Source organism: Macaca fascicularis, chromosome 4 (assembly GCF_037993035.2).
Source record: "Macaca fascicularis isolate 582-1 chromosome 4, T2T-MFA8v1.1".
Lineage (NCBI taxonomy): Eukaryota > Metazoa > Chordata > Mammalia > Primates > Cercopithecidae > Macaca > Macaca fascicularis.
Genome location: NC_088378.1, coordinates 17,845,896 through 17,917,984, shown reverse-complemented (window position 1 = coordinate 17,917,984; position 72,089 = coordinate 17,845,896). Strand labels below are relative to the sequence as shown.

General features: G+C 39.1%; 1 protein-coding gene, 1 long non-coding RNA gene and 2 pseudogenes across 3 annotated transcripts; 1 reads left to right on the top strand and 3 right to left on the bottom strand.

The window, feature by feature from the left end:
• The first annotated feature begins 7,765 nt into the window (after positions 1-7,765).
• LOC123573056 (uncharacterized) lies at positions 7,766-13,769 on the top strand. Its single transcript, XR_010586203.2, has 3 exons — positions 7,766-8,209; positions 9,078-9,138; positions 10,584-13,769. It is a non-coding gene; the product is annotated as an uncharacterized lncRNA (long non-coding RNA).
• Positions 13,770-19,817: 6,048 nt separating this feature from the next.
• MARCKS (myristoylated alanine rich protein kinase C substrate) lies at positions 19,818-24,008 on the bottom strand. Of its 2 annotated transcripts, none has more exons than XM_045391645.3 (2): positions 23,781-24,008; positions 19,818-21,941 (listed from the first exon to the last, which is right to left on the bottom strand). In XM_045391645.3, exons 1-2 carry the CDS (start codon positions 23,880-23,882, stop codon positions 21,048-21,050), a joined length of 996 nt encoding a protein of 331 aa, XP_045247580.1. In that variant the 5' UTR covers positions 23,883-24,008; the 3' UTR covers positions 19,818-21,047. The 2 variants fall into 2 exon arrangements, with proteins under 2 accessions (XP_045247580.1, XP_045247581.1); XM_045391646.3 differs by lacking the exon at positions 23,781-24,008 and adding an exon at positions 22,252-22,489.
• Positions 24,009-42,238: 18,230 nt separating this feature from the next.
• On the bottom strand, positions 42,239-42,327 carry LOC123573269 (small nucleolar RNA U13; annotated as a pseudogene).
• A 1,195-nt stretch (positions 42,328-43,522) lies between these two features.
• On the bottom strand, positions 43,523-46,487 carry LOC123572847 (large ribosomal subunit protein eL30 pseudogene; annotated as a pseudogene).
• Between the last annotated feature and the right edge of the window lie 25,602 nt (positions 46,488-72,089).

Below are 72,089 nucleotides of genomic sequence, written 5' to 3'. Positions count from 1 at the left end.
CCATGAAACACATTCAAGTAATTTGAGAAATTATGCTCTAGGCCTGGCAGAGCAGCTCACGCCTGTAATTCCAACCATTTGGAAGGCTGAGGTGGGAAGATCACTTGTGCCTAGGAGTTTGAGACCACCTGGAGAATATAGCAACACCTCATCTGTACCAGAAAAAAAAAAAAAAAAGAAAGAAAGAAAGAAAAGAAAGCCAGGCATGGTGGTGTGCAAGTAATCCCAGTTACTTGGCAGGCTGAGGTGGTAGGACTGCTTGAGCCTGGGAGGTCAAGGTTGCAGTTATCCATGATCATGCCACTGCACTCCAAACTGGGTAACAGAGCAAGCAGAGACTCTGTCACAAAAAAAGAAGAAAGAAAGAAAGAAAGAAAGGAAGAAAGAAAGAAAGGAAGGAAGAAAGAAAGAAAGAAAGGAAGAAAGAAAGAAAGAAAGAAAGAAAGGAAGAAAGAAAGAAAGTAAGGAAGAAAGAAAGAAAGAAAGGAAGAAAGAAGGAAAGGAAGGAAGGAAGGAAGGGAGAGAGAAAGAAAGAGAGAGAGAAAAGAAGTTATGCTCTAAACATGTCTCCTCATCCAGCACAATCTCCACTTAGTTTTGTGGATTTCGTTTTTCAAATGATGATTTTGATATTCAACCCCTTTTTCATCTTGAAAATATGGTATATATACATCATGGAATATATATATATAGCCATTAAAAAGAAGGAGATCATATCCTTTTGCAGGGACGTGGATGGAGCCAAAGGCCATTATTCATAGCAAACTACTGCAGGAACGGAAAACCAAATACCACATATTCTCACTTATAAGTGAGAGCTAAATGATGAGAACACGTGGACACATAGAGTGGAATAAGACACGCTGGGGCCTTCCAAAGGGTGGAGAGTGGGAGGAGGAAGAGGATGAGGAAAAATAACTAATGGGTGCTAGGCTTAATACCTGGGTGATGAAATAATCTCAACAACAAACTCCCAAGATACAAATTTACTTATGTAACAAAGCTGCACTTGTACCTCTGAAGTTAAAAGTTAAAAAAAAAATGAAAAAAAGAAAACATTGAATTTTACTTTAACTAACAGATATCGTCTTGCAGCATTTAAAAACGTACTAAAGCAGCCAAGCCAAGTGGGAGATAAAAATAATAAAGGTAAAAAATTAATATACTAAAAATATGGAGATTATATAGTAAACTATAAAAAGTTTAGGCTAGCATTGGTAGTTGAAAAGTAAAATAACAATCAATACAGTGAGAAATATAAAAATAATATATTCTTCTGAATTGTTCATAAGATAGATGAAAAAGACTTCCTTAGGAAAAATTTTCTACACGTTATACTCACCTCAGCCACTGCATGGTATAAACGTGTATTTTCAGATAATTGGGGCAAACCTAATAACTTTGAGATAACAGAAATCAAAACAAACTGAAATCCTAGTTTGAAGGCTAAGACTATAATTTCAGTAAGTCTAAATTTAGTGCTTAATCTACTAAGGAGTGTCCTTGGCAGTGAAATTGAGATACAGTACACACCAGTGACCTCTTCGTGTCACTGGTGAGCTTTCCTTGGCTCCCTTCTACCTATCTCTTCAACCAGCTCCCACTCCAGTGCTATTGGTGTGCTTGCAAAGGCAAGAGCTAAAGAGAACAGGTTTTTTTTTTTTTAAATTTTAAATCACAGCTAATCTTTTCCCAAGACAAACAGTATTCAGTGTGAAAAGAAAGCTCCTGGTTAATTTATGTTGCTTAGAAAACTGAAACAGATAAAGGAATCTCCTTTAAAAATCACCACCAGACTGTAATATAATCAGGAACTGGGTAAATTCAACAATAGAAGGAAGTCAAATAGACTGACCTTTCCCAAGTTGTTTTAAAACTGACATGTGAGTGGAAGTTACTGGTGTGGTTTTGTTGCCGCTTCTTGTTTTCCTAAGGAATTTGGAATCTGAGCAGGGAAGTCGCCTGCTCTTTAAACTAGGAGTAGAAGAAGAAGGAATACACTCATCCTTCTGGGGGACAAAAAAAAAAAAAAAAGTTATTCTAGCTGGGATGCACCTCCCCAAAAAAGATAGATAAAATCACCAACCAAGAATTTAAACAAGAAGTATTATGTATCTCTTACTATTGGCCCGTACTGTCCTAAATATTGGTAGTGATGAAGGGAACAATTGTGCAAAAGGAGTATTGAAACACATGGAGTTCACAAATGGTCTCTTTTGTCAAGAAGTTTACAGTCTAACTCAAAATTGTTGTATTTTAAGCATGTTTGGAACTATTTAATTTTTTGCATCATTGTTGCTTGTCATTCTAAAAGTTACTGCTATAATGTCTACAGAAACTGTGGTTCCTGAGTTTTCTGACATAGAACCAATATATTGTTATATGTTATATATTATTTTGTCTTTTCATATAAATACATTAACAAATTATCAAAATGTAGTGGCTATTGCTAAGCCATCTGCTTTAATTTGGATTTATGAAATGTGATCACTAGAACTATGCCCCAAGTTTTTAAGGGTGCTTATCCAATTTATATTTTTCAGTCAAAAAGTAATGTCTCCAAATAAAACAGCATCAGTCATTCCAATCTAGGTTGTATCTTCACCCAGAATTGTTTCATGTTTGAAATCTTCAACTTCACACCAATAATCAAATTATCTTCTATTCATCTAACTTCACTACCTTCTCTCCCATTGCCATCTCTGAGTCTGCATGGGTGCTGCTGAGTTTCCATTGTCGCCTGTTTCTTTTGGGTTCCTGTGCAGGACTGCGTGGTCAATGGCTTTTAACATGTCTCACATCAGTGTCCCTTCACATTCTTCCATCCTCCTCCCACACCTGTGCTGTTCATCCTCAACCCTGCGTCACTTCATGATCTGTTTCCTTTGTAACTGAGTGGGCAGAAAAAATCTCATCGCTATGTTGATGACAGTGTGGGAAATTCATGTATTTTTTGACCTGTCTAGTCTACTTGTTCTTACTTTTTAAATTCATTTCCTATGGAAATGCTGTTAACCTTTTTCATTCTCTTCAAGTTTTCCTCTTTATTCTCAAAAAATCATATTTAGGAGATAACCTTTCCTCTTCTTTCACATAAAAAATAGTGGCTGGGTGCAATGGCTCATGCCTGTAATTTTAGCACTTTGGGAGGCCAAGGCGGGCGGATCACCTGAGGTCAGGAGTTCAAGACCAGCCTGGCCCACATGGTGAAATCCCATCTCTACTAAAATTATAAAAGTTAGCCAGGTCTGGTGGTGCACACCTGTAGTCCCAGTTACTCGGGAGGCTGAGGCAGGAGAATTGCTTGAACCCAGGAGGCAGAGGTTGTAGTGAGCTGAGATCGTACCACTGTACTCCAGCCTGGGCAACACGGCGACACTCTCTCTCAAAGAAAAAAAAAAAGAAAAAAATAAAACCATTAGGTTTGACCCTTCTTAGTCTACTTGCTGCAACTTGTCAATATGTACATGTCATCATTTCACTCTTCAAGACCTAGCTCAAAAGCCATCCGTTTGTTGTGGCCACCCTGGATCACTCTCTTCCAGTTCCGGTGTCAGTCTTTATCAGTCACATTGTGAATATAATCACTATCAAAATGACAGATATTTTAGGAATACATTTCAAATTTCCTGCTCTCTACCAAATATCTCTTAATTTTTAGTTCAGGAAATGTAGCCTATGATACTTGTTATAATTTTTAGAGTTTAACTTTTAGAATAAGGTAATACATTCATATTATTCAAACTTCACCAGACACAAAGATAAATTAGTGAGCATTCTTACATTCTTGGGTTTAACTACACAGTTTCTTGTGTATTTTCTAAAGATAGTCATGTAATATGTAAGTAATTAATCTTGCGTTTTCCCCTGTACCCATACTTTTTGCATACATACATACATAGTATATTATAGTATGTATGTGTGATTATACTGTACTGATGTACACCCATTACTTAACAATAGGTACTGGAAATTATTCCAAATCAATACATAAAGTATTACTTCTTTCTGTTTTATAGATGCATAGTATAGATTAGAGACTGCCACAAATTCCTGGCCACTTCTCTAATTAAGAGGTAGAGTCTACTTTTCTCCCCTTGTATCTGGGCTGGCTCTGAAACTTATTTTTCTCTATAGAATGAGGTAGCAGTGATGTTGTATAATTTCTGAAATCTACAGCTTTTGAGATCTTAAGATATCTACAACTTTATGTCCTGAGAAAACTCCCTGTTGGAAGCTAGCCACCATGCTGAAAGAAGCCCAAGCCATGAAGAGAGGTCACATGGAAGAAAGCTAATGCTAAAACCCTCCAGTTCGACAGTCCATGTTGATTTCCCGTCCAACAACCAGCACCAACTAACATGCATGTGAGGGAGCCATCTTGGATATTCCAGCCGATTTAACTCTCCAGATGACCCTGTGATGACCCTAGCGGACATCACACAGAACAGAATTTCTCAACTAAGCACAGTCACCCATGGAATTGTGAGAGAAAATAAGTAATCATTATCGTTTTAAGCCACTATGTTTTGGGTGTTTTGTGACTATCAATAGATAACCAAAACACATAGTAATCCATCATGTGGGTATACGCTGTTTGATTTAACCCAACCTCTACCGATGGACATTCAGGTTGTTTCTCTTCTTTCACTATTATAAACAATGTTGCAATTAATAATTATGTAAATATGTCACTTCTCATATGTGACTGTATCTGTGGGATGAGTTCCTAAAATTAGAATTTCTGGATATAACAGAATATGCACTTACAGGCTTGATAGATATTACAAAATTGTTATCTGGGAGATTTCACTAACATACACTTTCAGCAATAATACATGAAGTTACTAGTCTCCTATACCTTGACTAATACGACGTTATTAAACTTTCTGATTTTTCCTAATCTAATTGGTAGAAAATGGTATAATTTTAATCTGTATTTCCATTTTTAAAATAACATTGATCATATTTTAATATATTTAAGAGCCATTTGTATTTTTGCTAAATAGTCCATGTTCTTTGCTCAGGCTCTACTGGGATGTTGGTTTTTTAAAAAATTGATTTATAAAAACTCATTACGGAATTTAATCATTTATTTATATGAGTGGCAAACATTTTTTTCTCAGTTTGTCATTTTTCTTTTGGCTTTACTTAGAGTAATTTTTACCATGCATAATTTTTTACTTCTATGTTGTCAAATTTATCAAAACTTTAACTACTCTGTTAGGAATTCTGCCTTGGATTCTTCAAACACTTTTTTCACATTTAAATTTTATTGTATTTTTAACATTTAAATTTTCTCTGAGACATGAGTGAGTTTCCTTTTTTAGGCCATTTTCTGTTATATTTAATTATGTTTCAAATCTTGCCTATTGCTTGTGTGCTTCTCAAGGGCAGGAAATCTGTCTTTTTCATGGCTGTATCCTGAAAACCTAGCACAATGGATCATATATAAAACACTCTCAGTAAGTATTGATACCATATGAAATAAACTTTAGGCCTGCACTGGGTTCCAAAGATAAAGCCACTCTTTCTGACATCATCTGAGAGGAATTTGTTGACCACGAACAGAGAAGCTGCATTTTGAACAAGCATGTTTGAAACTCTAGAACTTAAAGCTAAGCAACATAGAAATATTTTTGAGTCTCCTTTTTCTTCAGCTATATTTACTGTCTACCATGTGTGACTTCTCTTTCTTCTGATGCTAATTAATTAATATCCCACATGCCAAACCCTTATTTACCACCGACACATGCAGACCTCTGTTAGAAGTCCGGAATGTTGATGGTTGGGTAGGTATTTTAACCTAGCTTAACCTCTATCACAATAATTAATTTTAATTGCTTTTCACTTTGGTTACATGACCCCCCAACTCCATGAAAATGATATAACCTTGTAAAAAATAAAAAATAAATAAATAAAAACCTTGATATGAGCTTCTTAAAAAAACAGACGTGAGATTTGACTTGAGCATTCAGTAACCAAAGGTATAAGATATTCAAAACAAAGGAAATGTGATGCTTTCACTGCTTGTTTTTAGTGCTGCCACTGCTCTCCCAAGGAATGTCGCTGCCTTAAACTCTGTTCCATGGCAGATACTTCCTGCCCCTATACATCACCTTCAGATGTACTAAATGATCAAAATCTTTACCATCTGGGCCACTCCTCTAGCTCTAGTATTCCAAATGATTTACACTTTTAATGGTTCTTTGTGATCTCTCTGATATAGAAATACATGTATGCAGGCATATGTGCACCCAAAAAGAGTCTGTCTTCCTTCTTTGCATTCCTGTGTGCTTTAGCCAGAAGAGATGCTTTAGGATGGTGGTACAGTGAGAAGTTTATGAAACAAGGGCCACTGGGTCACTGAGATGACTATTTGTGGTGAAGCAGAATCCAAAAGGATGATATGGGGTGTCTCTTTCTTTACAAGTAGTAGCCGCTGCCATTGAACAGATATTTAAATAATACGAACAATTGTTAATAATTATTTAGCTTCTCTTAAATAAGTCACGTACCCCCTTTTCATGTCTAAAAACTGTACTTATACTTTGTGCTTGCCTTGTGCTTCTCAAAAGATCACAATGAAAACATTCTCTTGAAAAGTTTACTTAATTTCACTGACTTAGAAAAAAAAATGTACTGCATTTTATGCTAGATTCACACACTTCACATGGTGGTTGAACATATAAGGAAAGATATATTTTTACCGTGGCTTGATGACATTTCTTCAATATGCTATCCTCACAGCAGATTATATTTATTCAGAAGATTTGAAGTCATCTATTTGAAATGACCTCTAGTAGTTTGTTAAAATATAAGAGATCCATTTACAGACTTTTAAAAGATGGAATTTTTATAAAGGTACAATTTGTTTGTTTGTTTTTAAGACGGAGTCTCATTCTGTCGCCAGGCTGGAGTGCAATGGCACGATCTCGGCTCACTGCAATCTCCACCTCCTGGGTTCAAACGATTCTCCTGCTTCAGCCTTCTGAGTAGCTCAGATTACAGGTGGGCGCCACCACACACAGCTAATTTTTGTAGAGACGACGGGAGTTCACCGTGTTGGCCAGGATGGTCTTGATCTCCTCACCTAGTGATCCACCCGCCTCAGCCTCTCAAAGTGTTGGGATTACAGGCATGAGCCACCGTGCCCGGCCAAAGGTAGAGTTATTATATGTCAATTATACAATAGATTCCCAATAGGGTAAGATCCTAGGGGAATAACATCACTAGAATCTGATGTGTCAATCTCAAATAGTTTTTTACTGAATTGATTACATCTCAATAATGTTTTGGAATCTTGATAAAAACTTTCATGGCTAAAGTATACCATTAACATGACAATATTCTATAATAAATAAACAATGATATTTACCATATTACCTTTACCATGTGTATTTGTATCCAAAACACACTAATTTATACCATATCAGGGCATAGCAACTCCAGCTTGTTTGAAGAACATTACTTGATAAACAGCAATGAAGGCAGAAGAGTTGATGGAAATTCTGGTATTACTACCACCTCCTTCCCCTACTGCTGCCCTTGTAAAACTCATAATATACTTTCTTCATGTGACCAGACTGAACTCTTCTTTCACTCAGGAATAAAGAGTATCCAACATGTATTGTGGCGCTTTAAAAACAGTCAAAATTCTTTGACATCATCTCAAGAGGTGGTGTCAATGTCCTTCTTTCCCAGAATCTGGGTGGGCTCAGTGACTGCTTTGACCAATAAAGCATAGTGGAAGTGAAGCTGTGCCAGTGTCTCGGGCTCAGGCTGTAAGAGATTGGCAGCTTTCACTTCCTGTCTCTTGGAAGTCACTTGAAACTTTGGACCTGGGGGAAGCCAGCTGCGGAGTGAGAAGTCTGACTATCCTGAGATTGCTGTGAGTATAGAGAATTCCTGCTAGGTCTCCTGTGTTTCAGCCATCCCAGCCCAGGCACCACAACACATTATCAAAGGACCGTCTTGGACCTTCTCATCCCAGCAAATATCCAATGGAGAAGAATGAAGACCCCAGACATATGATCCCACTCTAGCCATCCCAGGAGCCCCCAGCTATCCAAACAACTACAGCTGTGGCCACAAACATTGTGTATCAGGGACAAACTCTCTCTGCTTATGGCTACTCTAATCCTTGACCTACAGAATCATGAACTTTGTGGGTCCAGTCATGATCTTGATTTTGGCAATGGCTTCCCAGGTATGTGTATGCTTATCAAACTGTGCACTTTAAAATGTGCAGTTTATTATATGTCAATTATATACAAAGCTGTTCAAAAATTTAAAAAAAATTATTTTTTTATACCACTGAGTTTTCAGATGGTTTGTAATATGACAATAGATAACCTGAACATGCACTTACTATGTTTTAATGTTTATTTCTTCTTGATATTTATTAAAATAAAAATATTATTAAAATACAAACTTGGCATATAAAACTTTACTAGGTACATTAAGAACTTTTTTTACAATATTCAATTTGTTTTTACTAAATGTCTATAATCTAAACTATAGGTTATATAGTCTAGATTCTAATCTATAGATTATATAGTCTAGATTATAATGTATAGATACATAATAAGTTATATTACTAGATATAATATGTCAAATTAAATGAATTGGCTTAAAAAAATCACATTATGGATTACTACTGATAATATTAGTACTAGTATTGTTTTTTACTCAAGTGAATTTCCTACCAGAACAGATTCAAGTCCTGTGTACATTCACTCTTAAGTTTCTAGATCCAAGTCCATTCCCTAGAACATATTAGGTATTCAATAAGTGTTTGGTAAAAAAATAAATGAAATATGGAATAGAATTGAAACCTTTTCTTTTGTTTTAATATCTTTATCTAGTATATCTTAAATGTATTGCAAATGATTTCAGGACACCAGTATCTACCTGAGCTAGATTGCTTTCAAGTTTTAGTTTAATATTCAACCAAAAATGCACATTATAAAACAATGTACCTTATATTACAAAAAATTTGCATGTGACGGAGCCAGATCCCTTTGAGTCCAGCACCTGAGTGTCTAATCACTAATTCATTCTCGTGACCCCATCAGGAAATAACATGACCACAAGTCTAACTGACAGGAATGAGACCTACATAAGAACAAAAAAGGAGTAAGTTACTAATGTTTATTCTGTCCATTTTCTTCTTTATTGTAGGTCCGATGTACGTGATGGTTACCATTATAACTACATTCTATGAAAGATTAATCAGTGGGAAAAAAACAAATTAAAGACACACAAAAAACTTTAGAGAATCAACTTCTGGTCAAAAAAGTCCTCCTTTAGCCAACTCTAAACCTCATTCAGCCATTATTCTCTATACTCTTAGAAAGCATTCAGAAGATATAATATTTTTTAAGGACTTCAAACAGCAAATGGCAGAATTGACAAAAATTGAAAATAGAGGAAAATTTTGTTTTGTTTAAAGAATTCTAATTTTACTAATGGGAAGCATGCATTCATGTTTATGCCTAATTGATCTATATATGCTATATATATATTTCTTGTAAATGTACTTTTGCTAATGAAATAGGAATTCAGGACAATAAGAAGGTCGAGAAGAAGCATGCTTTATAAATAATTGGTTTCAATGATCGTATTCTTGATCTAAACAATAAAAAATCAAAACTCTGCATTTTCTTAATAAATAGTTTTTCTCTGTGTTCAAGAAGTTATGGTAGAAATGCTTCGCAGAAAATATTTTTCAAGTCAGGCATGGTGGCTCAGGCCTGTAATCCCAGCACTTTGGGAGACTGAGGCGGGCAGATCACTTGAGGTCAGGGGTTCAAGACCTGCTTGCCAACATAGTGAAAACTTGTCTAGACTAAAAAAAAAAAAAAAAAAAAATTAGCCCGGCATGGTGGTGCACACCTGTGATCCCAGCTACTTGGGAGCTGAGGCACGAGAATTGCTTGAACCCAGGAATTGCTTGAACACCTGTAATCCCAGCTACTTGGGAGGCTGAGGCACGAGAATTGCTTGAACCCAGTTGCTTGAATTAAAACAAAAAAAATTTTTTTTTTTTAGAGTTTGTATTGGGCTGAGATGGCACCACTGCACTACAGCCTGAGTGACAGAGCAAGCAAGATTCTGTCTCAAGGGGGAAAAAAATGTTCATATGATGATAGTACAGCTAGAATGCTAGAATTCTTTTTCACTGATTTTTATATTAAGTCCTTTTCTGTTTACTAAGCATTACTAAGCATGAAAAAAATCTTTGTGCTGTGGTAAGAATGTTGAAAAATGTATAATTTCTCAGGAGATATGAATAACAACTTTCACTATAGTTTGGAAAATAACCTAGTATCGGTATCTTTTGTTTGTTTTAAATAAACTCATCACTGGAGTTCTAATAAATTTTGCTTCTAGACCATGTGAAAATTTTAAATTAGAAGCTATGCAGCAACTAATTTTTAAATTAACATAAAAATTCTCATTTTAAATGTTCTGAAAACTTTTAAACATATGCAGTTGCTATAATTTAATACATTCCTCTGTCTTTTACTGTCATTTAATACATTTCTCTTGTTTTCTGTGTCTCTTGTATTTCCTGACAGTAACTCATGCTTTCAAAACATCAGGAAGCAAATGAGAAAAGGAAAAGAAGACATTCATTGTATATTGTAAGCCAAATAATGAACTAGCTAGATAGTGTCTCAGACTGGAGGAAAATGACATTGTTAACATAATTGTTTTTCCAGTTAATAATTAGTGTTGTATAATCTGACCTTAACCTATAGGCGTCTTTTTCATTATAATCTCACCAGAAGTCCTTAATTCTATTCAAATGTTATCTATTTTAGATTACCTATTGCCTCATCCAATGCTTCCCAGTTTCTCAAATACACTAAAACAAGTAGCTCTAGTTGGTGTTTATTTGGAAAGAAATGTTACCCCATGGTCACAAATCCAACATCCCCAAAAGTTCTTTTTTTATATAAAGCTGTCAAGTAATCCTGCCAAAGGACACTCTGGGCTCCAGAGTGAGTATAATTTTTCCTTAAAAATTGCCAATTTCTTGACCTATATTCTATGATAAAAGTTTTAATATTTTATATTAAATTGGTCAATAATATGCCTATTGACCAACATGTTCTATTTAGTGTACTGCTTCACCAAGTGCCAACATATATGTCTCCAGTGACTGCTGCTGACTGAGTCTCCTGATGTTAGTAAATTTCTAAACATTTTTCTTAGTACATGGAGTAATGTGTTATGTTGATAAATGTTTCATGACACTTAAATGTAGCTACACTGCAGTAATTCGAAGGTAAGAAAAAGTTACCATGACTCCCATTTCTTTGAAATTGTGTACAATGAAAGGCTTCTCAGCATGATACCCCAACTAAAATTTAGGGGTGTGACAGCACTTATAAGTAAATCCATTTTGTTTGAGTGAATATGGAGTTTCATTTACCTTCTAGCAAATTCCCAAGTAGCATCTCCATAAATTTAAACTGATTTTACTTATTGAGTTATATTATTAACTTTAAAAGACAATCTACTTTGGGTCATTTTGAGCATCACATATTGCTTACATAAAATAAGTTTAAATCTGAGTCCATAATGATACTAAGCAAACAAATACAGGCATTTGTTGCTGTATGGAGTCTGTTTTCATGCTGTTGATAAAGACATACCCAAGACTGGGCAATCTACAAAAGAAAGGTTTAATTGGACTTATAGTTCCATGTGGCTGGGGAAGCCTCACAGTCATGGTGGAAGGCGAAAGGCACATCTCACATGATAGCAGACAAGAGAAAAGAGCTTGTGCAGGGGAACTCCTTTTGTAAAACCATCAGATCTCATGAGACTTATCCACAGGAAAGACCTTCCCCCATGATTCAATTACCTCCCACTAGTCCCTCACATAATACATGGGAATTGGGTGGGGACACAGCCAAACCATATCAGTCACCTTTGAAGAATACTAGAGAATGTATAATTATTCTGAAAATTAGTAAATAAAGGGAAAGAAGCAAACATTTTTTCTGTCTTTTCATAAAAAAAAAAAAATGTACTTTGAACAACCAAATGGGTGATAATGAAAGTTTGTCTTTATAAAAGTAACTGAAGAGCCCAGGCGTGGTGGCTCATGCCTGTAATCCCAGCACTTTGGGAGGCTGAGGTGGGCAGATCACTTGATCCCAGAAGTTTGAGACCAGCCTGTGCAACATACCTAGACCCTGTCTTTAAAAAGAAAGAAAACATTTAAAACAGTAACTGAGCATCAGCTATTGTGGGCACACTGCCTATAGGTAGCCCTGCTCCACAAGAAGCAGTTAAAAAAAAAAAAGTAACTGAGCAGATAAATGAGAAAGGAATGATAATTACAATAACAAGATGTGGCGATCCTGATTTAATTAATGAATCTAAGCAAAAAGCAATGGCTTTGAATAGAATACAGAAAAGAAACAACTAAACATTACGTGCCTCCTGGTAGAAATATACACCATTAGCTATGATTTCACCTTTTGAAACTGAATCTGATCAAGCCTCTAGATCTATTCATCAATTTACAGAAAACACAAGGGACAAAGAAAAGACAAAGGAACGTACTAAACTACAGCATGAGGTACAATCAGCAAAATTCATACCATGGAAACTACAGAACAAATAATTTAGTTTTTTGCAGAAACGAATTGCAAGGGAAAAATAAAGACATGCATGAAAACTCTTCAGAGATATGCTTACCAGATGCAATTCATGGATGTGTATTAGCGTTCTCTAGAGAAACAGAACCAAGAGGATATATATAGGTATATAAGAGGCATTTTATCATGGGAGCCAGCTCACATGATTATGGAGAGTGAAAAGTTCCACAACATCCCATCTGCAAGCTGTAGAAGCCAATGTTGTAATTCAGTCTGAGTCTGAAGGCCAGAGAAACTGGGGGCATTAGTGTAGTCTTGGAGTCGGAAGGCTCAAGAACTTGTTGCTCTGATTTCCAAAGGCAGGAGAAGATGGATGTCCCAGTGTCAAGAGGGACAGAATTTGCCCTTCTTTTCCTTTTCTTCTATTGGGACCCTTAACAGATTGGATGATGCCTGTCCATATTGATGAGAGTGGTTCTTCTCTACTCAGTTTACTGCTTCAAATGCTAGTCTCTTCTGAAAATTCTCTCACAGGCCCACCCAGAAATGTTTTACTAACTATCTGGCTATCCCTTAACCCAGTCAAGTTGACACATAAAATTAACCATCACAGAATGTTATTTGGATTCAGATTTAAATCAACAAAGTGTGAAAACATAGTAAGATTATTGGAGAAATTTGTGCATTGACTGGATATTTAGTGACAAGGAATTTTTCATGTTTGCAGGTGTGCTAATGGTATTGTGGGTTTTGTTGAGTCTATACATTCTAAAAATACTTCCTAAAATAGTTACAGAAGAAAACATGTATAATCTGAAATTTGCTTCCAAATTATCCAAGAGTGTGGGGTTGGGGAGTGAGTGGAGGTATAGACAAGTCAATCTTGGCCATGGGTTCATGTCCAAATTTCTTATTCTTATAAGGACACCAATCAGATTAGATCATGGCCCACTCTAATGGCCTGATTTTAACTTAATCACCTTTAAAGCTGTCTTTCCAAATACAGTCACATTCTGAGATACTGGGGGTTAAGGTATTAGTGGGAATTTGTGGGGACATAATTCAGTTCATAACAAGTCCATGCAGAATCTTGCTGTATTTATTTGTAATATCAATGCCATATAAACTGCTTAAAATGGTTACCTTCAATATTGGCTCAAAAGCTGAACTGTGTAAGCTGCTGGCATTAATCACCATGCTATGCTTTGCAAAGCCCATAGCCCAACAATCCTAACCACTCCTTCACTTTCAGACTAATTCTATAGATCTATTTTCTCCAATATGGCAGTCACACATCAAGTAGTACACGCTTGAAATGTGGCTGATCCAAACTGGGATGTGTTGTAAGTATACATTACACTGAATTTCAAAGACTTAGCAAGAAAAAAGAAAGTAAAATATCTCATTACTAGTTTTTGTATTGATTACATGTTGAAATGATAGTTTGGATATACTAAATAGGTTATTAATTTCAGCTGCTCCTTCTTACTTAAAAAATATGGCTAGTAAATAACTTTAAAATTATGTGCTCACATTATATTTCTATTGGATGGAACTTTTCAAAAATATAGGTATCTGTCATTTGACCTAAGATTTGCTTCAAGACTTTCTTAGGCTTCCAATGTATAACTCTCTCCAATAATCTCTTTCCTTTTTGCACCACACATTTAATAACCTAGGAGCAGAATTCTAGTGCTATATGCAGTTCTTAATTCACATTTCAAACCTAAAGAACATGTGCCTACTTCTTAGGCAGACAATATGTAGTGCTAACTTAACAAATGACACTGAAATTTGTTATATTTATTGAAATCCTAAGTGATGGATAGTTCTGTTGCCTTTTACCATTTCCAAGGAAAAAGAGAAGCTATAATAATAGGAATTGACAAAGATACTCTCATTTTTCCTTTACCAGTGGTACTAGATATTCTCAGACTGGAGCAGTGGTTCACATCTGTAATCCCAACACTTTGGGAGGCCAGTGTGGGAGGATCACTTGACTCCAGGAGTTCAAGACCCCATTTCTACAAAAAAAAAAAAAAAAAAATAGCTGGGTATGGTGGCATACACCTGTAATCCCAGCTACTCTGGATGCTGAGGTGGGAGGATCACTTGAGTCTCAGAGGTCTAGGCTGCAGTGAGCCATGATTGCACCACTGCACTCCAGCCTGGGTGATAGAGTGACACTTTATTTCAAAACTAACTAAATAAAAAATTTTAAAAAGATACTCTCATATTTCATTTACAAACACTAGAAAAAGTCTTATGCTCCAATTTTATCAAAACACTAGAACTGGGCTTATACATATTTCTAGAAATTTTTGCAATACTTACATATTTGCAGCTGCTAACTTTTATGACAAAGATAAATATTTCATTTTGCTTAAAAGTTGACGCTGAGAGGAGGAATTATAGTTAGGAGTATTTCAGCATCAGTAATTTTTTACTTTTTTACTTCAGGAACATAAAATATGATTAACGTCCACTGCTTGTATTTCTTGGCAGGTTCGGTTGTATCTTACCCAGATTTTCATTTTAGTACAATTAATCCATATAGGTTTAATTAGGTAGATTTAAATGATCATCAAATGAGTATACTTATTTGGCAGCACAACAGTGGCTCAAAACCTACAGGATTAAAAACTTTGCAGTTTGGCTTATCATCTATATCCCTGAATGACAGTTTCCACAATCATCAAAGTAATCTTTAAGAATTGCTAAGAAATCAAATAATGAAAACATCAGTTTTTTTAAAAAAAATTTAAGGCATTGAAATAGGAAAAAAAAGCTTTTTGGAGAGTCAAGTTTTTATCAAGACTCCTTGTAATTAGATCTCTTTTTCACATCCTTAATTTTGATTGTCTCCTGTAAAAGTATTAAGGTCAACATAGAATCTCAAAATAATTATTTTTATAGTTGAAGTATCCTTCCAAACATTTCTTCAAGCAGTACTTTTGTACTTTTTTTTGTGGAGTTTGAGACCATTTTGGGGTGACGGGATTTCCTGTTTGGAGGACTGAGCTGGAGGAAAAAGGGGAGAGGGAGAGTACCCTGTTACAGAGAAAGCAAAATACTGTAGAAGTGGATTGCTGAGTATCTTGTTCCTTGAATGCACTTCAACACTGCACATTAGTAAGCATTATAAAGAATCAATGCAAACATTAATTTAGCTTTCTCAATATTACAGTCTTTAAATGAAATTCTTTAGATTTAAATTGATTGCTATAAAAGGTTTACTTTTTTTCCCTTCTTGTATTTCCAGGGGCATACTATGCCACTTAGCTGTGTATTTAACTTCATTTAGCCTCCATCAAGGACCTGAAACAAAATGCTTATAAAGAATGCTATTTTGTCTTGGCGCGGTGGCTCACGCCTCTAATCCCAGAATTTTGGGAGGCAGAGGTAGGCGGATTGCTTGAGGCCAGGAGTTTGAGACCAGCCTGGCCAACATGGCAAAACCCTGTCTCTAACGAAGAACACAAAAATTAGCCGGGCATGGTGGTGCATGCCTGTAATCCCAGCTATTAGGGAGGCTGGGGCACAAGAATTGCTTGAACCCAGGAGGTTGCAGTGAACTGCACTCCAGCCTGGGCAATCAGAGTGAGACCCTGTCTCAAAAAAAAAAAAAAAAAAAAAAAAAAGCAAAGCTCATATTTTGATACTAGATGGTCGTTAACTTTGTAATGTGGAGTTTGAGACCACAATTACCCCAGAATTCTATAAAGAGATACACAGTTTATTTTCGAACATTCAAATTTCAAGTCCCATAAACAAAAATTAAAAAAAAGTTTCATTCACATTTTCAACATCAATCTATAAAGAATTTTCTAAGAATGAAACACAACTTATATACCTAAATATGGGGCATCCCTTACAGTGGTCTTGAGAGGTTTATTCATTCATTTAGTTGATGCTTTTAAGATTCAAAGTATTTTTAGAATTTAACAAGAAATGTCTATTATCCAGAAGACAGTTTTTCTAAATGATGCTAAATCCTCATCTTTTGAGAAAAGGTATGGCTTATGATAAGTCATTATCACTCAAAGTAAGAAAGAGATCAAACTACGTATTACCATTTTTTTCTTAAATATGAGCTGTAACTATAAATAATAAGTACATTTCCATATGTCTCTGAAAGAGGAATTTCAGAAAATCTTTTGGGTTGAATAAATTCCAGGCAAAAAATTGATCTCAGTTTCACCTACCTACAACTTAAATGAAGAACATACGTAAATAAGTAACACTGAAAAGATTGCTTTTTATAAATTCATTAGTGACTGGCATATTACTAGAATAAAGATAAAATAGAAAAAAAAAAGACAATCTCATCAGTTTTAGTGAACTACACCCAAGTATATCTATTGAATACTTTTAAAATATTGGAAATATATAGGAAATCCTAAAGCTGTTGAAATTCACACCTAACCTTTCAAAAGTATTTATTTTCCATTTTCAGAATAGCATTCTTGAGTATAATTTAAAAAGAGTGCTGGAACTTGAATCCCCAACAGGGACTGGAACATTTACAGATTAAAAGCATTTTAAAATTCCTGTGTGGCACACTACTTTCATAGGATGTGGAGGGGGAAAAAATGCTCAATTTGCAGTGAATGATTAAAGGGAAGTTAAAAGCTAATAGATCTCTCACTTAAGTACTTTTAAAATTTCTCAAACTTGACTGAGGCTACATTAAACTATACTCCCCTACCAACTGCTAGTCAGGCATCTATCTAAAAAATATGGCTGCATGTCCAGGGATGGATGGTGGCTCACACCTGTAATCCTAGAACTTTGGGAGGCTGAGGCAGGAGGATCGTTTGAGGCCAGAGTTCAAGACCAGCCTGGGCAACATAGTAAGGCACCTGCCTATAAATAAATAAACTTTTATATATATATATGGCTGTGAAAAGTACCTTACCCCAAATCCTTAACTTTAGTTGCAAGGTTACATTGTTTATATTTATATAAAAAAACTTGCATTGTTTCTCAAATATATTATCAAGTTCTATCATTAAAATTTTTAATTGGCTTGGGGGCATACAACTCACCTTCAGTGGATATAATTTTATATGTTAAGTATAATGCCAAGCATATCATTTAAATCTCTTAAACTGAATGCTTACCTTTAACACCTAAGATTTTAAAATTTTCTCTAGAAATATTTGCATTTAAAAATAAAATTTGTAGGCCGGGCGCGGTGGCTCAAGCCTGTAATCCCAGCACTTTGGGAGGCCGAGACGGGCGGATCACGAGGTCAGGAGATCGAGACCATCCTGGCTAACACGGTGAAACCCCGTCTCTACTAAAAAATACAAAAAACTAGCCGGGCGAAGTGGTGGGCGCCTGTAGTCCCAGCTACTCGGGAGGCTGAGACAGGAGAATGGCTAAACTCGGGAGGCGGAGCTTGCAGTGAGCTGAGATCCGGCCACTGCACTCCAGCCTGGGTGACAGAGCGAGACTCCGTCTCAAAAAAATAAATAAATAAAAATAAAAATAAAATTTGTAAAAAAAAATCCTATTTTAGCAGGCTTGATTATATCAACTGGTAAAACTTTATTTTACAAGCAATAGGAATTGGATCAAATGATTATTATAACCCAGGGGAAGTATTTTGTAACCACAGCAAATGCCGTTATACATACTGCCAATACAGATTTAATAGACAATACTGAACTGTACAAGAGTTATTTATTTTTCCTTAATCTCAAAGCTATTTTTAGTAATACAAAAAAGCCATATTAACATTTTTTTTCCGTTAGAAAACATGATGTACAAAACTTTGGATGAAAAGATACGTCAAATTTCATTTAATCGCTTGGAGGAAAATCCACCAACTCCATCAATACCACCCAAAGTGTTTTAGGCAGTGAATAAAATCAAAATAATGCATCTTAATAAATTCCAGCTGTTAAAAGAACAAACTTAGCAATATATAACAGTTTGCTACACAGGATTTTTGACTATTCACTTTGGGAGTTATTTTTAAAAATCCACTTTTTTACTGAGTCCTACTACATACCAGGCACTGTACTTGGCCATCTAGGTAACTAAGAAAAAGTTGGTTAAGATACAGAAGGCTCATAAATCAGTCCTTTGGTTACCAAATTCAATTTTTAACTTTCAAACATCCTCCAAGATCAAGAAACCCTAACTAAAAATACATACCCTTCTAAGTGTTATTTGATTTTATTAGTAGCAAGGGTGTTTGGTAAGGTCATGAACCACTATTTTTGATCCATTATTCCAATTAAGAGTGCGTATCAAAAGCTAATTTGTTATTTTTCTAATGAGTTTAAGATTTGGCATTCAGTTGTTACACATGTGGTTCAATGATTTATCATGAACCCTAAACTGCACACTGCTCAAAAACAGCAAAACAGATGTGCATTAAATGAAATAATGGTTTTTAATACATATCTTAAAATTCAATCAGTTTAGGGTCCAGTGAAGAAAAAGATAACCAGTTACCGGGTGGTAAAGGGCAGAGGAGGTAAACTAGTAAAGATTATTAATATTCAGTGATTATTGTCTGTCTTATCCTTTGAGTAACAAGATGCTAACACACTTGCAAAAAAAAAAAAAAAAAAAAAAGGCTTAAAACTACGCTAAAGGCCCATGAACTGACATCATCCATTCAACACCATTACTTTGTTACATAAACCTGTTTTCTTAAGGTATCACATATGAAGCAATAATTTGGAAATTAGCCAAGCACTAAGCAGTTACAACAGCAGGTAATACACCATCCATTTTTGAAACACATTTGGCCACATTTCATGACCCATCTGCACTATGGATTCTATAGACTCTCACTCAGTTTAAAATTTGTTTCTGGACCTGAATTACAAGAAAATGGCTTTATGAAATTTTCTCATAAGACATTTAAATAGTCTTAGGTTCACACCCCTTTTGTTCTAAATGATTTAATCTGACATGCTATATAACTACAATAAAAATAATTACGTTCAATTCTTAAATGAAAACTAAATGCCAATAAATGGTAACAGATTTGACATGGAATGTTGTAAGATCTTCCTCTACGTAATCTGACACTGCGGATTATGAATTTCAGAGCTTGAAAACTTCAGATTAAGAACCACAAGAAAATTTACTCTTGATGGCATGCAAGATCTTCCAAAAAATTAACCTAAGACCTAGAAGTCTCAGTATTACTAGAACATAAAAAAACACAACAAATTTGTACATTTTATTCACATTTATTTTTCGCTTTTAGTGTGCTCACAGAAAATTAGAACACCTTAAGCAGGAGTTTAATAGCAATTTTTGTAAGCAAAGTTACATTCCATCTCTAAGTCAAATTGGTCAAAGCTTCTCCAGTATTTACAAAACATGATAGACAAGATGCTACACAAAACCATTGCATCTGAAGATTTTTTTTCCTTTATTCTCAAAGACGACTGGAAAAGAAAGCATTATCTGCTGTAATCAAAAACATACCACAGTATAAACAGTAACCATTCCACTTATCACAGCTTGGTTGAGTTTAAAATTTGTGTTTTAAAAGGTCCAAGATGACTGCAGTTTTACAAAAATGGGCAGGGTGGAAAGTTGCAAACTTCATGTGCTTCTGGATATCAAGATTTGTTTTTATACAATAGTCACAGTTAAAAACACCCTGCTGGTAATACATAATTACACTTTATTAAGGTCATAAACCAGCAATAAACAATAAAGCCTATACAACTTGTAGTTCTACTTAATCACTGACTGGTACAGCTAACATGAGATAAGTGAAAAGTTCCTATGGTTTAAATGAACTCCTAAGACTATGATCGTTTTTTTTTTTTTAAATCTGGGTATTGGTGTTTTTTCTTTTTTCCTCTTTCCTTCTTAGTCAAGACTTGTAGTGTTGTAAACCTGCCTCACAAAATACATGGTAATAACTTTTCTTTAAAAAAAAAAAAAAAAAAAAAAAGACAGCCTTTACACCATTTCTAGTGGCACATTATTTTGGCAATGTTATGCACCACTTCAATTTCCCCATTGTGACCCCTATCACTTCATTTGATATCCCTTTTTGACCCACCCATCTCCTTCATATATGGGCATGTCCATAGATTGACAAAGAAAGTTTACATTTTTGAATAAAGATGCAAAGTATGCAAAAACATTAATACTGATGCGAAAAAATAAAAAAACAAAAGAGAAACAAGGCAGAGGAAGAAGGTGTTTAAGCTCTCCTCGACCTGTTGGAATGGTGGTTAACAGAATGATTTGAGATGGGATCTGTTGGGGGGGGGGGGAGAAAAAAAAATTTGGTGCTTAAAAAAAGTAAAATAAAAAAAGACATCTTTAAAATCAATCCCTGGTTGTAGACAAGTTCTCCAAAACCAGTACCTGGCACCACTCCAACAAACAAACAGGGGAGAAAAGTTCTTCGATTATCTCACAAAAGCTTTTGCTCTTTTACTCTGCCGCCTCCGCTGGGGGGGCTTCCGGACTGCACTCGGGCTGGGCCTCCTGTGAGGGGGCTGCGCAGGCTGACGAGGCGGCGGCGACCGCGGGCTCCTCTGCGGGGGCGGCCTCCTGCTCCGGGGGCGCGCCGGGCCCGGCGGCCGAGGGGGCCTCGCAGGCGGCGGCGCTGGCCCCGGCCTCCTCGGCCTTCTTCTCCTCTACCTTGCTGGGCTCCTCGGCGGCCTTGGTCTCGTCGCTGGCGGGTGGCTTCTCTGGCGCGACAGCAGCCTCCTCGGGCTTGGCCTCCTGCGGGTCGCCACCCGCCGCCCCCTCCTCGCCAGCTGCCGCCTCCTCGCCCGGCGCCGCTGCCTGCTCCCCGGAGGCCGCGCCCGCCTCGGCGGCGGCCGCAGCGGCGCCCCCGGCGGCCTCGTCCTTGCCGCCTTCGGCAGCGGGCGCCTCAGCCTCACCGCCTTCTCCAGCCTCCTTCTTGTTCTTCTTGAAGGAGAAGCCGCTCAGCTTGAAAGACTTCTTGAAGGAAAAGCGCTTCTTTTTTTTTTTCGGGGTCTCGTTGCTGGGCGAGGGCGTGGCCCCATCCTCGGCCTTGGGCGAAGACGTCGAGGAGGCGGCCGACGCGGCCTCTCCCTCCGCGGCCGTGGGCGAGCCGGGCTCGGCAGCCTCGCCCTCCGCGGGGGCCTCCTTCTCTACCGGGCTGGCCCCGGCCTCGGGGGCGGCGGCGGCCGGCTCATCTTTCTCGGCTGCGGAGGGCGACGCCGCCCCACTCCCGGCTGCCGCGGGCTCCTCCTTGTCGGCGGCCGGGGCGCTGCCGTTGGCTTGCAGCTCCTCCTTGGCGCCCGACTCGGCGGCCGCGGGCGAAGCGTCGCCGTTTACCTTCACGTGGCCATTCTCCTAAGAGGCAGAGAAAGCGGGAGCGTCACTGAAGCGGCCGGGGCGCCGCCATTCCCGCCCCCAGCCCTGGACCGGGAGGGACCCGCTTCCCGCTAAGGCCCCTGTGGCCATCGAGACCCCACCCCCGCCGTTACGGGGAGGCGCGGGTGGATGCCCAGACGAGAGCCTCACGAACGAGGAAATGGGCACCGCTGCCTGGAGACCCCCCCTCCCAAAACACAACTGTAGCCCCCAAGTAGAACAGTGACCAGCCAGCCATTCAGCAAATGCCCTAAAGATGAAGTCCGAAACGTAGCAAGCAAAGGCTAACCATGCCAGCCCTCGCCTTATGGGGGGCTTAGGGGAAAAAAGGTGCCAAGGAATAGTTGACACAGCAAACGCCCTTTGGAAGAAGGCACAGAGCCAGAGCTGGTGGTCCGCGCCTACGTTTCACATCCCTCTTTCGCCCTAAATACATAAAGGCCTCTTCAAAATACCAGGAATTCCCAGGGGGACCACAGCACTCGAGCCAGGAGCCCCTCCCCGCACGGGGCCCTTCGAGGTCCTGCGCCCGCTCAGGGCCTTGGGACCGGCAGGGGGCGCTGTGCCTCCACTGCGCCGCGCTGGGGGCAGGCAGGCGAGGAGGGGCGGAGTCGCCGGGCCACCCCGCCCTGCCCAGCCGGGCCCTGCCCGCAGGCCGAGGCGCCCCCGAGCCTGGATCGCGCAGCTCAGCAGTCCGCAAACAAAGCTCAGGTGGCTTCCTGGCCTCTTGGTCGGTCTGAAACCAACAAGGCAGGGGGAAACCCATTATTTCTGAGGTCTCGCCTCTGCTTCCACGCCCACCTTCCCCTGTGATTCTGCGAAGCCTGGGCGCTCCTCGGCGGTTCATTTTGCATTTTTAACGGGTTTAAAGCCTCTTGGCAGACTTCGCTTTCCCCGGTAGGTTAGAGCAGGCGAAGCGACACGATCTTTTCTCTAGGAAAAGAGGCGTGGTGGGTGCCCAGTGTTTGCGAAGCAGCCACCCATGGCCGACCTCTCGGGTCCACCCAACCGTGGCTATCTGCCTGGGTCCGGGCAGCGCCGGGCGGCCCCCCGCGGGTGGTCGAGGCGCCACGCACAAGAACAATCCCGACCCAAACGCACGAACCGCCTCTTTTTGACCATCTGGAAAGGTTCTTAAAGGACCTCCGAGTGTTCCCACCCCACAGATACCATTTAAAAATCAAATGGGTGTGTAATTCCACAGACAGCTACGAATAAAGATTTAGGACAGTGGGAAAGCCCCATAAAAAGGTACCGAAGCCTTCTCTCCAACCCCAGCCAACCACCTTTCCAAGAACCCAGGGAACGCCGCCGCGGCATACAATAAGACAGCCCTTCCCTCCTCGCCTTTCTCCACCACCATCCCCACTGCGCCCCCCTTTCCCGACTCCCCCACCCCACACACACAATCACACCACCAGTTCAGAAATCTCGAAGACAATCTAGCTTCGACAACAAACCCAAGAGCCACCCAAACACCATTGTGCCCCCAAACACAAATGCAACCTGGCTGGGGGCGGGGGAGGAGGGCACCTAGCTAGTCACGTTCTGCCAATCTCCAAACCACGCCATTTTAGACGATTTATCACTCCTTTCCTCCCGTCTACTCAAGAATTCTACAGGATTCTAAGGAACCACTCCTTTGGGGGTGGGGGGAGACCCCTGCTATAAAAAATACACAATTTAGGCTATCCATTCCATTCAACTTTCAGACTAGAATCCAGCCACACTCCTCTCCACGAATGAGCCTTGGGAGCCACCAGGAGGGAAGGAGAGAGAGACACCAAGTAAATGACCACAACCACAGGTAGAATTTACCTGCCCGTTCGCTTTGGAAGGCGACGAGGCCACAGCCGCCTCCCCGGGCCTCTCCGCGGCGGCTTCTCCCTTCGCTGCGGTCTTGGAGAACTGGGCACCCATGCTGGCTTCTTCAACAAAGAAACTCAACAGATCCAAGAGGGGAAACAAAGAGCCTCGGGTTGGTGTAACGACGGGGCGAGCAGCAGCAGCAGCGGCGGCGGCAACAGCGGCAGCGGCACACACACCGGTGGGAGGGGGGTGGGGGTGGTGGAGAAGACAGAACAGAACCGATTAAACACACTCCGGATAAAAAAATTTTAGTCGAAGAGATCAAAAAGCAGCAGCACAGGAGGGAGGGAAAAAGGGTGGAAAAGTCGAGCACAAAAAAAGGAGCCCAAGTGTAGTTCGAAAAAAAAAGAAGTAATAAAAAAATCCCAGATTTGTAGCCGCACTGTAGACAAGAGGAAAATGGAGAAATCTCCCTGGTTGCTAATAAGATGCGGGGTCCAACGCCCAAGTGCACAGATGAATGGGCTCGCGGGCGCTGACGCGGCCCCCGCGCGCGTCGGCCAATCCGCGCGCCGCACACAAAGCAGGGGGCGGGGTCTGCGCGCCTGATGAACAATGGAGCCGCGCTTTGCAAACGGTTTGAAAATCAGCCTCAGACCGAGAATTAATGTCCTCCAAATAAATAAATCAATTAAAAAATACATGGCACTCGCCTCTCTCTGCTTGAAAAAAATAATGCATTTCTTGATTGGCTTGCTTTGTTTGGAATTAATTAACGCGGGAGGGGGGTAGTTGTGCATCGGGGCGGAGAAAGCGTTAACTTGACTCGCATTGACTCTCGTCGGTCTATATCCGTGTGTCTCTCTCCACTCGCTCCCCTCCCCCATCTTTCCGTGTGTTTATGTGTATGTGTGTTTATGCGAGTGTTAAAGACAATGGTCGTGATTTGTGTGTTTGCAGCATGCTTTCTTTCCTTCTTTCTTTTTCCATATTGGCTTTACAGATAATGCGCAGGGTTTGTTTCTTCAACTGCTGCAATGGTTAAATCGTCCCAAATTGAAAGGTATTTAAACCACGAAGATCGAATTTCATCAAGCGAGATCGCAAGTTAGAATTAGGTCTGTAGGCCAGATGTGGAAAATGCAAAAGCGGCAGACAGCGAAGCCACACTCCCTTCCCTCTCCCACATTGGCATGCAATAAAATATTTTGAGATTGGCCTTGGGCGCTCAACAAATTCCCCCTTCTCTGGCTATTCCCAATTAGTAATAGTTTTTTTTCCACAATTCAAAGTGAGAGCCATTTACAGAAGATCGAAACTCTTCGCGTTTTATCACTGTTTGAAATGACATAATTTTCCTCTGTGGTGAAATGAGACACAGCCTCGAGTAGACGAATCCATATTTACAGTTGGGATGTTATTCGCGTCAATATGGATCGTTTTCAGCCTACTGCCAGAATCGAATGGACTCTTTTTGAACGTGTGAGTGTGTGAATGCGCACGCAGGCGAATGTGCTCCTGGAAGGAAGGGAGGCAGCAATGATGACATTCTAAACCGGATTGCAGTTCTAAGGAGAAATGTTCTGCATGTTGAGAGATAGCAAGATCCCTGAGCTCTCCAAGTCTAACTTGGGTTAGAGGAAAAGCTTCTATAATGGTACACAGGATACCTCCATCTGTCACTGCACTCCTTGCCACCGAAGTACCAGACGCTATTTGTGTGTGAGAGACAAGGCACTGACTTAAAGTATGGGGGGTGAGGGGAACCAAGGAAACAGCTTAATAAGCATTTTCTTCCCAAAGTTTTCACTCGTGGCAAAATCAGACCACCTTTTCTCGTTTACATTTGGTGATCCTGCAAGAAATAATCTTTCGCTTATGAAGGTGAGAAGCAGTCGAGGGAATGGTTCATTTCTCCTGGTGCTGGCTCTGAATTCTCAAACAGTTTTATTTTCTGCTCACTGTAGGGAAATAGGTCACACTCTGAGTGAAAAAGACGGTTGGTTCAAGCCAATAACTCTTTGTTCAAGCGTTGCTTTGAAAATCACCAAGCTGAACATTGTTACGTGAAGCTTCGTCTTCTCAGTGTTCAGTTCCTTCAGATGCATTATTCGACCACGGTCATATTCCCCAGAGCTGATGTAAAGACGTTTCCGTAGAAATGCATCTTGCCAACAAACGTGTTATTACCCTTAAGAGAGCCCGCTGGCCTGGCCCACGACCCCAGCCGCCAGAATGGACGCGAATCCCTTGTATTAGCAGTTCCAACTTGAAAAGTCAACTGGGCTGATCCGACACCACCATCCTAGGCGATTCCCAAAAGCCCATTTAAGGCTCTTGATTTCCCCCCACCCCCAACGTGAATCATGCCCCTTCCTCTGCATCCCCCTCCTATTTTAAATTGGGGTGACTGCTAGCTCGCTTTCGGATTTTCTCCCAGACGCGTCCTTCGCCCTCCATTTGGGGGCTGCTTTTATTGCTCCTTTGTTACCAGGCTGCCGTGTAGCTTTCCCCCCTTTTCTTTCTCGTACGCCTATTTGCCTGGTATCGGCTGGTCTCCCTGGCAACGGCCAAGGAAGATTCGGAACACGGGGCCGGGGGAGGGGGAAGAGGCGGAGCCGGCGCTGGGGGGTGACGGTGGGCGGGGGGGGCGGGGGCTGGGAGTGGTGGAGGGGAGAGGGGCAGAGTGAGAGACTGGGAGACAGACTGCGAAGCAGATGGCCGCACGAGGGGGCGGGGTGAGGGCGGGGAGGGGCGGGGGGACAGCCCTAGCGTCAGGGGCGCGAGGGAGCCAATCAATTCCCGCAGCAGCTCTGGGGCAAAAAAAAAAAAAAAAAAAAAAAAAAAAAATTGTAAACACATAAGTTCCCTCCTCACGAGCGGTCTGAGTGTCTAGTTTACGGTAGAAAAGATGTTTTTTTCTTTTTTTTTTGATACGCAAGCGCATTCTAAGGTAGCTGGAAAGCCGACGGTCCCCAGCAAGTGGCAGGCGGAGGCTCCTTGGGGGCGCTGCCCGCGGCCGCTGAGGGCTGGGCCACCCTTTCCCCAACCTCCCCCAGCGACTAGCGTCGTCCAAGCAGGGGATTTCTTGAGCTTATGGGGAAGACGGTCCCGGCGGAGGATGGGTGAGGAAGAACGGGCTGGGAAATGGAAAACGGTTGTTGTTGTTCTTGCAAAACTGTTTAATGACAGGGAAAGAAGGCCAAGAACTTGGAACTGGTAGGGAAGCAGTACAGTACAAGTGTGGCTCCTCGGGAGTTTGGTGTGCTCACACGCAGAGTTAAAGGTTTCAAACAAAGCGCCAAAAATGTTTATAGAAATATGACTAAAGAACCCAAGAGTTCATAGTGAAAATGTAAAACCGGTGTCTGTAACCAAACCAAATTAATAATGTAGGAAGAAACGGTCATTTATTCTTCATTTGTACTCCCTTTTCACCCTGCCCTATTTGCAAGATAATAATAATCTGTGTATAGTTTTCTTTAGAAAAAAGAGCAATTTATTTAAGAGACCTGTTATTTTTCTGTAAAATGTTAGCGTTGGAAAGAATTTTAGAGACCATTCCACAAAATCTTGAGGGCCCAGTGTGTCAAACACAGTAATCCAGATCTTGTTTTCATATCATTGAACAAGATAAACTCGGTCTCTGACCTCAGGGGGCTTCCATTTTAGAAGATCATCTACTGAAGTTGAACTGGAGCACCTGGCTTCTCCCTCTCAACGATGAAAAAATAGGCACGGGAGAGTTGCCAGATTCTCAGACGGCAGAGCCACGAATAGAGGTCAGGCCCCTTGATGACTGAGTCCTGGCTTTTTCTACCACTGCCGGTGCTGCTATTTTCCCTTGATGGCACAGATTCACTCAGTAGGTCAGTCATTCATTCCTAAAGTATTTATTAAGGTCCTCCTAAGTACGAGGGAAAAGACTGTAGACATCAGCTTACACCAGGGACAAATATGGACATGGTCTTTCCTCTCATGCAGCTTACATTTGTATTATTGTTTCTTACAACTTCTTAACATGTGGAGAAAGAAAGCAAAAACAAGATTAACTGTGTGCTTAAAAAACAACACAAAAGATGACGACCACTTTGTAGATTCCAAATTAAATACGCCTTTTTCACCTGGAAGCATTCATGCATTCACAACATATGCGATCCCACTGTGCAGGCAATGTTCTGCTCCATCCTTCATCTTAGATTTTTATGCTACTTGAAATTTAATTCCACAGAAATTGATTAGCTTGCAGTGTGGTGGGGAGGAAAACAGACACAGCCCCTCAATTCATTTGGCAAGTATTTATTGAACCCCTATCATGTAGTAGGCATTTGGGATGTATCAATGAACAAAACAGACAAGAAATCTTTATAAAGCATACATTGTTGGGTGGGGAGAAAAGCACAAGTTGAAAAAATGTAAGCCAGCAAATTATATGAAATGTTAGAAGTCTGTAAGTGTTGTGGGAGGGGCGGAGTGGTGGGGGAAACTAAAGCAAAATAATGGAGATGGGAGTTCAGGGGAGAGTTGAGTTGTAATTCCATATAGGCCGGGAAAGGCCTCATTGAGAAGACAAACCTTGAGCAGATTTGAAGAGGTGAGGAAATTAATAATGCAGATGGCTCACTCAAATGCTTCTAGCCTAACAAGAGAGGGGAGAAACTAGCATGTAACAACAAGATCACAAACTGAAATATAACTTTAAACCATCACATGTACTCTGAACGAAAATAGGGAGTACATTTGACCATTTAAAGTTCTATTGTGTGCTATAAGATAGTATAATTTCATTAGGAGGGTTAAAGAAGGTCTTTTGAAATAAGTGACATTTAAGTGGAAACCTAAAGGAAGAGTAGGCATTAGCCAGGTAAAGAGGTGAAGAGCTGTGTTCAGATGGAGGAAATAGCAAAGCCCATGAAGAGGAAGAGTTCAGCCTGGATTTGGGAGGAAGGTAGAGAGATGAGTTAGAACATATTTTCAGATTCCTATAAAACATCTCAGTAGAAGAGTGAAGTTCACAGATGTGAGTCCGGAGTTCAGACTACGATTTTGAATGTAAATATTGATTTGTGATCATTCCACATGAAAATATTTTCAGAAGCTAAGTCACAGGAAAATGCAAGAGACATGAGATTACAGAATGATGCCCTGAGTAATTTCTGCTCTCAGAGGATCTGTAGAAAAGGAGCCAAGATGGCAAAGAAGACTGAGAAGGAACTCTCAAAGAGTAGACAGAAAGCCGGGAGAGTGTGGGGTCAGGAAAATCAATCAAGACAGTGTTTCAAGGGGGAGTGGTAAGTTTTGTTAAATGCTGTTGAGGGTTCAAATGAAATACTGAGACGTTTCCATTGCATGTTGCAGGACAGAAACGACTGGATACAGGCTCCAGAGCAGTTTTTGTAGTATGTTGAGAGTGGAAGCTGGATTTCATGTGTTTAGGATAAAATGGAACACGAAGAAGATTATGGCGTAGTCACCTCTTTATGAAGCTGGACTCAATAAAGGTTTAGGGAGACAAGGCAGTAGCTGGAGAGGGCTGGGACAGATTGAGCATCCCTGATGGGAAAATCTGAAATCAAAAATCTGAAATTTTTGAGTGTCAATATGACACCACAAGTGGAAAATTCCACACCTGGCCTCATGTGAGGGGTTATGGTAAAAACACACATGCACGACACAAAGTTTATTCAGTGTCTCCAAGGAGAAAAAACATCCCCCCCAGCCCCTGTCAGCTGCAATATATGTTTTCTTTGCATGTCCAGATTCCTCCATGCAAGCACACCACAAAGGGTAATAAAGTAGTTCAATGTACACAAATTTTTTTCACGATGTACATAAATTTCAGTGTACACAGATTTTGTTTCATGCACAGTATTGCCTAAAATATTGTATGAAATTATATTCAGGTTCTGTTTATAAGGTATATTTGAAACATAAATAAATTTCGTGTTTAGACTTGGGTTCTCATCCCCAAGATATCTCATTATGTATATGAAAACATTCCAAAATTCAAAAAAATCTGAAATCTGAAACACTTCTGGTCCCAAGCGTTTCAGATAAGGAAAGCTCAACCCAGTTCATGTTTTTGGCTTGTGTGGTGCTGTCTTGGATGGAAGGCATCAGAGCACGTTTGACTGATCTGGAAACTAATACAGTAAAAAGGAAAATGAAGATATAAGAGGAAAAGGAATAAAGAATGGAAAAGCATTTCTGAGAAGGCAGGAAGCGATGGGGATACAGGGTACATGCTGAGAAATTGGGTTTTAAAAGATATTCTACTTTTTTAAAAATTCTGTAATGAGAGAAGAAGAGGATGGTGGGAAGATGAGAAAGTTTCCCTCTGATGGTTTCTATTCAGCTAAGAGGAAAGAAGAAAAGGGAGAGTTGCAGTTTGATGACCTTATAGAAGGTGTGAAATAATGAATGGGAGGCATAGGATTGAGATTTTGGGGCATAGTAAGACTTTAGAGCAGTAAGGAGGGCCCATCTGAGGTTGATAAATCTCAAGTATGCTTAATCAATATATCAAATATATCTTTCTACAATCCTCTTTAAGATTACCAGTCATTCACTCCCTCAAGAGATGCCCAATTTGTATTATATCTATGCAGTCAATATTTGCACAAAAATAAAATATAGAATAAAATGGCAGTGCTATTACAAAGCACAATGTCAGTTAATCCTATATTATTTCATACAGATACACATAAAGAGAAGGAGGGAGGGAAGAGAACCTACTCTGTATCAGGCACCACACTGTGTGAGTCTGCTAGGCTTGTGTTTCACCCTTCCAACAGAACCTGAACTTCTATCATTTTCCCATTTTACAGATTTGGAAATTGATGTTCAGCAAGGTTTGGAAAATACAGTTCAATATTGTGTTAGCCATTGTTCACTGAAGGCTATCTGTCATCTAGGAGTCTAATAAGAGCTCAAATGGTTGTAATAGGCACAGAATCTTATATGTGGTTGGAGTTTTTTTTTTTTTTTTTTTTTTTTTTTTAATTAAAAAATAGAGACAGCGTCTCACTATGTTGCCCAGACTGGTCCCGAACTCCTGGGGAGTCCTAAGGTCTCCCACCGTAGCCTCTCCAAATGCTGGGATTACAGGCATGAGCCACTGCCCCCAGCCTGTAGTAGGAGTTTTATTAGTTTTTACAATTGATACTAAAACTGCAACCTTCTTTACTTTTAGATTTTGCTTTAGGCCGGGCGCGGTGGCTCAAGCCTGTAATCCCAGCACTTTGGGAGGCCGAGACGGGCGGATCACGAGGTCGGGAGATCGAGACCATCCTGGCTAACACGGTGAAACCCCGTCTCTACTAAAAAATACAAAAAACTAGCCGGGCGAGGTGGCGGGCGCCTGTAGTCCCAGCTACTGGGGAGGCTGAGGCAGGAGAATGGCGTAAACCCGGGAGGCGGAGCTTGCAGTGAGCTGAGATCCGGCCACTGCACTCCAACCTGGGCGGCAGAGCGAGACTCCGTCTCAAAAAAAAAAAAAAAAAAAAAAAAAGATTTTGCTTTAGTGTTCTTTATTAACTATCCAGTAGTACTCAAATAGAAAGATTCTTTCATAATTAGGAAACATCAGAGTCACTGTTTATCTGTCTGAAGAATCAAGAACTAACACACCTACAATAGGAGTGAAGTTTCTGGCCTGTTAGATCTCCACATGGTCGGAATAGGTGATCACTACAAAACCACTATAAACAAGAGTGTATTTTTTGGTCGCTGCTATTCAGGCACACCAACTGACATATATATATATGTATGTATGTGTATACACACACACACACACACACATATATACATATATATATATATATATATATATATATATATTTTTTTTTTTTTTTTGAGACAGGGTCTCGCTCTGTTGCCTAGGCTGATCTAACTCCTGGACTCAAACGGTCCTCTAACCTCCTCCCCAGCCTCCCCAGTAGCTGGAACTATTTGTTGTAGAAACAGGATCTCCCTATGTTACCCAGACTGGTCTCTAACTCCTGGGCTCAAGTAATTCTTTCACCTCAACTTCTCAAAGTGCTGGGATTACAGGTGTGAGCCATTATGCCTGGCCAAGATTTTTTAATATTTGAAAGAGTAATCAAAGAGTAGGACATAATATTAGAGACAAGTAAACAAAAAGTAGGAACATTTTTACAGAAAAAGTTTTCTCCAGAAATTTTGAATCAAAGCTTATCCATAGTAGCATTTCTCAAAATTTGCAATACTTATCCTCCAGGGATAGGCTGAAAACTTTCCATATAAGCTTTTGGAAGAACGGAATGAAGGTGGGGGATTGGGGAGGGCACAAGGATAATTCCCTTTCCAACTTTGTTCTCAGAGATAAGAGGCAAGTAAATAAAGAAAAGCAATCAAAGTTTTCATTAAAAGGATCAGGCGATCAGGTTCCTGGTCTTATAGAGTTACCTAGTCACTTTTCTGATTGTTCTTACCTGGCGAAACAGAAGTGGAAGTAAAACATTCACATAGAAAAAAGTTGAATCTTCAGCATAAGTATAGGGACCATACAAAGGGTAATTTTTCATTGCTTTTTTAGTCATAAATACTTTCTGATACTAAAAAGGAGATTTAAACAGTGGCTGAAATGAGTTATTTGAACGAATCTATGGTTCTAGAAATTTTTTTTTTTTTTTTTTTTTTTTTTTTTTTTTTTTTGAGACGGAGTCTCGCTGTGTCGCCCAGGGTGGAGTGCAGTGGCCGGATCTCAGCTCACTGCAAGCTCTGCCTCCCGGGTTTTTACGCCATTCTCCTGCCTCAGCCTCCCGAGTAGCTGGGACTACAGGCGCCCACCACCTCGCCCGGCTAGTTTTTTGTATTTTTTAGTAGAGACGGGGTTTCACCGTGTTAGCCAGGATGGTCTCGAACTCCTGACCTCGTGATCCGCCCGTCTCGGCCTCCCAAAGTGCTGGGATTACAGGCTTGAGCCACCGCGCCCGGCCGGTTCTAGAAATTAAAGTATAAAATCAAACATTTCCTTTATTCCAAATGACAATGCAGTTTAAAAAAAAAGATGTATTAAACTCTTAGAAACAGCTAGTGGCAATCAATAAATAGAAAGTTTTTATTAAGCTACTGCTAAACTAGAACTTTACTAAGGGCCCCTCCAGTTTGATGGACTTTTCAGTGCCTTCAACACTCTATTAGGTTTTGTGATGAGATGACTGGGAAGGACTTCGTTTGCTCAGCAGATATTTATTAGGTACCTACTTTATGTCAGGCACTGGTGTACAGTGATTTGCCTCCATTACATATTAGAATCCCTACAGTAATCTTATAAAATAGAAACCATTACTCCTATTTTCTTTGTAAATCAAATCCCTGAGGCATAACATAACATGCTCAAGTTTATGCTGTTCGTAAGTGGTCTGGACTGGGTTCTCAGTCCAGCTCTTGATGATTCCAAACCTGTGACACTGTTTCCTTGAGTACGTTATGCTGTCTCAGATAAAGTTAAGAATTTTATGGGATGTTTCCAGTTTTTGTGAAGGTTACAAAAATGACCAAGATACACTAAAAAATGTCTGAAATATATTAAATATTAAACTTTATGTGTTGTAAGAGAAGTATTTAGGGCTACATCTACAAAGTGGGAATTAGCATTCAAAGAAACACACACATGCACAAACAGAATCCGATAGGTCAGATTCTTGAATCTGGAAACATCCTTAGTAACTTTATCCAGAATATTGTCATCACAAAACATATTTTTGGACAACTGAATAAAAACATAAATGGTTGAATTGTGCCAAAAACTTACCTCTACCTTTCCTGGGACAAAAGTGTGAGTGTTGCTTAGAGCAGAGTGAAGCTTTTTGGAATGTAGGTAAAATAGGGTGTAGAGAAAGGGAGAGAATGTTACACTTGGGAAGAGACTCCAGATATGAGATGCAGCTGAGACAGGAGATCAGAGGTAAGAAGGTATAGCCCTTCACAGTGCCACTGTGGGAAAACTGTAAGGATTCCTGGGATGGATGGGACTCATGGTCGAGAATGTAGCGAGTGATGAAAATGTGACATTCTTCCATTAAGGCTACAGTTGGAATTTGATTTACATTTTGATTGTAGGTGTAAACACTTGACAGGTTTAAAATTTCAATCACTATTGCATATATTATTTTATTTAATACCCACAGTAAATTCAGAGATCAATTAGATCAATTAGGTGAATTCCCAGTTATAAGGCTGTTAAATAATTTGCTTAAAATCCCAACTACAGGCTGGGCGCGGTGGCTCACACCTGTAATCCCGGCACTTTGGGAGGCCGAGGAGGGAGGATCATGAGGTAAGGAGTTTGAGACTAGCCTGACCAATATGGTAAAACCCTGTCTCTACTAAAAATACAAAAATTAGCCAGGCGTGGTGGCACACACCTGTAGTCCCAGCTATTCAGGAGGCCGAGGCAGGAGAATCTCTTGAACCTGGGAGGCGGAGGTTGCAGTGAGCGGAGATCACGCCACTGCACTCCAGCCTGGGTGACAGAGAGAGACCTCATCGAAAAAAAAAAAAAAAAAAAGTCCCCAATCTCGACTATAGCTACCCAGGCCAGCCAGTGTCTTGTGGTCTGCTGAGACAGACAGGGACTTTGTCACTGCACTATCCTGCTGTCTCTCTACATGTCTTCTACTCCTCTTCCTCTCCAGTGTGTGCATGTGTGTATTTTTTTTTAGATGGATTTTCGCTATGTTGCCCAGCTGGAGTGCAGTGGCTGTTCACAGGCCTAATCACAGCTCACTGCAGTCTCAAACTCCCAGGCTGAAGCTACTCATCTTCCCAAGTAGCTGGGTCAACAGGCATGCACCACCATACCCAACTCCTCTCCAATATTGAGGAAAAGATACGTAGGGCAAGTTTTCAATTGACTTTGGATCTTATTCTCATTGCTTTAAATACTACTTTTATGCCAATGGCACAACAATCAGAATTTCCTATCCTAATAGCTAACCGAAATTCCAGCTCTGTATTTTCCATTGTCTCCTTACTGATCTGGTAATTGCTGCTTGTATATTTCTCTCCACTTTCTCAAAGTTAGGTTATTGTTTTCCCATCTAAACCAGCTCATCTTCTGAGTGATCTGGTGTACCATGTCTTCCACTTTCCAATCGAGATATTTTATAATGAGTCCAAAGTCTCTAGGAAAGTTGATGATTTCCTTCCCTTCCTTTCCTTCCCTTCCTTCTCTTCCTTTCTTCCCTGATGATTTCTTTAGCTTTCTTGGAGACATTTTGGACTCATTTCTCTCCACTTTTCAGGCTAAGAATAGAACCAAGTATAAGACCTCCTTAGGTTTCAGTATGGTTAAACACTCCACTACCAATTAGAATTTAAAACAAAAAATAAAACAAAACAAACCCTGAAGATTTTGCCCATTTGGTTAGTTTATAAACCTCTTTTCACCTCCATCATCTTTCATATCTTAAGCACATGTTACCCTATGTTGCTTTTTCCTCTAAAATTCCTATTGATTAGACTTTACTAAATATAAAAATAATTGAGTATCAAGGAGAAGACTGGAATTCTCACTGTACAATTTGTTATCAGCTCAGAGCACCCCATGGATTATCCTTGTCAAGTTGTGTTGATTTATTTTCCTTTCAAACATCTCTGGTATTTTCTCTCTTCCAAGGACTAAAACTCAAGTCAAAGTTCTTGATGTTTTCTGCCTGAATTACCTCTTTGGTCATTGTTCCCTTCTCCAGAGCATTCAATGCCACAAATATCTCTCTTGTCGCATCTCTGATCAAAAATTGGCTTCTAATTGTCTGGGATCTAACCCTCCCTGCCTGACTTCCAAGGCTGTTTATAATCTGTCACCATAATCTCTAGACAGAAGACCAGTTTGGATCACTGAATGATGATTTATTAAACTTTTCCTTATAATTGTCTTAATTTGCCTCCCAATAAAGAACTAGTAGTTACACGTTTTTAATATAGACCTAATAAATATACTTTATAGAGAAAAGATTGAAGAATTCCAAGATACTTTATAATTTAAAAAAATTTAGGAAGCCAGTTTTCCACCAGCATCTGTCCCTCTCTCCTTTCTTCTCCAAAAAATAAGCAGATTTCAAGGAGGTTGTGAACTGATCTCCCTTTTTACTGAGAAGAGAGCCTTGTCTTTGAACTTCTTAGGGTCCTGTCACAGTCTTTTATGTTTGTCTGACTCAACCACGGCAACAGTTGCATCAGTAGGGGCAAAATGTCCTCCTAAGAAGCAGAGAAGAGAAAATGACAATTGATAAATAATAGACATTGCCTCCTGATTATGCTGACAAGACCAGTTTTTCTCTTCATCAGAATTTCCTTAACATTTTATTTTCTAACACTAACACTTAATTTCTTTATCTCCTGCTTTTTCCTACTGTAACTTTTTTTTTTTTTTTTTTTTCTGAGATGTAGTCTTGTCTCAGTCACCCAGGTTGGAGTGTAGCAATGCCATCTTGGCTCACTGCAACATCTGCCTCCCAGGCTCAGGTGATTCTCCTGCCTCAGCCTCCTGAGTAGCTGAGATTATAGGCATGCATCACCATGCCTGGCTAATTTTTGTATTTTTAGTAGAGACAGGGCTTCACCGTTTTGGCCAGGCTGAAGTCCTGACCTCAGGTGATCCTCCCGCCCGGGCCTCCCAAAGTGCTAGGATTACAGGCCTGAGCCACCGTGCCCAGCCTGTACTGTGGCTTTAAATGTCATGAATGCTTAAACTATAGAGTGACCATTAATCGAATAAAATGGGTAGTAATTTTCCCTGCATCTACTTGTATATTCTTTTCACCAAATGACCAAAAAAAAAAATTTTTTTTACAACTTTTCATTTAAACAATCCATGTTATTGTAATTGTGGTGTTTTGAAAACATCCAATAACAAGCAGGATAAAGAATTATTATATTCTAGACATCATCACTACTTTTCAAAAATAATTTGATTTTCATTTTAACCTATTTTTACTAATACAATCAAAAGATTCATTCAATTTAGTGGGGGAGAACTGTAAAAAAAATTCTTGGATATCAAATAGGCAAATAACTAGTTAAATTGTTTGGTCTATATCTTTTTATTTAATGTTTTATTACAAACTTTTAAAATTCTTAATGTGCCCCTCAGGACTATTTCATGAAACATATTAAAATGCAGCTTAATGGGGATGGCATTGAATCTATAAATTATCTTGGGCAGGATGGCCATTTTCACAATATTGATTCTTCCTATCCATGAGCATGGTATGTTCTTCCATTTGTTTGTGTCCTCTTTTATTTCACTGAGCAGTGGTTTGTAGTTCTCCTTGAAGAGGTCCTTTACATCCCTTGTAAGTTGGATTCCTAGGTATTTTGTTCTCTTTGAAGCTATTGTGAATGGGAATTCATTCATGATTTGGCTCTCTGTTTGTCTGTTACTGGTGTATAAGAATGCTTGTGATTTTTGCACATGGATTTTGTATCCTGAGACTTTGCTGAAGTTGTTTATCAGCTTAAAGAGATTTTGGGCTGAGATGATGGGGTTTTCTAAATATACAGTTGTGTCATCTGCAAACAGGGACAATTTGACTTATTGACCCAGCCATCCCATTACTGGGTATATACCTAAAGGATTATAAATCATGCTGCTATAAAGACACATGCACACGTATGTTTATTGCAGCACTATTCACAATAGCAAAGACTTGGAATCAACCCAAATGTCCATCAGTGACAGACTGGATTAAGAAAATGTGGCACATATACACCATGGAATACTATGCAGCCATAAAAAAGAATGAGTTTGTGTCCTTTGTAGGGACATGGATGCAGCTGGAGACCATCATTCTCAGCAAACTATCACAAAAACAGAAAACCAAACACCACATGTTCTCACTCATAGGTGGGAATTGAACAATGAGAGCACTTGGACACAGGAAGGGGAACATCACACACTGGGGCCTATTGTGGGGAGCAGGGAGGGGAGAGGGATAGCATTAGGAGATATACCTAATGTAAATGACGAGTTAATGGGTGCAGCACACCAACATGTCATGTGTATACATATGTAACAAACCTGCACGTTGTGCACAAATACCCTAGAACTTAAAGTATAATAATACAAAATAAAAAATAAAAAAAATAAATTAAAAATAATAAAATGCAGCTTATGTCATTTTATACATAAATACATATATATAATTCCTTATCATAGTGTGTGTGTATATATATATATATATATATATATGCATGAACATGGCAAGAATATAAAGTTGAGAATGTTGATTTCCATTGTCATTGTATCAGAATTCATGGGAACAAGCAACTATCCTTTTTAATTATCACTTTATCAGAACACCCATCAGATCCATGCCAATCTTCAAATCAATTTGGCGGGGGGGGCATTCCTCTTTGAGATTGGCCCCAGAAGCCACCTAAGAAACTCTTTCAATACTTTATGATTGTATTTTAGAATCACTTTTATTACTGGAAACTGTGTTACCCACTTTGGTCACTCTTTAATAATACTAACACCTTCCAGGTGCATTAAACATTTCATTGTTCAACCAGCTTTCAAAATACAATTTTATTCACTGTGATTTTGGCTGTTGCTAAAATAATACAGTACTTGTCTTTGGGGAATTTGCTACCCTGGGGTGAAGGAGCTGCAGTATAGTAGGGCTACACTTTTTGAGGACATGGGTTCAACGTCAGGTTCAAACATTTGGTGGCTATGTTGTGAACTAATGCAGTTGACTTTGTTTCTCTAAGCCCAAGTTTCTTCCTTTGTAAAATGTGGATAAAAGTTTCTATCTTAAACAAAGAATTGTAAGATTTAATAGAGGTATCTAAAGGTAAGGTATGGTGATATTGTTGTTGTTTTAGGTGTTCTTTAAAAAAATAAATTTTGTTTATTTTTGAGACAGAGTCTTGCTCTGTCGCCCAGGGTGGAGTGCAGTGGGGAGATCTCACTGTAACCTCTGCTTCCCAGGTTCAAGTGATTCTCCTGCCTCAGCCTCCCGAGTGGCTGGGATTACAAGCGTGCACTACCATACCTGGCTAATTTTGTATTTCTTTTTTTCTTGTTTTAGTAGAGACGGGTTTTCGCCATGTTGTCCAGGCTCGTCTTAAACTCTTGGCCTCAAGTGATCTGCCAGCCTTGGCCTCCCAACGTGCTGGGATTACAGATATGAGCCACCGCTTTAAGCGTTCTTTGTAAGAAGTTTTCTGGTGCGATTTGGATGAAAATAGGCAGAACGTGTAATGAAAGTTTTGGTATTTAGTAGCCCCAGGCCCCAGCATTTAGCAGGTCCTCAATAAAAGCTGGTTTTCCTTTCTATCTTATCATCCTGGAATAAGATGGATTTGGTGAAACCCTCTGACTAGATTTGGAAGTGAAAGGAAAATAAGAGAAACATGCAACAGCAGAGCTGTAATAAAGTACTCACTTGTAAAGTAAGCATTTGCAATGAACCCGTTTTTTGACTCCTCCCTTGGGAAGGATTCCCAAAGGAATTCTGAGACACTGACCAGGGATTACTGAAGGCTCTAGACGACCAGTAGGAGAATTGGTGATTCCAAGTTGTCCTTTTCTTCCAGTAAGCCAGCCTCCCTCTTGAGGGAGGTGGGATTATAGTTCTTAATTAATGTCAATTTTAATTAACGTTTAGACTTTTTACGTGATTAAGCAAATGCTGTGTGCCCACATTTTGCATTTCTTAAGCTATCTTTTCTTAGTCTTTGCTTTTCCTCAAATATTTTACAAGCCAGAGCTTTTTAATGTAATTTGACATTTCATCTGCACTTAGCTAGGAGAGCCAGCCTTGCTATTTATCTGGGGGCAAGCAGCACTTTGAAAAAATTTACATTAGATTAAAAAAAAGATATCTCGTCCGACCTGGTGTGGTGGCTCATGCCTGTAATCCCAGCACTTTGGAAGGCCAAGGCAGGAGGGTCACTTGAGGTCGTGAGTTCGAGACAAGCCTGACAAACATGGCAACACTCTGTCTCTACTAAAAATACAAAAATTATCCAGGCATGGTGGCCCATGCCTGTAATCCCAGCTACTTGGGGGGCTGAGGCACGAAAATCGCTTGCAGAGGTTGCAGTGAGCCAAGATTGCACCACAGCACTCCAGCCTGGGCAACAGAGTCAGACTCTGTTTCAAAACAACAACAACAACAACAAAACAAAAAAATCCTTATCCTTCTCACAGAAAGTCTAGATAGATAAATGAGCTTTCTTAGGGTTCTCTTGCTCTCTGTCTTTTTTCCTCAGTGCTAATTACCAATCTTGTTAGCAGCAGCGTATTAATAATGTATTTACACCCTGAATTTCTTTGGACAATATTTTCTTAATACCTATGCAAATTTTATTTTTCCAGGCTCGCTTTTCTCCCAGTTTTGAAAAAAATTTGTTGGAAAGAGATAATTTATAGCAATTATAATTCTCATAATAATTATTATCCTCATCGGTATTAAAAGATATGAAACATGAATATACTGGGAGGCAGTGCTCTGTTAGGAGCAGCAGTTAATAATTTTGGAATCAAATAAACAGCATTGAATTTAGGCTCTACTATTTCCTGGCTTTGTGACTTGGGGCTAGGTATCTAATCTTCTTCCTCATCTGAGAAATGGGGGTAATAGGAGCATTGCCTTCCAGAACTGTTTTGAGGCTTTTCCTAAGGACCTGAATATAGGAAGTTCTCATTAAATGATAACAAATCTGACTCCAGACCATAGAAGGGTAAGGTTGGGGGTAGGAATATCAAATTGATTTGTGGAAGATCAGCAGTTCATATATTGGTAAAAACAATGTCTTACAGCAACTTCATAACTTCCAAAGCATTTTTGGATTCATTGTTTTACTTAATCTTTATAATAAATGGCAGGTGAGAATTAGTATCGTTTGAATGATGAAATAGATACCAAGGCCTGGAAATTTTTCTCTAGATTATGCTGTAGATAAGTTTCTGAAAGTGATTTCAGATGCCTGGTAACTGCGTTTAAAAGAACCCTCAAGAATCTTAGAACTTCATCCATCAGCCATCAAATTTGAATGGAATTCTCCTTATGCGGTCACCAGCATCATGTGTTTCAAGGTTGATGTCCAGCCCAGTGCATGGCTGCACCGCATCATTTTGACACAGCATCTTTTCCACAGTGGTAGGTCCTCTGGAGGCATTCAGCCTTCTGGGAAAAATTATGGACTTTTAGATCATGCTTATATTAAAAAGCCAGCTTTAAAAGTTGGCTTTGTGTATATTTAAAAAGGGTACAGAAAAAAACTTAGATAAAACTTTTATTACCTTTGTAGTTGAGCTTTAATAAAAGCTATAGTTATTTACATAAATACAAAAATTAAGGAGGCAAAATGAACATGTAACAAAAGAAAGTTCTAGGCTTTGTAATTCTGCTTGTTTTTTATGTTACCAAGTAGTTCTGCATAAGGCAGGAACAACATTAATAGTACAGTTTGTTAACTCCTATTTTTTCCATTAAAATTTTTAATGAGAAAAAAATGCATTCTTGTAACATTTTCAAATGGGAAAGGAGTACATAAAATAACTGAAGTAAATTCCTTTTCATTGATCCTTTTTAAGAATTCTACCTCCTGTTAGCAAGTTGTAGTATATCTTTTCAGGCTTTTTTCTATTCCCATGCTTGCTCATGCACAAATATATACATGAGTTTTACAAATGGGATGAATGACATTATTATGTACAATCTATCTAGATTGCTTTCTGACTTCTTTTTTGAACTTTATATCTTGAAGAATTTCCCTAGGAGTATATGTAAAACAACCTAATTCTTTTAAATAGCCATATAGTGTTTCATTGTTCACATGGAAATATTAAAACTTAGTCATTACTTTCGTGGATGAATGTTTAGGCTGTTAAAAATTTTTCTCTATTATATCATTAATATTCATATATATATGTGTCCACATGTGTAAGTATTTTTGTAGGATAGATTGTTAGAAGTAATATTGTTCCATCAAAGGGCATAATCTTTAACATATTGATGAATGTTGCCAAACTGACCCACAGAAATGCTATGGTTGTTTATATTCAGATTCATAGTGATGAAAATGCCCTTTTCCTTATACCCTTACCAAAACTACATATTATCAATTGTTCAGCTTTCTTTAATCTGGTGGGAAATCACTAAAAAGATTATTGATCTTTATATTCATTGATCACTTTTTTCTTTTTATGTTGTTCATTTTAATTCTTTTACCTTATTATATTGGGTTGTCTTTTCATTATTTAATTGAAGGAACTCTTTAGTTTTTACATATTATAGCAGTTAATCCCTTTCTGTTATATGTTACACCTATCTCCTTTCAGTCTGTTTTGTCTTTCATTAAACATGGTTTACGTGATCTTTTCCTGGGCAGAAAAATTTAAAGCATCATGTAGTTATATCTGACAGTTGTTTCCTTGTGTTCCTTGTGACTTACGAGTTTTTTGCTTTTTTTCCTCCCCAAGTTCAGGTCAGATGGGTAATGTGCCGAGATTGTAGTGCATTTCACACGTGCATGTGAACACCCAGTCATTGTTGCTCATGAGCTACAAAAGGATCAGGCTTCTAAGTTTTCTATCTTGTTTACGAATGATATTTCCTTAAGAGTACATACGTATTCGGGTTGGGCAAGGTGGCACACGCCTGTAGTCCCAGCACTTTGGGAAGCCAAGGAGGGAAGATCACTTGAGGCCAGGATTTAGAGACCAGCCTGGCCAACATGGCGAAACCCCATCGATACTAAAAATACAAAAAATAGCTGGGAGTCGTGGTGCACACCTGTAATCCCAGCTACTTGGGAGGTTGAGGTGGGAGGATTGCTTGAACCCAGGGAGGCAGAGGTTGCAGCGAGCAGGAATTGCACCTGGGTGACAAAGCGAGACTGTAAAAAAAAAAAAAAAAAGTACATACATATTCTTATGTTTTCCTCATATTTGTTAAAAATTTTAATCTTATGATTATTAATTCAATTGGAATTTATGGCCAGGCATGGTGGCTAACGCCTATAATCGTAGCACTTTGGAAAACCGAGGAAGGTGCATCACCTGAGGTTAGGAGTTCGAGACCAACCTGGGGCAACACGGTGACACCCCACCTCTACTAAAAGTACAAAAATTAGCCAGGCATGCTGGCATGCACCTGTAATCCCAGCTACTCAAGGGGCTGAGAGAGGAGAACCACTTGAACTCTGGAGGCAGAGGTTGCAGTGAGCCAAGATTGTGCCACTATACTCTAGCCTGGGTGACAGAGCAAGACTCCATCTCAAAAAAAAAAAAAAAAAAAAAAAAAAATTGGAATTTATTTTGAGGTATAGTGTGAGGTGGGAATCTCATTTGATTATTTTTCCCTTATGTTCTACCACAATTGATTTGAAATTCTTTCATTAGTATGCACTACAGTTCCCATGAAAACATGGGTCTGTTGCTGGATTCTCTCTTCTGTTTACTGAACTATCTTTTTAGTCCTATGCCAATACATTTTTGTTTAATTACTATAATTTTGTAATGTATTTTGATATCTGGCATGGAAAATCATCTTTATTGTTCTTTTGCTTTAAAAGTCAGCATTCTTACTTATTTACTCTCCCAGATAAAATTAGGATCAGTCTTTCAATTCTAAACGTATTTTTTCTCTGAGTATTTGATGGGATTATACTGAGTTGATAAATTGGCATAAAATTGATATCTTTATAATGTATTTTTTTTTAAAGAAAACAAGCTTGGCAAGTTTTATTAAAGGAAAATTTTGCATAGTTTACTTTCCACCAGGCTGTTCTGGCATGCTTCTAATGATAGCAGAATCACCTGGATCAGTGAGCGCCAGTGTGCACACTCTGTAGTATTTTCCACATGCTGTGCCCAGTTCAATATTATTGCCACTGTAGTGATGGACACCAATTTTGGCCAACATTGCATAGTACTCTATTTCCGATTTCTTCAAAGCTGGGCAGTTGTTAGCAAGGATGACTAATTTTGCTGTGCCTTGTCTGATCATCTTTAGAGTCTGCTTGTACCCCAGCATGTACTTTCCACTTTCCATGAGTTGGAGCCGAGAATTAATTGACTCCAGTGACTTTTTCATCTCCTTGGTCGGGATGGCCCAAACTAAGAGCTGCTGCCAAGATGGCCGGGGAGTGAGAAAGGTGATATCTGTATAATGTTATATTTACAATAAAAATATTACATATACTATATATATATATAATCTCTGTATTCAGGTCTCTTTTTCATCCTTACATATAGGTTTAGAGTTGTCTTCATTATATGTTATGCAAATTATTCCTAGATAATCCATAATTTTATCTTTTTCCAGTTGTTTTTAAATGACTTACCTACATATGTGCCACATGCAGGAGGAGATGGCAGAAATAGTAAATGATTTGCCTAAGTGCAACTAGTTAATAACAGAATTTAGATTAGAAACCAAGTCTTCTGACTGGAATTCCTCCCACAATAAGGCAGATTCTTTTACTATTGTCCCATTCTTGTTGCTATCTTTCTCTCTCTCTATTTTACTTTATTTTATTTTATTTTGAGATAAGGTCTCGCTCTGTTGCCCAGGCTGGAGTACAATAACATCATCTAAGCTCTCTGCAACCTTCGCCTCTGGGGTTCAAGTGATTCTCCTGCCTCAACCTCCCAGGTAGCTGGGATTCCAGGCACCTGCCACCACACCCAGCTGTTTTCTGTATTTTTAGTAGAGATGAGGTTTCACCATGTTGGCCAGGCAGGTCTCGAACTCCTGACCTCAAGTGATCCACCGCCTCGGCCTCCCAGAGTACTGGCACTACAGGCGTGAGCCACCACCCCTGGCCTCTCTCTCTCTTTGAATGTAGCTTTGTGTTGAATAATGAATCTGAGTCAAGAAAATATAGCCTAATCTCATACATTTTAGACTCATAAGAAATTGAAATAAATGTGTAAGGCTCACTTCTCAAATTCTATTCATATTCAAAGTAAGTGATATTTATGTTGATGCAATTTAGGGAGTCTGTCTTTAACCTAATATTGCTTTAAAGGCCTGACACAAATGAAACCTAAGCAAAATTTCTTAAATAGTAATCTCAAATTTTATCTATGAAATAAAGCTTTAAAAGGTCATCTTATTCATAAGTTTTATATCTCATTAAAGACTGAAAAAACATAATCTCATTATAATTAAACTTTGCATTTTATCTTTTATTTAGTGCCGTTGCAAAACAGAATTGTTTGATCACTGTCAACAGTTGAAAACATGATGGTAGTTTCAGCAATTATTGGTACATTGTGAGTCTATCACCAAGTATTTTAATGCCAGTGCAAATCAGTGATTTCAATAAATAAATTTTGAAATAAATAAAACCAGAATGTTTTAACAAAACTTAAACTAAAGGCACAAAATGTATAGATGCAGGCTTAATGGTGTACCCTAACAACGTTTCTGCAGGTGGCTTGTCAGGAGGAAGCTTTATGCATTCTGTCCCTTGAATAGGCAAAGGTCTCCAGCCACTTTCTTTAAAGTTAGTAGGTGTGCCAACTAATTCCATTGCACAAGAAGAACCCTGAAAGATTTAACAAACTGCATCTTTTCCCCCTATTTTTAAGCACAGTGCCTCAAACAAGATGCTAGTTATCCCTGTGAGATCAGATCAAATATAACAGTGAGAAACTGAAATTTGTATTCAGTCCACTTAAATGCTCATCCAGTCAAAAATAGATTTGGTAAATTATAAAAACATGGCTTGTTTTAAATACAAAAAAATTAGAAAAGGAACTGACTGAGAGGATCAAAGATGAGTGGAACCAGGTTTCATGGTATGGAGGCCAGTTGAACAAGTAAAGAATACAAAATAAAATACAGACAGTTTTCTTCTTGATTCAGGAGGTATCTGAATTTCCTGCACTTGTGGAGAAAGTCATCGTGCTTGAAAAGGTCTAGGTGTCCTGGTTGAAGCAGTATAAAAGCTGAGGATTCTGACACTCTTGTTTTCATGATAGGCTCCTGACTTGATAATGAGCCACTTGGATATGAACCCTTGTTGACACACATTGGTATGCAGACGCCAGCTGTGGAGTCTCCCACAAGTGAAGAGTAGGACTCGAGTAGGTCTTACATGTTAGTAAAATCTTTATGCTACTATTTACAGGGGTCTCACAGAATATCTTTGCCTTCTACTTTTAGTATTTGTGGCTCCCTTCTGGTGAAGAGTCCTGGGAAGACATGGTGCTGATAGTGATCCAGTACATCAAATACCATGACTGTTTTTTGTTTGTTGTCTTCCATCCGGGTCTTCTTAACAGAAAATTTATTAATTTTTTAAAATAAAATGTTTTCATTTTAAAAATGAAAATATTTTACACCATTACATGTAAACTCCCATATCTTTACTATTTGTGTCTCATTCTCATTGCTGCCCAGGTGAAACCTGTAAGTTCTATCAGACAGGCCTCTTGTCTTCGTTCTTGCACAAGGCAGCCACACCTGGAATGAGAGCAACTGGGATCCAGTGCTCAGCCACAGGGACTGGAAGTAGCTGTGTTAGGAATATGGTGCCCCAGCTTTTCACTGAGGGATTGATGCTTCTTTGGCTGACATAAATCTGCTCTACTGAAAAACATTTGGAAAGGAGCTTTGCAGAGTGTAACTTGCCTTGTTGGCAGTCTTGTTCCTTTCTTAGCCAAGAAGAAGCAAGGGGCTCATCAAACCAAATTTCAACCTTCAGCTCCACTTGAAAAATCATGGTGGTTGACACAGGGATCAGCAAAGCCTTTGAAGTTCTTTGGCATGCAAGGCAAATTATAATTTCGTTCATAAGGGAAATGTTTTTCCTTTTGTGCTGTTTGGTATCCTGGGCACAGAATTCCTTTCCAGTTTTCCATAACCAGCATCCTGGGTATTTTTGTATTAAAATTATACCTTATGTTTTATCCTTCTCTTACTGGATACGTTTCATCCTTTTTGCTTGAATAATTAGGCCAAGAGAATAAAAATGTAGTCTTGAGTCAAATAAATTCAAATTAAGTGGTTATTGAGAAAGAGACATTTCAATTTCTTCATTTGCGTTTTTATTTCCAGTGGAACACCAGCAATAAAGACTCTTACAATCAAATATGATAGAAATTCAGGACCAGGTGAGGTGGCTCATGTCTTTAATCCCAGCACTTTGGGATGCCAAGGTGGGAAGATCACTTGAGGTCAGGAGTTCAAGACCAGCCTGGGCAACATGGCAAAATCCTATCTCTACTAAAAATACAAAAATTAGCCGAGTATGATGGTGTGCACCTGTAATCCCAGTTACTCTGGGGGCTGTGGCATGAGACTTGCTTGAACCTGGGAGGTGGAGGTTGCAGTGAGCTGAGATTGAGATCGTGCCACTCTACGCCAGCCTGAGAGATAGAAGGAGACTCTGTCTCTCAAAAAAAGAAAATATATATATATATATATATATATATATATATATATATATATATACACACACACACACACACACACGTATGTTTTGGTGAATTTCTATTTTATGTATAAGTATATATTATTTTATTTATTTATCATACACATACAACAGAAATTCACCAAAAACCTGACTCTTCTTTAAATCTTACCAATTAGTAGAAATAAATGTTTAATTAATCAATCAGCATGTATGTTTGAGTGCCTCTGAGTTTAAAGATATTTAAAGTACTGCTGTTAGACTGTAGGGGTGGTAACAGTTCTTCCTAGAACCTGGAAAGAGGTGGCATTCTTCTTGCACCAGGTTCAGGCTTAGCTATTTTGGATCATTCCTTACTGAGAGTCAGCTAATCCCTCCTCAGTCCCCTCTTTATCACTGGCCTCAAATACACTGACTGTCTGTTGCACTTATGGAAAATAGATCCGTGGGGTGCTCCTGAACTTCTTTATAAGTTGAAGTGCCAATGCTGAAATTCATAATAATGCAACATAATAATGTGTGATCGACACTAAAATAAGTGTTCAGCATTTTGTATTTCTATAAGTTTAAGAAAAACTGTAAGGTTTTTTTTGTTGTTGTTTTGTTTTGTTTTAGAGACAGGGTCTTCCTCTGTCACTCAGGCTGGAGTCCAGTGACATGATCACAGCTCACTGGAGCCTTGATCCACCCGGACTCAAGCAATCCTCCCATCTCACCCTCCTGATTAGTTGGATTTATAGGACCATGCCATTAGGCCCGGCATATTTGTGTGTGTGTGTGTGTGTTTCTCAGAGACAGGGTTTCACTATATTGCCCAGGCTGGCTCATCTTGAACTCTTGGGCTTAAATGATCCTTCCATCTTGGCCTCCCAAAGTGCTGGGATTATAGGAGTGAGCCACCGTGCCTGGCCTAGAAAAACTGTAAGTTAAATGAAAGCATATGTGGTAAGAACTGCCCTGTCTTATAATTCCCCTATAGTCTCTTAATGCTTTTATACCTTACCAGGCCCAGCACTGCCCTGGTTTTGTTGACCTAGGTTAACTTACTCTGTGTGAGTTTTCTTCCAGAATGCAATCCTCTATACTAGGGCTCTATACCAGGGGTCAGCAACAGTTTTGGGTAAAGTGTCAGGTATTTTAGACTTGGGGAATGAATTAGTTTTCTAGGCTGCTCTAACAAAATGCCACAAAATATGTAGCTTAAAATAACAGAAATGTATACCCTTGCAGTTCTGGAGGCTCTGAGAGAGAACACATTCCATGCCGTTTTTTGTTTTGTTTTGTTTTGTTTTTTGAGACAGAGTCTCACGCTGTCACTTAGGCTGAAGTGCAGTGGCACGATCATGGCTCACTGCAAGGCCTGACCTCCTGAGCCCAGGTGATCCTCAGACCTTAGCCTCTTAAGTAACTAGCACTATAGGTGTGCACCACCATGCCTGGTTAATTTTTGTTTTATTTTTTGCAGAGACATGGCCTTGCTAAGTTGCCCAGGCTGGCCATGCCTCTTTTCCAGCTTCTGCTGGTTGCTGGCAATCCTTGACTGGTAGATGCCTCACTCCAGTTTCAGCCTCATTACAGCATGGCTTTCTTCCTACTGTATATCTGTGTTCTCTCCTCTTACAAGGACACCAGTGATTGGATTTAGGACCCACTCTAATCCAGTATGACTTCATCAAAACTGAATTACATCTGCAAAGACCCTATTTCCCAATAAGGTCACATTCGGAGGCTCTGGGTGGACTTGGGAGACATTATTACTACTAGTCCTGCAGGAAGTCATCCAGTCTCTGTTGTAACTACTAAACTCTGGTGTAGCAGCAAGGCAGCCATGGGTAATGCATAAATGAAAAAGTAGGCTCTGTTCCTATTAAAATTTTATTTATGAACATTGAAATTCGAATTCTATGCAGCAATTTAAAAGATCATTCTTAGTTTGTGGGTCTTACCAAAAGATGGATGGGGTGCAGGGGGAAGATTCAACCCAGTGCCTATAGTTTGCTAACAAGTATGATATAGTGATGGTGAGGAGGTAGATGTAACTTTACGGTAATTTTTCTTCTTTCTGCTCATAAACAAAAAAACCACATTCTGAGAAAACCTGTTTGTGATTTGCATCAAGAAACTTTCAATGGCCTCGTGTTTTAGCAGAGAGGAAACGAGACTGATGCCTGTTTGGCAGCATCATTCCTGGTGTGCTTGCCAACATTTTGGTGAGGATTTTGCTGTCAAGATTAAGAGGTGATGCAGGCTTAAATGAAGAACATGACCCAGCGTCCTTGTGTTGAAGGATTAGGATATTTCCCTCATGGGATCATAGCATTCTCTGTGCCAAAGGTTTGAGTATACTTTTGAGGTGATTTTAAATTAAAGGAATTTTATGACTCAATACTACGTGGCATTCTGGTAAGATGTTGTCATTCCCTAGGTACTCATTGAAGACTAGATATTAGATAATATTCTGCACATCTGAACAGACTTCATCTTCTAATGCTAAGAGTTGCTATTTTATCTTGAGGCAAAATAAATCTAAATTTTCTGATTTATCATGCACATGCTTCTAATGAGATTTATGTAATGTAAAATTTGAAGTTAGTATTAAAGATTGTGATTTGTTTTTTCTAATTACAAAACCAAAACTTGCTCATTGTAGAAAGTTTAAATAATGCCAAAATAGATAATATAAAAATAGGAAAGTTTCCCATAATCTCAATTCTCAGTGATAATTTCTGAGACTTTGGTATGTATTTTTTCTTTCTTTCTTTTTTTTTTTTTGAGATGGGGTCTCTCTCCGTTGCCCAGGCTGGAGTGCAGTGGTGCGGTCTCTGCTCAATGCAGCCTCTGCCTCCCAGGTTCCAGCGATTCTCCTGCCTTAGCCTCCTGGTAGCTGGGATTACAGGCATGCGTCACCATGCCCGGCTAATTTTTGTATTTTTAGTAGAGACAGGGTTTCACCATGTTGGCCAGACTGGTCTTGAACTCCTGACCTCAGGTGATCCGCCCACCTTGGCCTCCCAAAGTGCTAGGATTATAGGCGTGAACTATCGGGTATGTATTTTTTTCAAACATTCCCCCTTCCAAGTAATTATAAAATCAAGTGAAAAAGTAAACACTGTACAGACATTTTACACGTTTTTAAGAGATTTTAGGACAAAGTATATGAGCAAAGTATCATTAGGTATTATACCTAATTATGTATTAGACTCATAGCATGCTAATAATAGAATATGAAATAGTTGTACCTCCTAATGTTAAGGGATATGTCTTTGTTTTGTTTTCGTTTTGCTGTCAACAAGCAGAGAGTGATCTAGTAGAAACAATAACATCCATATACATATATAGTAAAGTCCTATTCAGAAGCTCACTAAGCCGTGGGTTCAACAATAAGTCTTTTCTCCTTACTAGAGAGACTTGAAACAGGTATCCACCTTCTTCAATAATAGCATCAATAATTTAATAGGGCTTACTATTCACAGCATGTTATTAGTAGAGGCTTTATCTGGCTGAGAACTGAGGAAACTCTGGGAGCCTGTTTCATTTAGGGAGGAGTTCACTGTCAGGATCTCAAGTGGATATCGTAATGACTGCTGTAGTTTATGCCCTTAGCAGCTCAGAACAGAATGGTTGAATTACTACCCTCCTTAGACAACATGGAAATCTTGTGTATAAAAGTGGATAATCCTCCACTTGTATACAAAAGTGGCTAGATAATCACAGACCTGGGCTTGAATCTTACCTCTATTTCTGTCATCCGTGGGGCCTTAAACAAGTTACTTAAACTGCGTTTTGGTTTTCTCATCTGCAAAATGGAAATAAATAGTAATGTGTCTGGAGTTGGTTGCTTCTGGTGGGTTCATGGTCTCACTGACTTCAGGAAAGAAGCTGTGGACCTTTGAGTGAGTGTTAGAGCTCTTAAAGATGGCATGGACCCAAAGAGTGAGAGGTAGCAAAGTTTTTTGTGAAGAGCGAAAGAACAAAGCTTCCACAGCAAGGAAGGAGACCCAAGTGGACTGCCGCTGCTGGCTGGGGTGGTCAGCTTTTATTCCCTTATTTGTCCCCTCCCATGTTCCATTTCTGTCCTATTAGAGTGCCTTTTTTTTTTTTTCAATCCTCCCCACGACTGGCTACTTTTAGACTCCTGCTGATTGGTGTGTTTTACAGAGCACTGATTGGTGCATTTTACAATCCTCTGGCTATCCACAAAGCGCTGATTGGTGCGTTTTACAATCCTCTTGTAAGACAGAAAAGTTCTCCAAGTCCCCACTTGACCCAGGAAGTCCAGCTGGCTTCACCTCTCAGTAACTTTGTAGGAGTGTTAAGGATTAGTGTTGTTGTGTGTGTAAAGCACTGAACCAGTATCTCATATTTAGGAGGAGCTCAGAAATACTATTTTTTATTGTTATTACTTGAGATGTTTTATTTTTGTCTTTTTTTTTTTTTCCTTTTTATAGAGAACAGTGTCTCGCTATATTGCCCAGGCAGGTGTCAAACTCCTGGGCTCAGGCTCTTCTCCTGCCTCTGCCTCCCTAAGAGCTCTTATTACAGATATGAGCCACTGTGCCTGGCTACAGAGAGATCTTTAGATGACCCAATTCAACTCTCTTATTTAACAAAAGAAAAAAATTGGGTTCAGAAGGCTTACTGCTCTTAGGTTATTCAGGTAGTTGGTGGTAGACCAGGAAGGACAATTTTGACACTATGTTTCTTACTCCAGTCTTCCTTCCATCATTCATTCTTTCTTTTAAAATTTTTATTTAATAGTCCCAGACACTGATAAATTCATTCATGTCTATCATTTATTTAGCCATACTGATTATTACATAACGAGTTCTCATTCAATAAAAAGTCTGGGCTGGGCGCGGTAGCTCAAGCCTGTAATCCCAGCACTTTGGGAGGCCGAGACGGGCGGATCACGAGGTCAGCAGATCGAGACCATCCTGGCTAATCCAGTGAAACCCCATCTCTACTGAAAAATACAAATAACTAGCCGGGCAAGGTGGCGAGCGCCTGTAGTCCCAGCTACTCGGGAGGCTGAGGGAGGAGAATGGCGTAAACCCGGGAGGTGGAGCTTGCAGTGAGCTGAGAGCCGGCCACCGCACTCCAGCCTGGGTGACACAGTGAGACTCCGTCTCAAAAAAAAAAAAAAAAGTCTGAAGATCTATACATTGCTTTTAAAGAAAAATGTCTATATAAATGATGTCCTCATTAAAGACTCAGTGAATTCTATTTTTTCTGTCTGTCTTCCATTTCTGGGGTTTGCTAAGATTTATATTCAGTTTTTTCCACATTATACTTACAGGTTTACTGAATTTCATAAGACTGGCTCAATTTCACAAATTTGTCTGGACTCCAAATATTAGCAACTGCTGTGTTCATTGTTACTGCAAGAAATACTTTTATCTTATGTTTTCATATAATTTCAGTATACTCTATATATATGCATATATATCCATGTGTACATATACATCTGTGTATATATGAGACCTTATATGTTTTATTTTACGCTGCACAAGCTCGATTCTCCAACAAAACACACAGATTTTTCGAGCACCTTAGGCATTAAATTGACACATAGGGTCCCAAAGACTTCTTTAACAAGAGATCAATATTCCTTTAAGCCTGTACTTTTTACACAATAACTGGAGAACAATGGGCCTTTCTTATCTGGTTTTCACTGAGATCTTCTCATACACGAACTGGTGAGATGTGCAATCCTGGGCACAGGCACAGTGTGCAGCCAGCAGCTAATATGTTCCTTGGCATAACAACTCACCTTGCCAGAATGACCCAAAGAAGCTCTGCCTGGTGAATTCCCCTGAGCCATATGGGCTGTTAGTTGACCTTGGACTGGCTGCTTACATTTTCTTAGTTTCATTAACTTCCCTTGCATACTTGGGGAAGGTTCAAATGAGGTAATCCAGGTAAAAAACATTTGTAAACTACTAAAAGCTACAGAAATACGAGCTATTAATATAAATATGCTCTAACAATGTACCAATAGGGAAACCAAGATTATTTAAAATTTTTAATCATTGGGTTCATAAAAATTCAAGGATTTTGGAATCACTCTCTGTACCTTTTCCATATCTTTAGGTTTAGCAATACTCAAGAAATATCCCAATTCCGAGGAAAATCACAAATGCTATCAACTACACAAAGCCAGGAATTCAGTCCAGTGGTGAAATTCTTATGGTTAACCTTTTGTCCCCATTACTAAATCTCACCCCAAAAGAGAATGGAGGGGATGTGTGGAATCTCTCCGGGAGTCTATTCAAGAGGAAGTAACATTCCTACTTGTCCATTCTCTGCCTGCTTCCCCACACTGCACAGTACTTAGGCTACTCGTCATCCTTGGTCTGGATTATTTTAGTGATTCTAATTATATTCATGACCTTGGCTTTCAGGCTAAGGTAACCTTTATGGCCAATTTGTGGACTATTTTCAAAGAAACTTCCTAGTGTTTTACAGGGACTTTATTTACTTTCGCAAGACCTCATCCATGTATTCATTATAAAGAACCACACTGGTTTGCTTTTCTACTCTTTCCTGCTCTGCCACCTCTACAGGAAATTACATTGCAGCCAGAGGCATCATGCAGAGAAAAGACGCCTCCTTATTCAGTGGAAGCAATTTCTGTCTTCTGTGTTACTTCAACTGTCATAACATTCTCAGGCATGAACTTCACTCTCTTGATTAATATTTATAACCTCCTCTTTAGACACCTGTAATGTCAGTGCCTGTTGGGGTGGGAAGCTCAGTACATGGCAGGCAGGAGAGTTGATACAGTCTGTTAATACTTAAAGAGACTAGGGTCGTCTAAAGGTTCCATTGTCAAAGGAAGCCCGGGGATGGATTCTGGCTACAAACCAGGGAGAGACATTTCTATCCAGCCTTGAACTAGTCCTAATTGGAAGCGGCATGACCCACTGGACTCGGAGCAGGAGTATCTACTTGCTGCTGGCTTGTTCTGTGAGTTGGGGCAATTCCCTGATGTCTGATACCTTTACTTCCCTAACTGTAACATGGACTAACTGAGTGATTGCCTGCCTGGGCTTGTTATAAATAGGACAAATGGCATGTCTGTGCAGCTGCTTTCATTCTCTTGCTCTCAGAATGGTTAAAACCAGGGTATTTAATTTCCCCTGGAAAGAAAGATTTTCAGGAGCAGCTTGGAGTTATAGGCACTGAAAAGGGAGGATCAGTGCCCATCACTCTATTGGCTCTCAGACACTGCCTACCTCTGGAGCAACACAACAATATCACACACCTCTGGTAGATCATGATAGAGGATCGGAGAAGACTTGAAGATTAAAGGAAAAATTAAAGCTGGGAATGTCTATTTGGACTTAAAATGGTTCATGGGGTCTCCTAAGCTCCAGTCCTGAACATTTAACAAACTGCTTCCTGCCTGCATCCTCTGCACCCAAACATTCAATTGTATTTTCAACCTGAAAATGCCTAAAATGGAATGCATTATTCTGTAAGCTTTTCTAATCTTTGTCATTAAGTTAGTGAATGATTTTTGATAAATTACATTGTTCTTCGTGTCCATTTTGATCATCCATTAACTCATTTATTGTGATTTATCCAATCAATTTATATTCCTGGAGAATCTACTATGTCTAAGACATAGTGTTATCCAAACATAAGGGTGCAAATGCTGCCTTTTCCACAATTTTTCTCTCTGGTACTCAGTTGTGGGCAATCTTTCTTTCCTTGACTTCACTACTTTCTAACTTACAATACTTATCATGTGTTGATACATATAATGTTATTTGTGTACATGTTTTATTTCCCATACTATAAGTTTTATTATCTTAAAACCTTTAAACTGTCTGCAGCATCCCCTTGTACTTTACAGAAAAAAATATAAACTGGAAGACATATACAAAAATAACAATAATGTAAGACAATATATAATGACATATGGGCATATGGGTGGTAGACATTACAAAGTGCTCTGGGAATGAAGAGATGAATTGATCAGGGAAAAGCACTTGGAAGTAGGGTGGTTGATATGGTTTGGCTCTGTGTCTCCACCCAAATTTCACCTCAAATTATAATCCCCATAATCCCCACGTGTTGAGGGATGGAACAGGTGGGAGGTGATTGGATCATGGGGGTGTTTTCCCCCATGCTGTTCTCATGATAGTGAGTGAGTTCTCACAACATATGATGGTTTTATAAGGCAGTTTTTCCTGCTCTTGCTTGCTCTCTCTCACCTGCCACCATGTACGATGTGCCTCTTCCCCTTCCTCCATGACTGTAAGTTTCCTGAAGCCTCTCCAGCCATGCAGAACTATGAGTCAATTAAACCTCTTTCCTTTATAAATTACCCAGTCTTGGGTATTTCTTTACAGCAGTGTGAGAATGGTCTAATCTAGTGGTCATGGGAGAGGTGGGGTGAAGTCATTCCAGGTAGAGAAAAAACATTGGCAACTGGTGCCCATAGGAAAAATATATCTTTGGGAAACCAAGAGTGATGATGATGGACAGTAAATAGCCACTAGAGGATGGGACATTGCAAACTAAGATGATTAGGCCCTTCTATAAGCAAAGATTAGATACAAAATTTTTTTGAGCAGTTGAGTGCCATATCAAAGAGACATTTTCAAGAGATTTCTCAGGTAATGGTATGCGAGTTGGTGAGACAACTTGGAGGCAGAAAAAATCAGAATTAGTTACTGGTGCAAGAGTACGTGAACATCTTGGAACAGATATAAACGCGTAAGGCAGAGAAACCAGAGCAGGAGAGTGGAATCCTCAGATTGTAAAGAGATGATCAATAAGACATTGCAATTGAGTTTGAGGATAAGGAAAGGGGTAAATAAAAACTCATTTCTAGGTCTTGTGTTTAAATTACGTTAAAAATTGTGATACCATTGATAAACGGTGGAAAATCAATTTTGGAGGAAAAATAATGCATTCAGTTTTAGGCATTTTTCAGGTTGAAAATGCAAGGATGGAATATTTGGGTGCAGAGGAGGCAGGTGCTAACCAGTTTGTTAAAAGACTGGAGCTTAGAAGGGAGATCAGAGGTTAGAAAGTAAATACAAGGCCTGCGTGTTAGCTCACGCCTGTAATGCCAGCATTTTGGGAGGCCAAGGCAGGAGGATCGCTTGAGGCCAGGAGTTTGACACCAGCCTGGACAACATAGTAAAGACCTATCTCTACAAAAATATAATTAAAAAGCTAGCCAGGCATGTGGTGCATGCCTATAGCTCTAGTTACTCAGAAGACTGAGGCAGGAGGATTGCTTGAGCCCAAGAGTTTGAGGCTGCAGTGAGCTATGATTGTGCCACTGTACTCTACCCTGGATGACGGAGTGAGACTCTGTGTCTAAATAAATAAATAAAAAGGAAAGTAAAAATGTATAGATGAAATGATGAAAAAGAGTTGTCCATTACTTCCTTTGTTGTAATTTCTCTGTAATAAGCTCCTTGAAGGTAGGACCAAGTCCTATTTGTTTTTGTTATCTGACTTTGCCTGTGAAGTACCTGGTACATAATCGGCATTTTATGAGTCATTTTTCTTGAAAGCTACCTAGACCCATATGCAACCCTATGTTACTTGTGCTAACGAGGTACAAAGAGAACACTTACGTGCAAAATTCACAGACAAGTGAATTTTTTGGCAATAGCCTCAATCTTCCCTTTCTCCTAGAAAATAATTTATTACTACAAGTTACCAAATTAAAATTTATATATATGTTTTCATCTGACGATAGGGTGAAAGGCTTTAAGCCTGTTACAGATAGGAAGTCTCAGTTAATTGCTATTTTGTACTTGCTGATTTCTCAGGTTGCTTAAAATTCTAAGAAATCTAAGTTTAAGTCGGGTGAGAAGGAACTAGATAAAGCTACGAATCCTCGACATATTAGGAGTGCACATTACTCCAAAATCTCTATTTATTTTTTTCTCCACGTTTCTCTGTAAATTAGCCCAGCACTGAGAAGTGATGGCTGAGCCTTGTAAAAGAGTACCTTCTGGTTCAACTTCTGTAGCTTAATCTGCTTCTCCCCTCCCAGCATGGGAGAGCTCAAGCAATGCATGCTTCCAAGTGTGGAGGGAAAAAGTCAGGGCCCCCTCTCCGCCAGCCCAGCAGTTCTCAGAGGAGCTGGAGCGATGCCCGGTTGCTCCTGGGAATTGTGCGGTCGCCAGTGCAGCTGCGCTCCTCATTACATGGTGGCCAAGAAGAGTGTCTTTCTATGCGCTGATTTTTCAGCTCATAGACATTGAGGCACCAGGATGTTGTAGGGGTTTGGGGAGGCACTCTGCCCTACAAATATGACTTTCCCAAAGTTGCCCCTCCTTCTCCTCACTCTGGCCACAATTGACACAGGAACACCGCAGAAAGATTGCATATTTAAGTCTTTTCTCCCTTCAAGGGAGAGACAGTCACCCCTGCTTAGGTGCAGAGAAAGACAGGGGAGTGGAGAGACAGAAAATGGGCCTCCTTTAGTCTCCCTTCAGTGGCTGGAGGAAGTGTGGCACAGTGGGAGAGCCCCAGACTCGGAGGCAGTCAGAGATCTGCTACTGGGACTCTTATCACCCTGGACCTTCATTTCCTCTTTGCAAAATAAGGGGCTCTAACTAGATCTTATTTTAGAGATCTAACTAGATCTCTAAAATCTCTTTCCTGGCTGGGCGCAGTGGCTCACCCTTGTAACCCTAGCACTTTGGGAGGCGGAGGTAGGTAGATTACATGAGGCCAGCAGTTTGAGACCAGCCTGACCAACGTGGCAAAACCCCATCTTTACTAAAACTACAAAAATTAGCCGGGTGTGCACACACCTGTAGTGCCAGCTACCCGGGAGGCTGAGGTAGGAAAATTGCTTGAGCCGGGCGGTGAGCTGAGATTGCACCACTGCACTCCAGCCTGGGCCACAGAGTGAGACTCTGTCTCAAACAACAACAACAAAACAAAACAAAACAAACAAACAAAAAGAAAAGTATCTTTCCTGTCCTCATATTCTATTCTTTTATTTCATGAGATGAAACATAATACACACTCCAAGTTATTCTTGATATAATTCCACTAGAGTACTAGGCAACATCTAGGTCATGTATCAACACTTCTCCATGCTTTTGCAATATTTTGGAGGAGAATAAGGAAAAGTTAAATCTGAGAGAATACAATTCATTCTGATATTTCTGTTAAATTTGGAAAACTACAGTCTTGAACTAGAGTTTGTAGGTTGGCCAGAACCTAAGTTTTGAGGAGGTATCTTCTAGGCTGAACTGATTTATGCTGGCCTTGAGCATGCAAGGACTCCCAGCCTGAAGGATGTGATACAGTTTGGAGGCAAACTGTCTTTGATTAAACTGTTGCATCTAGCCCTGCTCCTGGTTACTGAGGGCATGCTATTAGTTACCACTGTGAGTGAGAAGTAGAGTCCACGTAGATACTTGGCAAGGGTTGGCATCTATGTGGTCATGTGTGTTGTTTGTGCTGAAATCCCATAATACCTCCAGGCAGTTTAATTCTGTGGTGGAACCAACTTGAATAATTAAACAAAGCTAAGATTTGACAACACTGCACTTGTGGTACAACACAGCTGTGATTCCATGAGCTCAGCAGGGAGAAGGAGTTGGGGGAATCTGTCATAGCAAAAGCATGCTTTGTAACAAGTAACAATTTAGCAGACACCCAAAGTGCTATGAAACAGAGGCTATAAAGAGTACGGTCTGTCAGGAGTGAATGGGCCATGGTCTCTGTTCTTGGGGGGTAGTGTTAAAGGGGTGGTTGATCACGTCTGCTTGAATCACGGGTGTCTTACGAAATGAAACTTCTTGCCAGAGTTGGATTGCCCCATGATGCTCTCCTCCTATAAACACTTTTGCCAACTGATTTATAAATTGTCAGTAGGTAAACATTTTGGGGGAGAAAAGGTCACTTTTGGGAACGACTAAAAATGTGATACCTTTTTTCTGTGTGTGTCTGGGATAGCCCTAGAGATTAAGGAAGACTAAAGACTTTGTTTATTAGATACAATAGAAGTTTGTATATTTGAAAGGGTTTCTTTCCTACTGCCTTTTCTTATTAGGAAAAGCTTAAAAAAATAAAAATACTTTTGGGAAGTAACTAATTTTCTGATGCTAGACTTTGGGATCTCTATTGCAAAAGGGTTCTTCTTGATTTTATCCTGAATGTGATGGCTTTTTGTGTTCCCAAGTCATTCAGGAGATGCTTTTCAATGGCTGTTTCCTCACCAGTCACATTTAGTCCTGCAGAAGCCATTTGTGTAGATAACATGATCCACTCAGCAAGTGAGAGCTGGAGCATATTAAGCACTGGAATCATTTTACTGCAGAGCAGAAAAGATCTTGGATTTCAATGTTTAAGACTTTTGAATTGTGGGGCTCAGCTACCCAAATAGATAAGTATGTGATTCTAAAGAGCAGTAAAATTGATATGTGACTTGCATGCTTTGACTTTAGAAGTCTTCAACTTAAGTTAAATTACTATCATACTTTTGTTTTGTGATTAATGTAACTGCAATTGCAGATGTTTTCTCAAAAGATTGATTTACCTCAGAATTCTCTTTTCTCTCTCTCTCTCTCTCTTTTTTTTTTTTGAGACGGAGTCTCGCTCTGTCACCAGGCTGGAGTGCAGTGGCACGATCTTGGCTCACTGCAACCTCTGCCTGCCAGGTTCAAGCGATTTTCCTGCCTCAGCCTCCCAGGTAGCTAAGATTACAGGTGCGCACCACCATGCCCAGCTAATTTTTGTATGTTTAGTAGAGATGAGATTTCACCATGTTGGCCAGGATGGTCTGGATCTCTTGACCTAAGGTGATCCAGCCACCTTGGCCTCCCAAAGTGCTGGGATTATAGGCGTGAGCCACCACGCCTAGCTTCTTTTCTCATTTTTAACATGGGCAATTCATTAGCTTAAAATCATAATAAACTTCTAGAATGATATATTTCAGATTTTTAGAAGATGTGCAAAAACAAATATTAAACATTGATTTATAAAAAACTATTTAAAATCTTTCTTTTAATCTGATCTGTCTTGGCATTTTTTTTTTTTCTGCTTCTGTTTCCATTAATTTTTCCTGTCATGTCTCCAGATTCTTCTTCTTCTTCTTCTTTTTTTAAAATATAGAGACAGGGTCTTGCCATCTTGCCCAGGCTGGTCTTGAACTCCTGGGCTCAAGCAGTCCTCCTGCCTTGGCCTCCCAAAGTGCTGGGATTACAGGTGTGAGCCACCATGCCCAGCCTGATTCTTCTTTTGGAGACTTTTCCTTTTTGTCTTCTGAAAGAGGTTCCACTGAGAATCCACCCCACTTTCCTGTCATAGTTTCTTCACTGTCTAGTGTCGTTATACATTTTTTCTTTTCTTTTCTTTTCTTTTCTTTTCTTTTTTTTTTTTTTTTTGAGACAGAGTCTTGCTCTGTGGCCCAGGCTGGAGTGCAGTGGTGTGATTTCGGCTCACTGCAACCTCTGCCTTCCGGGTTCAAGTGATTCTCCTGCCTCAGCCTCTGGGGTAGCTGGGACTACAGGTGTGCATTGCCACTGCCCTCTAGTTTTTGTATTTTTAGTAGAAACGGGGTTTCACCATGTTGGCCAGGCTGGTCTCGAACTCCGGACCTCAGGCAATCCACCCACCTCGGCGTCCCAAAGTGCTGAGATTACAGGCATGAGCCGCAGTGCCCGGCCCTTCATACTCTTCTGATGACCACTGCATAACCCAAATGTCTGTCCATCGCTCCAGTTCCTTCTTTTGTCAGACTTCTGGTGTCCCTGCTACACAAGAGCTGCCTGAGAGGTCAGTCTACACAGAGCCTAAGTCATTTTCTTCATAAAGTACTTCTCTTCACTCAGTTCCTACTGTTAGCCTCCCTTCTCACAACCTGACTCTGTATTCTAATTCAGTCACTTAGAGAACTCGGGCATTTTTTCTGATGGCTCACCCTCCCATTCTCAGGTATCTCTTGCCTGTATATCCAGCTTGTCCAACTCACGGCCTGCGGGCTGCATGTGGCCCAGAATGGCTTTGAATGTGGCCCAACACAAATTTGTAAACTTTCTGAAAACATCATGAGATTTTTTGGGTTTTTGTTTTTTTTGTTGTTTTTTTTTTGCTCATCAGTTATCATTAGTGTTAGCATATTTTATGTGTGGCCCAGGACAATTCTTCCAGCGTGGCCAAGGGAAGCCGAAAGATTGGACACCCCTGCATATTTTCACTTGATTTTCCTCTCTGAAGTTTCTGGATTTTGGTCACCATAAAATGCTTCAGTGCAAAAATTTCTTTGCTTTCTGGTGTGTTTTTAACTCACTTTGCTTCAAATTCTTTCATCAGGTTTCTTTTATCTTTACCTGTAATTTATCCATTAGTAATTTTTAGGATAAAACTTTCAGCGTCCTGTTACTTGTACCCTTTCTATAAAGCCTTGTCCATGGTCAGCCACATTCTTCCCACAGGCTTACTTCCAAATGCGCTTAATATCTTTTCCTGTGTTCTGGAATACGCTCCTGTCTCTTCTTTGCCAAACCAACTCCTGTATGGGGTAGTGGTTTAGAGTATGACCACTGACACCAGAGTGCCTGGTTTCAAATTCTAGCTCTGCCACTCACTAACCGATTCATGGTTGTGTGGGACACTTAAGCTCTCCGAGTCTCAATGTCTTCATTTGCTACATGGGGATGTTAATGATAGACCTGACCATCATTGATAGACCTTAGTAAGGCTGTTGCTAGGATTAAACGAATCAATACCAATGGTCCCCAACTTACATGGTTTGACTTATATGATTTTTTGACTTTATGATAGTATGAAAGCAATACACATTGGAGTAGAAACCATGCCTTGAGTATTCATACCATCATTTCATTTTTCCCTTTCAATCCAGTATTCAATAAATTACATGAGATATTGGACACTTTGTTGTAAGATAGGCTTTGTGGTAGATGATTTTGCCCAACTTAAGCTAATGTCAGTCTACTGAGCACGATTAAGGTGGCTAGGCTAAGCTAGGACGTTTGATAGGTGTATTAAATGGATTTTCAACTTAAAATATTTTTAGCTTGATGGGTTTATTGGGATGTAACTCCATCCTAAGTTAGTGAGAAGCCATACACATAAAGTGGTTAGAATAGGTTCTGACACAGAGTAAGCACTATTTAAGTGTCAGCTTTTAATCATTTACTCACATCCAGTGTTTCCATTTCAAAGTCATCTCTCTCTCTCTCTCTCTCTCTGCAGCCCCTTTTCATTCCTCTAAGGACCTACCACAGGAGTCTGCACACAAAAGTTGCTCAATAAATCTTTGTTGAGATCATCTAGACAACGTTAGGAGAGAACTGAATTCCATGGATCTCAGATGTGACTCAGTTGCCTTAGCACAGTCCGAGGCACTGTCATTTGCCATATTAGCTTATGCTGTATCCAAGGCCCCTAGAAGAGTGCCTAACATATGGTAAGTGCTCAAATATTGTCAAATGAATGAATGAATGAATGAATGATCAAGCTGCTCAAAGCTTAACTTATAAACCTCTTGGGTTACAATGAAATAAAAAATATAGTTTATTTTAAAATAAAAATAACTTTTTAAGTTAGTAAAACTATATATCTACATACAAAAATACGCTTAAATAAAATATAGAGTATATCTGCTGTGTGTATATTATACAAGTATATACATATAATGTATATATGCTTTTGAAAGTTAACAAAACTAAAATATAAACAATCACATCATCAAAAATACTCATTTGGTGTATAACTGTTTTCACATTTTTTCCTGTGTAGTATGTGTATAAATTAAAAAAATAAAATTTAGATCATATCATACCTAACATTAATAAACTCTACCATTTTGTTTACTTAAAATTATACTGTGAATTAAATGTCTACTTTATCACAAACACCAAAAGTAGGTTTAAAAGGCCATCTATTTTTGTTATTTTCTTCTTTCTACATATCTGTTCTTTTGGTCTCACGTTCTTATCCTTATGATAAGGTTTGCAATATTACAGTTTAAAATGTCGTTTCTGAAGGAGGAAGGTCTAACTTATACTAGAACATGTCAGTATTCCAGAAAATATGCTGAATAACTTTGCTTTATACTTCATTAGTTTGGTTTTCCTTTTAGATTGATTTTTTAAAAAAAATTTTATTTTACATACTCACAGGTGAAATTCCCCGTTAGTTTTTAGAACAAACACTGAAATTAAGGATTTTAAATAAAGTATAAATGTGATGCACACTTAGGTTAGATGTTTTCAAGGAGGTCAAAAACATTGTTTTTTGATTCAGGGACTCCACAGTTCACTGATGTTACAGGATCTCACCACTGGCTCTCTCCTGATAGATGTTGAGAGAGGGTAAGCACACTGCTGTTTTTCCAGATTCTGTTTTTATTTAGAAATAATACATAATTTTAAAAGGTCAGAATAGTGGCAAAATAGGTTGGCAAAAAGGGGACAACAATTGACCAAAAAAACAACAATAATTTAAACCAAGTAAATTATTGGGACAAAAGTAGTAGAAAATGTGCTGAATCAAAATAAATCTGATTAGATCCTTCAGTGGTAACTCCTTCCCCGAGCATGCGCTTTCCTCCAGCGTAGCCCTGTCCAGGGGCAAGCCCACGTCTGTACTATGAACCAGGAAGTCTTAGGTTGTCAATAAACTATCTTTGCTTTCACAAATATTTACAAAGCACCACCTTCTTCTCCTCATTGCTATAGAAATAAAAAAACAAGGGGAAAAACAGATAGGATCAAGAATTTCAGTTTGAGACTTATGAAATATTACAAATAAGAAAATACAAAGAACTATTTTATTTTCAAAAAACAACCACAATTTTTGACTCTCGATTCCCTAGCACAGCATAGCAAGTAAATGTTTAACCAGAGCTTAAGGTATAAGAAATGAATTTCATGTGGAACCTATAAATGAAATTTATCTAAATATCCAATCTATTTTATAAATTTTATGGAGTCTGCAGGTGAGAGGATAGGAGGGGAATAAGTAATAATATTTTTATCTTATTATTAGGGTGCTTAATTACATCTACAGGGAAAAATAATATTTAATGAAATGACAAAGGTAACTAATGCTGCAAAAATAAAGTTTGTACACAATCATTATACTGAACAATACCTTAAACCAAAAATTACAGCATATATACCAGTCAGAGTGTCCATGTAAGCATTTTGAATAATTATATGTGGCGTATTTTCTTAGTTCAATGGTTAATATCATGCATAAGCCAGAGATGCTTCATTATTCCAAGGTTTCTCTAAAAGGATTTTTCAGCTGAAGTGAATCTGTCACTATTAGTGCTCTAGTCATGTCTCTAGAGTTACTAGTAGAAAAGTACATTTTTGTGACACTAAATTTTATTGCTTAGAGTTTGTCTTCCAAATGAGTAATGTCTAAAGAGAATCACAATCTGAAAAGATAGTGAAGCTTCAGCTGGTCAGTTTCATTTCTCCCTCCCTTTAAATCTGTCTTTGGCTTATGCAATACCAACAGGATGGTGTAATTTTTGAAGTATTTACTTTGTAAAGATACTAATTTTCTAAGCAAACTTTTTATATATCAGAGGGTGTATGAAAAATGAAGCCTTATCTGTCTTCCTCTTTCTTTCTGCCCTCCAATCTCCTGTTTAGTAAAACTTGTAGAGCAAATTGTTTCGTTGACCTTGAACATTTTGATTGCATCCTCTGAAGAAAAAGGCAGGATTATAGATGATTTTTTTTTTTTTTTTGAGACGGAGTCTCGCTCTGTCGCCCAGGCTGGAGTGCAGTGGCGCGATCTCGGCTCACTGCAAGCTCCGCCTCCCGGGTTCACGCCATTCTCCTGCCTCAGCCTCCCGAGTAGCTGGGACTACAGGCGCCCACAACCGCGCCCGGCTAATTTTTTGTATTTTTAGTAGAGACGGGGTTTCACCGTGGTCTCGATCTCCTGACCTTGTGATCCGCCCGCCTCGGCCTCCCAAAGTGCTGGGATTACAGGCGTGAGCCACCGCGCCCGGCCTAGAATGATTTTTTATAAGGTACTGTATCACAAAAGAAAAAGAATGCCTGATAGTCAATGTTCCAGGTAATAATACTTCTCAAGCTTCCAATTTGGGAATGCACAGATAACTAGAATATTACAGCTAGGAAGAAAGACTCTTAGTGATGACATCAAACCCCTTTGATGTAATATAACTAGAAGAGATTTAAGAAATTCCTTATTTCTGCTCCAAACTCAAAATATTATCCATTTTTTTCTTTTATTATTATATTATTTTGAGACAGGATCTGGCTCTGTCAGTCAGGCTGGAGTGTAGTGGCGTGAGCTCAGCTCACTACAACCTCCAACTCCCAGTCTCAAGCAATCTTCTTGCCTCAGCCTCCTGAGTAGCTGGGACTCACAGGCGGGAGCCACCACGCCTGGCCATTTTTTTCTTAATAAAAAATAATATAGAAGTTTAATGTAAAAGTTAGGAAAAACAACAATTACAAATACTTCTGTGCATTCTATCCAGCTTAAAATACAGAGCATTACCCTAATCAATATAATGTTTAGTTTTGTACCTTTTTTTAAACTTGATATAGATGAGAATCAAAATGTGTATGTAATTCTATGACTTGCTTCTTTGGATCAATATTGTTTTCATGACGTTGGCCCATGTTGATACATGTGGCTGCCCATAGCTTATTTATTTTCATATCTGTATGACATTCCATTGTGAAAGTGTACCACAATTTATCTATTTTCTTGTGACTGAAAGTTACTTCCAAATTTTGCAGCATAAACATTGCTGCCATGAACACATGACTACTAGTGGACATGTGCAGGAGATTCGCTACATTGTATATCTAGAAAGAGAATTGGTGATCATGTATAATATGCATTCTTCATTTACTAAATATTACCAAATTTTTTCCCAAAGTGCTTGTACCAGTTTATACATACATACAAAGTGCTATCAGCAGAGTTTAAGTTCTTATTATTCCACATCCATGCCAACACTAGATAAGGATAAACTTTAAAATTTTTACTTCCCTGGTGGTTGTGAAATGGTATCTTTTGATCTGAATTAGGATTTCTGTGATTGCTAACAACACTGAACATCTTTTTATGTGTTTTCTGGAGGGGGAGTCCATTCTTGTTTTCTTTTTATTGCTTTCCTGTTTAAGTCCTTTGCCCATTTTTCTCTATTGGGTTGTTTATATTCTTCTTAAAATTTGTAGAGATTTTAAAGTGTATTTTGGGGCTGGGTGTGGTGGCTCCTGTCTGTGATCCTAGCACTTTGGGTGGCTGAAACGGATGGATGACCTGGTGTTAGGAGTTTGAGACCAGCTTGACCAACATGGTGAAACCCCATCTCTACTAAAATTATATAAATTAGCTGGGTGTGGTGGCACATGCCTGTAATCCCAGCTACTCGGGAGGCTGAGGTGGGAGAATTGCTTGAATCCTGGAGGCAGAGGTTGCAGTGAGCCGAGATCCCACCACTGCACTCCAGCCTGGATGACACGGTGAGCCTTCATCTCAAAAATAAATAAATAGATAAATAAATTAATACATACATAAATAAAGTGTTTGGATACTAATCTTTTGTCAATTATGTTTTGCAAACATATTTTCTCACGTTTATATTTTTACATCCTTTGCCTTTAATTTTGTTTTTATTATGAAGGTGTTACCTACAATCAGCAAAGTGAATAAACTTGTGTACAGAATTATTATATATGTGTATATCCACATAGCCATCCCCTAGATCAGTGTGTAAAACACTTCCAAGACCACAGTAGGCTCTCTCACGCCTCCGTTCCAGGTAATGTCTCTGAGTCTCCCACACCTCCAGGATTTTCTTCACTCCCATTCTGGATTAATTTTGTCTTTTTTGAACTCTTAATGAATAGAATCATGAAATAGGTAGTATATCGTATTTGGTTTCTTTCACTCAATATTTTATCTGAGGGATGTTGTACATAAAAATATTGTGTTTTTTTCATTGCTGTGTAGTATTCCAATGTGTGAACATTTTATGATTTCCCACTCTACAATTGATGTGTGTGTAGATTGTTTCATAGGTTAGACTATTATACATCCCTGTGCTCATCCTTTATTGTACAGCAGCCCTCAATTTCCTTCTGCATGTATCCAGGAGCAGAATTTCTGGGCATAACATGTATGCATGTTTGGGTTTAGTAGGTATAGCCAGAAAGTATGCCAAAGCGGTTGTGCCAATATATACTCACATCTACAGTGTATGACAGTCCAGTTGCTTTATGTCCTCATCAATATGTGGTATGGTTAGTCCTTGAATTTTAGCCACATTGTATTAGGTTGGTGCATCTAAAATAATCTTTTTGTAGGTGATTTTATTTTTATTTAGTTAGTCAGTTTTCGGAGACAGTCTCGCTCTGTCACCCAGGCTGGAGTGCAGTGGTGCGATCTGGGCTTACTGCAACCTCCGCCTCCTGAGTTCAAGAGATTCTCCTGCCTCAGCCTCCTGAGTAACTGGGACTACAGGCGCGTGCCACCATGCCTGGCTAATTTTTGTAGTTTTGGTAGAGACGTGGTTTCATCATGTTGGCCAGGCAGGTCTCGAATTCCTGACCTCAGGTGATCTGCCCACTTCAGGCGTGAGCCACCATGCCTGGCCTTTGTAGGTATTTTATGTGTTTTAACCTAATGCTCTCATTTTCTCTTTGATTTACATTTTTCTCATGACTAATGATGTCAAGCAAGTTTTCATAGGTCATTCATAAATTTTTTTCTATTAAAAAATTTTTATTTTAAGTTCAGGGTTACAAGTGCAGGTTTGTTATATAGGTAAACTTGCGTCATGGGGATTTGTTGTACAGATTATTTCATCACCCAGGTATTAAGCTCAGTACTCATTTGTTATTATTCCTGATCCGCTACCCCCTCCCACCCTCCACCCTCCAAAAACCCCCATGTGTCCATGTGTTCTCATGATTTAGCTCCCACTTATAAGTGAGAACATGTGGTATTTAATTTTCTGTTCCTGTGTTAGTTTGCTAAGGATAACGGCCTCCAGCTCCATCCATGGCTTTGCAATGAACATGATCTCATTCTTTTTTTTTTGTCTGCATAGTATTCCATTTTCTTTACCCAGTCTATCATTGATGAGCATTTACTTTGATTCCATGTCTTTACTATTGTGAATACTGCTGAGATGAATATACTCAGGCATATATCTTTGTAATAGAATGATTTATATTCTTTTGGGTATATACCCAGTAATGGGATTGCTGGGTTGAATGGTATTTCTGTCTTTAGGTCTTTGAGAACATAAATCTCTTTTATAAAGTCCTATTATCTTTTGCTCGTTTTTTCTGAGATTGATTTGTATTTCTTTACATATTATGGATTCATATCCACTGTTGGATGCATGTAATGAAACTTCTTCAGGTTTGTGACTTTCTCTTTTATTCTCTTCGTATTGTCTTTTAATAAACAGAAGTTCCTAATTTTAATCAAATCCAATTTATAAATATCCTGTGGTAGTGTTTAACATTATACAAAGGTTTTATGTTTAATAAATTTTTGCCTACTCCAAGATTATACGTTTTTATCTACAAGTTTGTTTCAGCTTTCATATTTAAGTCGATAAGCCATTTTGAATTTTTTTTGTATGTAGTGTGAAGATGTCCAAGTTCATGTTTTTCTATATTAATATTCAATCAACCAAGCACAATTTGTTGAAAAGATTACCCCTTTCTCACTGAATTGTAGTGAAACCTTTATCATAAATCAGGTGACTGTAAATGTGTTGGTCTCTTCTGGGCTTTCTATCCTGTTCTATTAATCTATTTGTATCCTCTCTATGTGCTTTCTGATGGATAGTAATTCCACTTTTAAATCTACACAAATATATCAATCTTTTTCTTTATAGTTTACACAATTTTTGTCTTCCCTAAGCCAAGGTAATACAGCTATATTTCTATATTTCTCCTAAAATATAGTTTTTTATAGTTTTATCTTCCAGATTTTAAGGTTTTTCAAATGTAATCAACTTGGCACTGATTTTTGAGACAGTTTGAAGTACAGATCTGATTTTATTTTCATCCATGTATATTTACAATTGTCCCAGCATCATTTATAGAATAGACCTCCCCTTTGGATTTTTTGTTTTTGTTTTTGTTTTGTAGAGATGGGGTCTCACTATGTTGCCCAGTCTGGTTTCAAACTTCTGGGCTCAACTGATCCTCCTGCCTCAGCCTCCAAAAGTGCTGGGAGTATTGGCGTGAGCCATCACACCTGGCTGATTAGTCCCTTTTTTCATCTTTGAGCTACTATGCCAACTCTGGTACAAAGTAACTTTTCACATATTCATGAGTTTGTTTCTGGGCTCTAGATTTTGTTCCATTTGTCTATTTGTCTATTTCTGTGTCAAGATCATACCATTCTAATCATAACAGCTTCAAGTCTTCCAGCATTGTACTCACCAGGAGTGTCATGATGATTTTTGACCATTTATAATTCCTTGTGAATTTTAGAATAAGTTTGTCAATTCCACAAAAGTCCCTGTTAGGATTTTGATTGGGTTTGTTTTTGTTTTTGTTTGAGATGGAGTCTCATCGTTTACTATGATTACATTTCTTTTTTTTTTTTTGAGACGGAGTCTCACTCTTACCATGCTGGAGTGCAGTGGCGATCTTGGCAACCTCCACCTCCTGGGTTCAAGCGATTATTGTGCCTCAGCCTCCCGAGTAGCGCCCTCCACCAAACCCAGCTAATGTTTGTATTTTTAGTAGAGATGGGGTTTCACCATGTTGGCCAGGATGGTCTCGATCTCCTGACCTCGTGATCCGCCCGCCTCAGCCTCCCAAAGTGCTGGGATTACAGGCGTGAACCACCACGCCTGCCGATTACATTTCTTTTTTTTTGTACAATCTTATGTTTCCTTTTTTGTTAAGTTTTTGGGGTTATCTTTCATTGACTGAGCCCCAAACTTTCCAACACAACTATAAAATTTATTTCAATATATTAAAATAGTCAAAATTAATTAAATATACATATAGTAATATTCATATTTCATTTTATCTTTTTTGAGACATTCTTCTTGTCCCTGCTAAGGTGATAGTGGTCACTTGTCATCAACTTTAGATAAGGGGACTACCCTTTTGGCATGGTTTCTGACAGTCTCTATAATAAACAGAGATTGTCTGCTAAGCAAGTTAATCTACAATGGACATGTAAAGTGAATGTGAAATTTACCTTTGATATTTTAATTCATTGAGATATTTCTGCAGTTGTTTATTACTGCAGCAAAACTTAGCCTGACTTAACTGCTACAGCCTTCCTCCAGCTAGAAGTAACTGCTATCTAGCCAGCTGAACATCAGCCATCCCCGACTTTCCCTTCACCATCAATCTAGGAAGTCCTTTGACCTCTTTCTTTTCTGGCATACCCTATTTTAGAAATCCAAAATCTTCCTCTTTCTTGCTTTACCCTCTGGTTTTGGTGGTATACATTCTCCAGTAGGTTCTTTAGAAGGATTCATGGAAAATGAAATTTTTGAGACCTAAATGTCTGAAATTTGTCACACTAGATCTGATTTCTATTTTGGCTACATTCAAAAATTTTTGTTAAAGCCCAGGTGTGGTGGCTTATGCCTATAATCCCAGCACTTTGAAAGACTAAGGCAGGAGAATTGCTGGAGGCCAGGAGTTCAAGATCAGCCTAGACAACATTTCAAGACCTAATTTCTACAAAAAGTGAAAGATAAAAAATAATTAGCCGGGCATGATGGCACACCTTTAGTCCTAGCTACTCAGGAGACTGAGGTGGGAAGATCGTCTGAGCCCAGGAGTTTGAGGCTCCAGTAAGCCATGATCGGGTCACTGCACTCTAGCCTGAGCAACAGAGTGACACCCTGTCTCTTAAAACAAAAACAAAAACAACAACAACAACAACAAAAAAAAAACCGAAAAATTTATGTTAGAAACATTTTTCCCTCAAAAAATTGAAGCTATTTCTTCTTTAATTACTTCCTAAAAGTATAACTCTTTGAAATCCAGTGTCATTTGTATGTAACCTGTTTTTCTTTCTGTAAGCAATGATGGCCTTGGTGTGCTTTTTTGCTTTGTAATTAAATGTGGAAACTAATGTTCATTAGTTCTGGAAGCTTTTTCTGTTATTTCTTCAACAATGTCATCCTTGCCATTTTTTCTGAGCTTTCTCTTTAGAATTCCTGTTATTAAGATTTCTTGGATTGATTCTCATCTTTTCACTATTATGCGTAGTCTGTTTATCATTTGGTTTTATTTCCTGGGAGATTTTCTCAACTTTATCTTCCAATTTTTCCTCTTGCTTTTTTGTTCATTTGTTTTTATCATACATTTATTTTATTTTATTTTATTTTATTATTTTGAGACAGAGTCTCACTGTGTCACCCAGGCTGGAGTGCAGTGGCATGATCTCTGCTCACTGCAACCTCCACCCCTTGGGTTCAAACGATTTTCTTGTGTGCCTCAGTCTCCAGAGTAGCTGGGATTATAGACATGTGCCACCACGCCCGGTGGTATATTTTGTATTTTTAGTAAAGATGGGGTTTTGCCATGTTGGCCAGGCTAGTCTCGAACTCCTGACCTCAAGTGACCCACCCACCTTGGCCTCCCAAAGTGCTGGGATTACAGGTGTGAGCCACTGTGCCTGGCCTTCTTTTACGTTTTTAAATTCCCAAAGTTCTTTATGTTCTCTGAATGTTTTATTTTATTCTTTCCTTTCTTTGTTTCTGTCTTTCTCTCTCATTCTCCTTCCCTTCCATTTTTCTTTCCTGCAGTTTTTTTGTTTTGTAATCTTTTAAAAAATTTTTTATTCTACTCCCTGCATTTTTCCCTATGTACTTGTTTATTTTGATCTTATTTGAGGTTTAAATCAAATATCTGTGGATCCTTGGCTATTCATTCATATGATAAGTGAGGCACTAAA

What these genes read in the sequence shown, in the direction of transcription:
- MARCKS (XM_045391645.3), bottom strand. Translation starts at nt 23,882, where the DNA reads ATGGGTGCCCAGTTCTCCAAGACCGCAGCGAAGGGAGAAGCCGCCGCG. An exon ending in CTTCCAAAGCGAACGGGCAG is followed by an intron (nt 21,942 to 23,780) that starts GTAAATTCTACC and finishes TCTGCCTCTTAG; the next exon opens with GAGAATGGCCACGTGAAGGT.